Raw genomic sequence first — 72089 nt, 5'->3', positions numbered from 1 at the left:
CACGGTATTTTATTATTGAGCCACAAACCCCTCATTTTCAATGTGAAATACACCACAGCAGTTGTGTTTGTTTCAGCAATATTGTTCTTTTTTCCTCAGAAAAATAACACCAGGCAGGTCCTAAGCACCCAGGCAGGCAGGGAGCAGAGAGCGCAGTGTGCCAGCCCTTGAGCACATCCCACACCTGCTCCTTTTCTGAGAGCTGCTGAGTCTGAGCAGCTCCATCAGGGTTTCTGATGGAACTGGGGCATGAACACTCCAAAAACACAGCAAATATTTGTATGTGGTCTGCTTCAGACAATCACAGGGCAGCTCAGACAACCAGCACCTTGGAAATCACTCGTCTCCGTGGCCTCCTTCTGCTTCTTTACTGCTGATTTTTCATATTTTTATTGCAACAGGCTTGCTTGGACTTTTACTCTGTGCTGGGTTTGCTTTTTGACTCTTTCCTCCAGTTGCAGCGGTACCTCCACACCAGTGAAGATTCAGAGGGGGAAGCAAGCCAGAAGTGAGGGTGAGGATGGAGAGGATGGTGCCCTCTGTCCCCCCGTGGGTGTCTCTGGTCCCCTCCTGGGTCTCTGGGTGTCTCTGGTCCCCTCCTCTCCTGACCCTGACCCCTCTCAGGGTCTGTGCTTTCCCCAGGGAGCAGCCCAGTGCTCCCTGCACCTCCCATGCCAAGGCAGGCCAGGCTTTAGCACACCTGTAGAGCCAGTTAAAATTTAAAAATATCGTTAAAGAACAGCACTTTTCAGTTTCTATCCAAGTCCTTTGCTAAACTGCCTTCTGAATTTTTTTTTGCCTTTGTATAAAGAAAGGTTGTGGCAGCATCTTTCCACAGTTGGAGGCTCTTTAGTAAAGAGCAGATGGATATAATTTAGTTGCTTTATTTCCCAAATAGTGATAGGATATCACCTACATGATCTCAAAGCTCCTAGTTGGCTGCATAGATGATGTATTATCCTCCTGAAGGATTTTGTTTTGAAAATTAGGACTTGGAGGTAATGAATTCTAATTTAAAAAATCCAAACAGGGAGTTAAGAGAGAGCCACACAGGGTGGTCAAGAATCTTATACCTTGGTAAGGTCTTCATAAATGCAATTTTAGTGCATTTTCATAAAACATTTAAGAGATCTCTGATATTTCAGTGGCAAAACCAAATTTCATTTATCTGTTTCTAAGCAATACTTTTTATTTTTGCAAAAATGACTCCTAGGTAATTAGGATTAAGATCAAGTCCAAATCAAAGAATGCAGACTGCTTTGTACAAAAGACATAAGCCTGGAGTAAGAGTTGGATAGGAATAGATGATTTATCCTGCTTTGGTTCAGTGACCTGGGTTCAAAGTCAGCCAAGGATAAAATCAAAGTAAGTTTTTCAGTCTGAATAATATAAATGTTATGTGGAAAGATTTATATTCTGAATGCTATCTAAGCAATTAATCCAAAGGGAATTATTTATAATTGCTAATTAGTTAGACAACTACAAACGATATAGAATGGAATTATATATCTGTCCTCTTCTAAAATCTCGTGGGCTAATGTAATTGTGTTCCATTAGTATAAATCCCTTTACAATGGAGATTAAAATAAATGGGACTGAAACTTCCTTGGCTTCTGTTTCCAGTCCTGCTGTAATGGATGGTTTGAGCCCAAATCCTGTAATAGGATGATGCTGCCCAGCTGAGGGACTGTCAGGGGTCACAGGCTGCTATCAAAGTTTCTGCTCTTTTCTGCAGTGCTTATTTACTTCTATTTCTTCTAACATTTACTTCCACTATTTATTTGTTACTCACAAAAAGTGGAAGCAATCTTCTGCTCTGTTTGGTCTCTCCCATTCCATCATACACGACCCTAAATGCCATAAATAACTTTCACTTTTCTGCAGATAGAAAAGTGTCATTTCTATTTTTGAATTTGCTCAAGATAGAACTTTTTACCACCATCACTACAAACATATACATCAATTATCTGAAGTTATTTTGCTTTTTGCTTCACTGGGAGGTCAAAAAGTTGTCAGAAAAGAGTATGGGCAGATTTTAGGGTTTTGTGGGAAGTGCACTGCTATTAAATTCCTTCTCTCCTTTACCAAAGGACACTTCCAGAATGGATAATTTACACAGCAAGTAACATGAGAATGGTTACACTGAAAACTAGATCCCAACAAACTTTCAAAATCCACAGAAGCACAACAATGATATTGGGATGATCTCCTGCTTTCCTGCTCCAGGAGCTGGAGGGGTTCTACAGCTATGCCCTCCTCAGGAGCTTCCTGAGGGAGAGGATTCATCCCACAGTTTCTGCAGCAAGACAATGGAATATTTGGGGAAGATTTCCACACAGATTTCAATTAACAGCAACAAAAATTAAACCACTTTTTTTGCAGCTCTCAAAGTTTGTTGAACAAGAAATAATTTAGCCTGGTAAGCCGAGGTCTCCTCCTGAGACAAGGCTTCAGAATTTTCCACAGTTCAAAGGATTTGTGCTTTTTAAAATGAAATGACCCTATTAATCTACAGTGAGGGAATTTACAGTCAGTTTATGCAGAATAACTTTACCATTTCAAGAGAAGAAAGGACCTGATTTACCTGCTGCTACTCATAAAGGAGGTGAACAGTTTCTCTTTCCAACAAGTGTAGAACTTCTTTAGGGGATGGGACACAGCAGTGGTGCAAAGCAAGGTCTGTGCCACAAAAGGCTGAGAGCACAAACTGCTCCAATCTGCAGGACCTGTCCAGGTTGAGGCGCTCCTAGGAGGGCTGGGGAGGGGGCAATGGAAGAGAGATCAGCTGGAACTCTGAGCTCAGGGGTGGCTCACAGGGACACTTCTGGTGATTGGGACAGGACAGCCCTTGGGTGGCTCTGGACATGAGACAGGTCACTGAGTGTCGCAGACATCTTTTCATGAAAAATCCTTTCCTTGGGATTTTTCCTCCTGAGAAGGTGAGAGGCCTCAGGAACAAAATGTAAACAATGGTTATCTGCTGCTGTGGAATGCAACAGGTGCATCTGGGACTGGTCTCATGTGGTTCTTTCTAATTAATGGCCAATCACAGTCAGCTGGCTCAGACTCTTTGTCCGAGCCACAAACCTCTGTTATCATTCCTTTCTAGCCTTAGCTTAGCCAGCCTTCTGAGATGAAACCTTTTCTTCTATTCTTTTAGTATAGCTTTAATGTAATATATTTCATAAAATAATAAATCAGACTTCTGAAACATAGTCAGATCCTCATCTCTTCCCTCATCCTAAGAACCCTGTGACCACCGTCACAACTGAGAGAAACTTAAAATCTAAATAATTTAACTTAAAATCCAAACAAATTGATGGTCTTGAGCTGGCCTCTTTGTTCTCTTCAGGATTTTCCAAAATGTTGAGGAAAGGCAATGGAATCAGACTCAGGTATTTTTAATCTATTAGAAAATTCCATGTGCACACAAAAATTGATCACCTGCATTGAGCTGGAGGTTTGTACTGCCTGCTGTGCTGAAAATATAGGTAGATGTGAAAATGCCATGAAGAAAACATAACTCTGCTCCTAAAACAACAGACATAGAAATTTCCTTTCAGGAAACTGGCTGAGAAGTTCACCTGAAGAGCACACTAAGCTAAAGTACTGCTGTTTTAATTAGTAATTTAATATGCAGAGTAATTCTGAGGGAGAGACAACCAAGGAAGTCAAATAAAAAAGCCCAATAACCACTATTAGGAACTCATTGATTTGTTTGTCCAATTAATTTTAGACCTAACAAATTACTGTCTGCCACGTGACTGATCTCTGACAAATTCACAATACTGAGGGGATAAAAGTATTTGCACAGATTGGATACCAATAAAGCAGAACCTGAAACTATGGGGGTTTAGATCTGTTTAATTGGAATTGCAACGAAATTAAATTGAAAAATAAGGTCAAAGTAAACTGGTTCTGGTTATTGATATAAATTTCATGTAGCTACAAGAAGATATTGAAGCAATTTATTTCAATCTAAAGTTTTGATTCATTGTTAGATATGTAATTAAATTTATTTTGTAGAAGCTTTACAAATACTTAAATCTGCATAATGAAATATTAACCCTGCAACAGAAAGTTTAAACAAAACAAGTCACATCTATCTTTAGGATTTACCTTTCTTCCTTTGGGAATGCTATTCTACAATTTTACTATTTCTGTACATCAAAGATATTTCCAAAAACTAGAAAATTAGGACTTTGTTCCCATCCTTCCTTAGATGGGAACTAAATTAATGTGAAAAATTGAAACCTCCATCCCTCTTTAGGTGCAGACCTACAGACAGCCCTGAGGTCAGTGGTGCTGAACCTTGAGCTATTTGTGAGGGATTTCCCCAAATTCACTGTTACCCCAAATTTCCACCTAAAGTCTCCTGTGACCTAAAAATGTACATTTTTACGTTACTGCTTACACAAAATGTATTTAGTGACACACAAAAGATCTGTTCCATGTGGGAAAAGAGATTACTGCTGACAACAAACCTGTTGGGGGGAATGCACTAAGGTTAAGTCACTAAAAATAAATGGGAAAGTTTGATTCCTATTGAGGCAAATCTGGATGAGGTTGAGATTAATTAAGCAGGAAAGTACAGCACATGACACCTAGTCTAATAAAGACATTTGCATATTTAAAGAAAGCGAAACAATATCTGTTTTAATTAAGTAGGCTGCTCCTTCAGGTTAATGCATTCAGGGTAAAAATTAAACCCAGCTCGAATCCCTGGAAGAAATGGAGAGTGGCTGGAGGAAATTGGCCTCCTGAAATGTGATTAATGGACCTGCCCGATGGGGACTGGCTGCTCCAGGCAGCAGGGCCTGCAGGGAGCCAGGTGTGACACCTGGAGCAGGGGGTCCCTGTGAGCCCTGCAGGCACAGATCAGCCCTCAGGTGTCACCCCCGTGTGGGGATTCCCTCCAGCTCTCAGAGGCGTTGCTGTCAGAAGATTTGACATCTAATTTGCTCCAACAGCCCGAGTCTCACATTTCCTGCACTTGGAGATCAGAGGGAAATGCTTCTGCAGCACCTCAGAGGCACCCAGAGGGTGAGGCTTCAGCTCTGCCCTCTGCCCTGCCTGCTGGACAGACAGACAGAGGTTTTCTGTCACTCAGTGCCACTGATGAGCAGGAGCAATTAAAATTACACTCAGCGTTTAAAGCTGCTGATTAAAGGTGTCAGTTCCCAACGTGTCCTTTTGTAAATGCTGTCTGTCCTTTGAATGACTCATGTGAGTCCAGGAGCAGCGAGAAGAAACCTCTTGAAGTGTCACGGACACATTTTATGAAAAATCCTTTCCTTAGGGTTTTTCCTCCTGAGAAGCTGGGAGGCCTCAGGAACAAAATGCAAACAATGGTTATCTGCTGCTGTGGAATGCAACAGGTGCATCTGGGATTGGTCTCATGTGGTTGTTTCTAATTAATGGCCCATCACAGTCAGCTGGCTCAGACTCTTTGTCCGAGCCACAAACCTCTGTTATCATTCCTTTCTAGTCTTAGCTTAGCCAGCCTTCTGAGATGAAACCTTTTCTTCTATTCTTTTAGTATAGCTTTAATGTAATATATTTCATAAAATAATAAATCAGCCTTCTGAAACATGGAGTCAGATCCTTGTCTCTTCCCTCATCCTCAGACCCCCGTGAACACAAACACATTGAAGTGGTCAAAATTCCGTTCTCAGGAGGGTTTCAAGGTGAGGAGCCAAATATTCTTTATGCTCTATCAGAAAATAGTGCAAAGCAGGAACAGATAGCTGCTTTCTACTTTTCTACTCCCAGCTGTCCTCATGTGTAGCCCCACAACACCTTCAGAAAAGGTGTCAGGTGGAAGAAAAAGGATTTTAAAGATGAGATTTCCAGAGAAAAATACTGAAGGTAGAGGAATGTCCCGGTAAGATCAAAGGGGAATTAAATACCTGTGCTATGGACACAAATTTATGCATTTCCTGAGCTTTCAAAGAGCAATTTGATGGGATGCCACTTCTTGTCTAGCACATTATGCAAATGTTTTCTGCAGAAATCTGGCATTTCCATGGTATGTCTCGTGCATAATCTGACCAAGGAATACAGCTGGAGTTGCTCTCACCAAAAACCACTGCAAACATCACTGGGATTTTTCTAATGAAGAGAGTTCTGCATGGTAAAGATTTTCAAACAGAATTTATAAATATCAACAACTCTGCAAACTTCTGCTCGAGCCTTCAAAGACTTATAAAGAAAAGTGCATAAAAGCCCAACTCATTATTATCTAGTAACTCATTATTATCTAGTAACTCATTAATACCTAGTAACTCATTAATATCTAGTAAATTATTAGTATCTAGAGAAAGTTACCATAAGAAATAAATATAAGGGCTGGAGAAATCCATATTAAATTCAAGGTTATTAAGTGAGTCATGCTTGATAAAAGCACATCTTCCTATTTTTTATTGCCTAGCACTGCTCAGGATGCATCTAGCAATTAAAAACATAATTGTTGCACAATAAAAATTGCCAAAGCTATTAACCAGCCATATAAATGAAAACTTTGACTCCTAGCATTTTCCATCAGAGTAATAAGAGTACAGTCAACTTACTTCACATTTCCAGGAATTCACAGCCATTACATCTTTTGTTTTTGTAAGTCAATCTATTTAGTTAAAAAAAATAAAAATCTTTAGATCCACCCTGCCACATTTTGCTAGATAGTTTTGATTTTTACATAATGAGAAAATATTAAGGGATAAATTCTTCATTTATGAAATCAAGGCTGTTCTAATTAGCTGGAGGATATTTTGATGTTTAAAAAAACGTTAGGGAGAGGATGTCCAAAGGTTAAAGCATCAGAGTGATAAACTGCACTTTAAGTTGGGGCATAAATATGGCCCCAGTAATAGTTGGAATTAGCAAGACAAGGTTAAAATTTAATTTTTCTAATAGTGAGTTGTTAAAAGTTACATCCTGCAGTATCAGGCATAAATGGCTTGTGTTACTTTGACTTTCATGGGGAGAGCTGAGGTCACTGGGCCCAGCTCCAGGAATGTACTTAAGCACATGTTTAAGTGCACAATAATTATGCACATACTTAAAATTTGTCCTGCCTCATTTTCTCAAGCTCTTGCGGCTACAAAACCAGTGGTAAAAATCAAGAAACCAGATGGTTTATGAGTGGACACTGGTCACAGAACCCGCTGGGTCATAAGCATACAAAGGATTTGAAGTTTAAAACATTCTCCCTTTCAATAATAATAATCTTGGTGCAATCTATTCAAATAACTCTGGTTTTGGGGTACATGATGCAATAAAAGAACCATCAACTGAATATCCCCTCATGATTTTTATTTTTTAATGTATTCAGGAAAATGTTGCTAAAATCAGAATTTACATAAGTTTCCAGTTAGAGAATATGAGGATTATTGTCAATTAATTGTAATTTCCAAATGAATTTTGAGGCAGAATTGTAGAACCTGGAAGAGATGCACATTTAAAAATGGAGTGTGAACAAGATATTAATATATATATTAATTCTGGATTTCATATTTATACTGCTTCCTTCCACCAGGGTCATATATAAGTACTGGTAAAAAAAGTTACAGGCACCTCCCAATTTGCAATATCAAAATTTACTCTCTGTTATTTTTATATCTAATCTTTTGCCTCTATAATCTTTCCTAAAGCATCTAAAAATCCTTACACAACAGTGTAGTAAAAATTGCCTGATTTATTTACAAATTATTCTAATTTAGTTATTCAGAAGCAGTACATTTTTATCCTGTTTATCTGATAGATATTCTGATGTAGTAGTTTAATAGACAAATGTAATTTTACAAAACACTATTAGATTGCATGCTTGTTTTAAAGATTAAAGTGGGTGACAGATTGATTGCTCCTAAATTGTTCATTCAGGGTAACTGTGCACATTTAAAACCACATTTATTTCATCTTCTGTGTACATAAATCCAATGAAACATTAATTTTTCTATTTAAAAACCCTGTGTTATTGGAGGGCAAGAATTATTGTCCACGCTCATGAAATTAGATTAGATTACTTTGGTTTTGATAACTTATATTAGAACAATCAGGTCTTAATTTTGTTATCAAGATCTAAACTGTGGATATACCTTATTTCAAGGGTGATGATATATAAAGATTACTTTTAGGGTAATTTTTTTTCCTAAAGCATTATTCCTAAAATAAGCTATAAAACAAATTACTCCTATATTGAATAAAATATATTTAAATACATGATTTGCACACTTTATGAGCATACATTGAGAACAGAAGAAACATTAAAAATCATTATAGATTTGTAAGTATTTTATTAGGAAAAAAATGATCAACTCACTCTCCAGTCTGGCTGGCCAATTAGAGTGATTTGTTTCTAAAAGAAAGTTAATTTTGTTTTGGTAAAAAAAGAGGAACCATTTAATGCTGTCATTTATTCCAAGTCAGATTTTGCAAAGGGTTTGATCCCAACAGTTAATTTGTAATTTACCTCTGCATTCAGTTTTGGTCCAACCAAGGTTTCTGTGCGATCAGTACAAACACAGCCGGGGAAAATGTTCCTTGGAGCAGTGAAAACCTTCAGGGAAGGTGGATGAAATTAAGGAAAAGTTTAAAGACAAAGGGGAAGATGTAAATATAGACCCACTTGAGTTCAGCTCCTGGAATCTGCACTGGGTCCATTTGCAGGACATTTAGGTGGCACCAATAAAACAAATAAATATCAACCTGGGTTTATTTTCAGAATGAATAATTTCAAACCCATTGACTGTTCAACTCTAGTTTTTTTTGTTTTGTTTTTTAGTGTAGTGACAAGTCTTGGGGATAAGAGAAAACCAGACTATTAGAATTCATCATGACCTCAGTGTTTTACAGCAGCACACAATACTCTCCTGAGTAAACATGAAATAGATTGTTTGGATTAAATTTTCCCCTTGTGGGATGATTATTAATCACAGTCAGTTTGAATGGATGAATAAAATGCAGTTCAGGTATGACTTTCCCAGGAATGACAACTCACTGTTTTGTAATATTGTCATGGATGAGGGAAGGAAAATATTCCAACTTAATTGTCAGCTAATTCAGCTGTGGGGGTAGCACAATTGCAAAGCAAAACCAGAAGTTATGTGATCCTGGCCAAGAATAATAAATTAATACAGAACCATTGTGAATGAACTTCAGTGATGTAGACTTTGGGAAGACGTGCTAAAGTCAATGTCTTACCTTTGTTTTTTTAATCTCTTCCTTCAGAAAATACCCACAGGGATGAGGAAATTACTTCTTGTCCTTGCAAGTCCTCTGTAATCTTTGTTTTCAGACACAAGATCAGGCTCATTGCATCTGGTAACGACCCTTCTGCTCTGATCAGATCTGTCAGCTCACACTGGCCAATTATTTTGAAGTGTGCAATCCTGTGACTTGATCTTTCTCAAGAAATATGAAGTCAAAAGAAGAAATATTACTACTTTAACCTTTATGTGGCATAAACTGACAATACTGCACTCTTGTGTCCTTTTCTTACCCATGTTTTCAGCAGACAGTCTAGTACTACTCCATATAATGTAGGAAGTCTAAAATGTGCAAGGATGACTGGATGAGCATGTCTTGAAAAATTTTTTTAAATATTTTTGTCACCCAGTTGAGATTTGGGTGTATTGGCATCTCTGGAATGACCAGGTGAGGTTTGGGTGGCATTGACATTTCTGGACTCTCCAGTTGAGGTTTGGGTGACATCTCTGGAATCACCAGTTGTGTTTTGGGTGGCATTGACATCTCTGGACTCTCCAGGTGAGGTTTGGTGGCATTGACACCTCTGGAATCAATGTGAGCTGGGACAGCTCAGCCCACAGGGCTGTGCATGAATTGAGCAAAGGGGTAACTCAAACTCCAGTGAAGCCACAACTGTATTTTTTTTTCTCGTGAGCTTAGTTTACACTTCCAAAATATCATGAAGAGATTTTTGAATTCATTCTAATCTTTGACTTAGAAGGTTTTCAGCAAACAGATCAGAAAACTTCTTCTATTCCTGTCTAATTCTTAGCACAGAGCAGTTATGCCTCCTTCACCATGAATGCATCTCCTCAGGTTCTCAAGGAACTGGTGTTACTTTGGCTTTTCCCAACATTTCCTGATTCCTTGGTGCTGTTGGACATCATTCTGCAAATCCTGCTCCAAACCCCACCCTGGAGTGCTGCTGGATTAGTGATTATCTATGGAAGAGCACACAGCAGCCTTGTAAAAGCACAGCGCTCCCTTTTCCCCCCTGCCCAGGGGTTGGTATCAGAATGACTCTCACCCTTCCTGATGCTGCTGCAGAGCCTCTTCCATCATTTCAGTGCTCATCTCTGAGTAATTCACCTCTGCCACGAGGAGCAGGGAAGGAAAATGACATTTTGCAAACGTGGAGTTAAACACATACTTGAGAACCAACCCAGTGCAGCTGAACTGTAAATTTCCATCACCTTAAATGATGCCAACCTTAGCACAGCAGGTTAAGGTGTTGACACAGCAATGTAATTAACAGTTCTTTATACAAGAAAGTGACAAAAGTTCTGATTTTTGAAGACCACAGGAAAAAAAAAGAATGTCTGATCTTGAAAAACTTGCAAGACATAGGTGGTAAGCACATACAGCAGCAATTAAAATGTTTTGTTTGGTTGGTTTTTTTAAAGAACTAAATTAAATTTTCAAATTCGTTCAAATCTTGAAGAGCAGTATAACTTTTATTACTTATTTCTGTTTTAAGGGAAGCTGAGTGCCTAATTTGCTTTGAGATTCTAGCAAGCATATTCTCAGCTGCTGAAGGAATGAGGACATGCTTGTTAAAACCTGTTCAGCTAATTTGACACGTATTTGCTAGAAGAAAATATATTACCTTACAAGTTGTCTACTTCTATATGATGCCAAAATACATTTGCAATATTTTTCTCTAGTGAACTGAGCTATTAATTTACACAACAGAATTGCAAATCTGAGAAGATTTTCCAGGAACTAAAGTGACTGATGTTAACACATTTCATAATTTACAGAAACAAGAAAAAAGACATTTGCTGGCATGCAAGTAATCGAGTTATAGGATTACAAAGATAAACCTCATCTACATCAGTGTAACACAAACAATCTTGCCTTTAAATTGTTTTCTTACAGCCGGCAAGGATTACAGGAGCACATCAGTAAACTGATCTGTGAGCACTCCCAGCCCCAGCATCCCTGTTCCACCCAGGGGTAAACAAAATAAACTGGAATTCACTGAGACCTGAAGTGCAAACTGTGGGCAGGATGTGTCCCACACACTCAGCACCACATTCCAATCTGAACCAAATCCTGTACCTGCTAAAAGATGACTTTTTTACATATGTAACATAGAAAGCCAAACAATTTGGCTTTTAAAGGCACTAATGAGTTTCTGCCTCTTTATTCTGACTCCATTTTTACCATTAGATGTCTGTGGAGCAGCAGTGGTGACTGGATCCCGAGCCTGACCCATATTAAAAGAGAAACATTATAAAAATTTGCTATTTATTCTATTTATTTTTGTCTGGCTCTGGCTGACAGCTGGCAGGAGGCAGGCTGCAGCAGGTCAGCACATGCCCCGAGCCCAGGCTGCCACTGAACCCATGGAACTGGAGGCTAACTTGGCTCTCTGTGGTTTACAGCACTGCAGTGAGCCACAGCCTCCCTCCCCCCAAAATGGGTCAGGCATGAGAATGCTCTTATTTAATTACTCAAGGGAAATATTGACACGTTTAATTCATTTTCATTTCCTTTCTTGTCAATATTTCTCCTTTCTTTAGTATCCCTTTAGTGTGAACTTGCAAATCTTCCTTTCAGGAAAAGCACTGCAGAGACTGGTATTTCTCCCCCAATATATATTTAATTCCTTTTTCCTCATTGCCCTTGAACACAAACCTGAGTCTGCTGCTTAAACAAACAATCCTTATGGTAACTGTTGAAAACAACCAGTCTGTAAGAGCCTCCCCTTGCTCAGATGGAAAGTTAAAATTTGGAGATGAAAGAAAAATCTTCTTGTGATCATATCCCTCCCTCCAGAGTTGTCTGGCTAACTGAGAAAAAATATTAGATAAAGTTTTCTTATTTGCTTATGCTAAATATTGACTTTCTATCTAATCCTTCAGCTGTGTGACACTCTACTAATGAGGCATCATGGACAGAGCATCCCTTTGTTTATTTGTACCACCATGATCACTGGAATGGGCAGTGCCCTGAGGAAACACAAAGCTCAGCTTTGCACTCGTCCAGGACAGAAATTTCTGGCTGCACACACAGAAGGGGGCCCTACATCAAAATGCTGCTGACCAGAGATCTGACCTTATCCGTGGATCCAGCTTCTCCTCAGTCAAGTGATAAAAATGGCATCAGATCTGTAAAGAGAAGTATTTTAATTGGCATTGCTGTCTGGAAATGACATTTTGAAAAGGAATGCCAGGTGAGTCTTCAAACTTTTTTCTAGCAGCTGTCACAGTAGTTCTAGCTTTATTTCCTGGTTTATTTTCTTTACTTGGTCAAATGAGAGGGCCAGCTTAGGTAAATATTGTAAATTTTGTCAGGAAAAACAAACACTGTCACACTGCCTCTGCTTCTCCCTCATGGCTGGGATGTGATTTTTACTTGTTACAAGCCAGGTAAGTTCAATATATTTCAAAGTTGTGTAATTATAAATATGTGAGGTTGTTGAAAGACAATGCCAGGTTTACAGAAGTGCTTTAAATTTGCAATACTCTGCTCCGAATACTCCTGCATCCACTGCAGGAGTGTGTGCTGGCCATCAAAAGAGAATCAGAGGCTGTCCAGGCAGCTGGCAAAGAGATATTACAAGATTATTAAAAGAGTATTCACCTTTTACAGTGGGGAAGGGGAAGCCAGGCCAGGAGGAAAGAATTACATTACAATTCAGTTACAAATATTTACATTGCATTTTGGAATACTGCTCCAGACCCCATGAATAAACACAAAGCAGGAAGCCTCACCCAAAGTGTGACACAGCCACAGCCACAATGGTATCTGTGTGCAACAGCAGCTTTGGCCTCAAATCCACACAAACCGTGATTCTGCGAAGCAAATGAGAATCCATGTAGGTGAACTCTGCTGTTATATGCCACCCTAAAAATGCGCTAAAATTCAATTTCTGTCATTTTTAGACCATTATTATAGCATCAAATATCTGCCTTGGCTTTATTGGATAACAGAGATAAGGATGGTGTGTCTCACAATTGTTTATGGGAGTGGATAGAGCTATCTTCATGCAGGTGATGACACGTTCTGCTGGAAGCATGCACTATGTGAAATGTGAACATGCAATTCTCTCATGCAGTTTTTTAGACAGCATTTAAGCTGTAAATTCTGAATTACACATGAAGGGAATGGTTACATTATATCTATTTATGGAAACCTGGTAACTGGACCAGGAAAAAAACCTTTACAACTGCTGAAGCCACACCAAAGCATTTTGTTGAGCATAGAACAAAATATTTCACTTAACCTTCTGGGCTTTATTGAACCATATCATACCTCTTGTTTTAGTGGAGTTCAATTTTAAGACTAGAACGATCTTTAAATTATTTCACATGTATGTCTATGAAATATGAAAATGGCTCTTAAGGTTCCCTCTAGAATCTTTTCATTTCTTCCAAATTATTTGTACCAAAATACAAGGAGTTCCTCTGGCCTATCATTAACCTCATGAACAGATAATTTATGCTTCAATACAATTCTACATATTAAAATAAAAATTTTTTAAATTTTTGTGTGTATCAAGGTATAAAGTACAACATTAAGAGGAACTTTTCTTGAATTCAGATTCTGAATGCTTCAAAGTGAATATGCCAAGAGAAAGTCCCCACGTTGAAAATCGTGGCATTGGAACTCATGCAGGATATATGGAACAATTACCACGCAGAGAATCCAACAAAAATAAATCTCTCAAATGAACAATATCAAAGTGTCTTAAAAGTGAAATTGGAGGCGCTGCTTGGCAAGCTCCAGCCCAGTAAAGCTGAGCTTTGGAGGGTGTTGTGGCACTGACAGTGGAGCCTGTTCTGCAGGGTCTGTGTGACACAGGCTGAGCTCTGCTTTAATCAGCCCCACGACAGCAAGACACGGCTCTGTTCAAGAACAACCAAGACCAAACACTTCAAAGCACTTCTCCTTTCTTTTTCATACCCATTCCCCCTCTCTGATAACTAATCCAACTTAATATATATGGCTTGCAAATACAAACCTGATTTGTGACCTACCCGGATTAAAGCAGAGCCTTTGTTCTTCTCTCACGCACCAAAGGAGAATTATGAGAGGTGCAACCCCTATAATCATCTCTGTGACAAAGCACCTGACTGCAATGGAAAGATTCCAACAGAAATGGAAATAGTGAATGCAGAGAACACAGTCAAAACACTGCCCTCAGGTTTATTTCAATTGCCTTGTTGATGGAAATATAATTTTAATAACCAAAAATATTTCCATGTTATGATATCCTAGTAAACAAAACCATCTTGAAGAGGCAGACAGGGGAATGTTTCTAGATTTCCTTATATATGAAGGAAGTCTATATAAATTTAAGGAAATTATGATATGCCTTTGAAATGTAACAAATTAAATCAAAGACTCCAAGTCATTATCGAATCTTGAGCTGAAGAAGCCATAAGAAGAAGGAATGGAGGGAAGGAGAAGTTCAAACTACAGAATGGTGCAAGACCACTCAGACCTACTCATCCTGTCACGTTTCTGAAATCACAGCTCTCCTATCTCACCCAGGGTCTCATTTATCACTCATGTTCGCTTTTAAAGGTGAATGTTGAATAAGATCAAACAGGGCAAGAAGGGACCCAAACAAATACCTTGGTGTCACAGACTGCAAACACAACACCGTGGAATCACAGCTTCTTGGAGAATCCCATGGTCCTGGATCTCACACAGGACTTGTGAAACCAAGGGGAATACAGCAGAGGGCCATGAGAACTCTGCTGCACAGATGAAAGAATAGAAAGATGAACCCTGAGAGAAACTTGGTTCAGCCAGGAAACTCGGCTAAAAAGCTCCAGCCTGCCAGGCCTGCCCAAGTCAATTAGAGCTGCTCAGTGCCCTGCAGGCCAAGCTGGCCCAGGCTGTGCTTTCTGTGGCTGCACTTTAATCTGCCCAGAGCCAGAGCCCCAGAATCTGAGTCCCCTCTTGGAGCTGAGAGAATTGTTCATTAAATCTGTGGCAGTTCCCATACACCTCTAGCTCCTCAAGAGCTGTTAACTGGCTTAAACATTCCTAAAACTGCATGTAGAGTAAGTTGAATTAAGCTATGTGTGTCACTAATTAAAATCATTGAGATTTGAGTGGGCCTTAAGGGCAAAAATCTGTTCCTTTTAAAAGGAACACACACAAATACTCTGGGAACATTTAAGTATAATTATTATAGCCTTCAGGACTCTGGCCTAAAAGTATCAGAGTGACTGCATTCCTGATGGCAAAGTTTATTAGCACTGTTTATTTTTATTTTCATACAGTTATTACATGAATGCCTGGAAGTGACACTAGCACGCAAGATCTGTTAATAACACACACGACACTACATAAACACTTCGATTACTTTTGTGCATCTGATTTTTTTCAAGGCAAATTTAAAATCTGAAAACATGACAGTTGAAGAAATTTTAGTTCCTTATTCATAGAAGAGGCAAGAATTGCATTTTTTGTCAGCAGTTAGGAACCAGCCCAAAGGTACCTGTGTGGGCAAAGCTCTGTAACACTTCACAAAACTGTAAAAAAACAAAGAGAAAACAACCTGGACCTCTTGATTTTTCCATCAAGATGCTTCTGGGAAACAATTGTTTGCTTCCTCTTGTCACAAATCTGGCATAAACCTGGATTTAAGTCAACATCTAAGTCTAAATCCAGATCAAGACACTTGACCTGCTCTGTGCTCTGCTCCCAGCAGTAACCAATATTTTGCTGTGCTGCTGCTGTCAGGCAGTTTTGGTGGCACGTTGATGATCCTGCTGTAACTAATAGATATTAAAAACACACAGTTAGCACACATTTATGGCCATACACATAAATGCATGTTTTAATGGCCTATTACTTTGTGTAGAGAACTATTTAACGACCCCAGGATAAGGATGTATGCACGGCTAGGCTGTTTTAAAAAGGCTTTATGTTCTTGGCAAGCCAGATCTCAAAAGCTACATAAGGAATTCAGAAGATGTAGAAGAGGCTTCCAAAGAATCCAGCAAAAAATGAGAGGAACAGAGGCTTGAGGGGGGCAAGCAGAGATTGCTACCAGAAACCCAGATAATAAACGCAGATCACAGCGATTGATGATGATCAATCACTGATCAATAAATAAAGCAGGGTAGAACCACAACGGAGCATAAGTGGAACATGTCTAGAGCTCTGAAATACATTCTGCAGCTTCTGGGGACTGAGAGAATGGACAGAACCATCTTTAACATGGGCAGGGACAACTTCCACCATCCCAGGTTCCTCCAAGCGCTGTCCAGCCTGGCCTGGGTCTTCAGCTGAGTTTATTCCAGATTTTCTCTCTTAAGAAAAAGATGAGAATGTTGAGAATTTTCTCTTACACTGATGTCATTCCATCAAATTAACTATTAATGTTCCTTACTGCAGAACAGGGTAAGAAAGACTGATTACTTTGATAGCCTGTAATATTACAAAGAATTTATTGCCACAAAAATGAAAGCAAAGTCTTGGACTGAGTTATCATAATCCTCTATCGTTGAAGCTGGGAAATCACACAAGAATATATTTATTTCCTTGTCATGTTTCCAAAGCATACTTTACAAAAGTGCCAAACCATTAGGAGAAATGAATTATTATTCTTCTGACCTTTTGAAAGTAGATTACAGGACTGTGATCAAATCTCATTAGAATTGTGTATCCACAAAGGCACTTCAGCACATCCAAAAATCAGAGTAAAGCGCACTTAAACTATTTTGGTTTTGCTCTGCAAAGAGGTTTAACCATGACTAAGAGGAATTTTGTAGCTATCCTCTCATTAGCTTTGAGACTTGCCATTCATGTGCAGAAGCTTTTAAGGATCAACATATATTTTTAAAGATAAGACAGAGATGAAGCCTTTTATCTTTAAAGACTGGGTAAAGAGGCTAAAGACTGAGGAAAAGGCACAAAAGTGACTCATTCAGAAATGACGTTCCATTTTAAATTAATGGAATCATTAAAAATCACTAATGAAGGAGCTGCTGATCAGACAAGAGCTGGCTGTGTGTTGGGGTCTGTGCAGCCATCCCAGGTGAGCGGAGAGCATTAACAGGCAGAGCTATTGGGGTATTGATGAGCCCAGAGTGTGCACACCTGCCCAAAGGATGGGATGGACTCTGCAGGACCCAGGAAAGGAAAGGGATGTGTTAAACATCCACATGCTCAGGATGCAGGGTGAATTTGCTGCTTGTCTCTTCTCCCTGGTGGGGCTGTGCATGCAGCCCCATCTCCTGCACCCCTGGGCTCTGTCCCAGCCCCCCTGGCCCTGCTCTGACAGGAGTGCATCTCCCACCCTGCTGCTGCTCCTCACTAATCAATTTTAGTTTCCCCTACAAACCTTTAAAAAATTGTCTTTATTTTACATTTGTGGTATAAAAATGATGCCTGATGTGAAATTTTCCTTGAGGAATAATTGCTGGAGTTGGACATCTGCCTGTTTGCAGATCTTTAAACTCCCAGCAATGATTACTGCAGCTCCCCTGTCCTACAGGCAGCTCATATTTAATCTGTATGTCCTTTAAATGCAAAGCATGCTATATTTAGTGTTCCAACTGCAGCATTAGTAAACTGAGCCCTCACTTATGTGTGCATGTGGGTGAATTGGGTGTCTCACAAAGGATTCAAACAGATGCTTTAGCTTTAATGATATTTCTAATCATCTCACTTATGCCCCAAGGATATTTTCTTATGCTTTATTCTCCTGTCATGATTTCTACTCATTACAGTAAAGTGTTATTTTAAATCTACTTTTTATATTTGAATTTGCTTCAGCATCATCTCCTTAACAACTTCTTTTTTTTTTTTTAAACACACACTTTCCTTGTGCTCTCTAATTATAGGTACTGTCCTCAAAGGCATAGGCAGAGCAGACAAGAACAATCACACAATTCAGTGGTGGCTTGTAATCTTCAGTGGTGACATCAGTGGTGATTCTTATGCTCTTTCCTGAAATGTGGCAGTTCCAGCCTTGGGACTCTCCTTTTTTGGGGGGACAGGGAGAAGTGAAGGTTTTACCAGCCAAGATGACCTTTGGGAGAGGAAAAGTCTCCCAAGATGAAATTTTTTGCCCTTGGGACACACAATGTGCAATGCACACACCAGGCCTGGTACCTGTAAATATTAACTCTGGTGCTTTGAAAGCCTCCTGCAGATATTTGATAAATTTCTAGTTCCATACTTGTTGTAAAATTGTCATTTATGAAGTTGATCTATTTTAATTAAGAACATAAGTGATCCTGTGTCTCTCGAGATTTGCTGGAATGACTCATGCACTGATATTTGTCTTATTACCTGGGGATTTAATACAATACTGAATCAAATTTTTCTTCCTACTGAAAGTTTCTGCATCAGAGATCAACTGATTTAATGATTAGAGTACTTAAAGAAAGGATAATACTTTATTTTCTATTTTAACCAGCTGTGAAGACTTGCAGAAGGTGTTCACATTTATTATGTTATGATTTATAGAATCTGTACTTTTTCCCCCTCATAACTGAGCACAAATGGATGAACATCTTGATTTCAGACTTTATTTGAAAATTACTCCAAGCATCCTAAAACTTATTCAGCCAAATTAATCTCTTTATATAATGGATAATTTGTCACTATTCACAAAAACCCTAAAGAGAAATACTTTTAATTTGTACAGTAGAAGTTTCTGGTTGTCTATATCAGCAAGAGAGTGACTTCTGAACTTTGATAAGAGACTAAAAATTCCAGGGTTTTTAGGAGGAAATAATTATGTATTACTCAAAATTGCACTTAAATTTTTGGGAGAACAAGGCCTGCACCTTATAAGGAGAAGCCATAATATTAAAAACACCTTGTGCAAAAAAACTTGTTATGATTAAGGCTCTGTACTTCTAATATCTCAACATTCTAATTAGCTAATTGCATACTTCTAAAGAATAAAATTTTCCACCTGCTAGAAATGGAAGGCCAATTAGAAAAGTTTAAAAAAATACATTCTCTAACAATTCTGTTTTATGGAAATTCTAGCAGGAATATCTTTTATATTCCTTTATACTCACTTTTCCCACTGTGGTAGCCCATTATGTACATGAAGCAGCGTCCTAGAATTTGCTAAAATATCATTAAAATTTATATTATTTATTCCATTCTAAAGGGGCAAGAGTCTCCCTGTGGAGCCTTCTGAGTTGTTTGTTATAATAATGCTGTGTATTTGCAGATATTCAACAAGGAAATCTCTTATAGGGAGAAAGATTGAAGAAGGAATTACCAGAACATTTTAGAGGTTACGGTCAAAGCTGAAGTTCTTCTGTGACCACGGCTTCTCATTGAACTGGGGAGATCTTCTACAGGCAATAGTGTTCTTTGAGAAAAAACACAAAATTTTGGTTTTTCTCTGTTAAAAATCACCCCAAACACCCCTGAATGACACGTGGATGAGAAGGGACAACAACCTCCCAGAAAACTCTGCACGAAGGGTTCAGCTTTCCTTGCATGAAGAAATGTCAGCCCATTTTGGCATGGAATCAACTTGAGTTTTTACCATAAGGCATTTTAGGTATTTTCCTGCTAATTGTACATCTGCTGTCTGCAGAAGATAAATAGGCTGTCTCAAGTAAGCATTTAACCAGCCAATTAATATAATTGTTAGACAATGAAGATCAAATTATTGGCAAAAATTAGCTTGTTATGTTCCAATAAGGGAAAAAAGCAAAAATGTTATAGTCTAGTAGGGCAAAAGCCCAATATTTATGTTTCTGCTAAAGGAATTATACAACATTTTTCAAAGTAAAAACGCCCTGAACACAAGTTCTGTGGTTTTTTTAATATAAAGTAGAATTTCTCCCTTCACTTATTTGGCAATAAGATTTTGAACATTATTGTGTTCCCCCAATTATACACCAATCTCTCAAAACCAACTGGTTTCTTTTACACTTCTATTAAACTCCTCAATTATCAAAGTCCAGTGGAAAACATTTAAAATTTTAGAAGTTTAAAATAAATATAAGATATTTCCAAGTTTCTGTGGCCCTGGCAGGGAATTTGAAATTTAATTTAAATTCCCTTCCAACCCAAACAATTCCATTATTTTAGGTAAGGAATCCACACTGTAGGGGCAGCTCACCATGAGTCCTCCTCCTCAGCACGGCTCTTGCAGAAGTTACAGATGGAGAACAAAAAGCCAAATGCAAAATCCTTGTAACAGGGAAAGTAAAAGCAAAGGTTTAGATACAGAAAGACTTAACATCTTTAATCATTCATTTTTATTTTGCAAGACAAACCAGACATAATTTGAAATGGCTCAGTGAGCTGTAAAAAATTGACAGTAGATGTATGTGAGAAGACTGAAAAAGCAATTATCTGAGACTAATTTGAGTTTATCAGGCAGAAATTAGACTTTTATGGGCAAAGTTAGAGTTTTGTATTAAAAATGATGCATTAAAATATATAAAATTTCAAGGGTAATATAGTTAAAACTTCCTTGGCAAAAAACTGATTTTCTGTCTGCACAGCTCCTGACTTCTCAACAGCTTTTATTCAAGTAGGAAACATTCTAAAATAACAGATCATAAAAAATACTGTAAAACATGAAAAGGAAGAAGAAATTTCTCTTTGGCTTTGTATCTGACTTTTGCAGCATTAAGGATGCCAAACTTTCATTGTCAGTTCCTGAGGAGGTTGGACAGAGTTCACGTTGGAGATGCTGTTCTTGTAAAGCAGTTTTTGGAAAAGGTGCATTAACATGAAGGCAGTACACCTTTCACTGACCCCAGAGAAGACTTTCTAAAGCACGTTGGAGGGTTTTCCACATTTTAAAAAGTGAATAGCTGCTATACCAGGGCAAAAGTCTAATTCTACCATGCAATCACATCAGTTTCTCCTCTTAAATGTTAAAAGCATTAAGAAAAATGTACTTTGTTGCTCACATCCCTTTCCCTAGAAGGGATCAATCCTGCAATATTCCATGCAGTGGTTCCTATTTAGTGGCCAAACTCTTGTTTATGACATTTTCCAATCAAATAAGGGACTGTTTAGAATACATTCACATCCAACATGAAATAATATCTCTAAGGATGCAAAATGTACGTCCTGAAAGGTAGGAAATAGAAATGAAAGGCTAAACTTTGAGCCTGTGAATAAACTATTGAATAACTGCTTTATTAATCACATTTTATAGTGTTAATTTCACATTTTATAATATTAAATGCACTGTGTGGAGTGTAAAGCATTCCAATAAACACTGGACTGAATTTATTTGTAGAGGTAAACTTAATTCTAGCGTTTCCTCAGTTGTCAGTCATCAGCCATGCTGTCTCTTTCATCATAATTTACCTGGGAACTGTATATATAATGACTCCTATAATTATATTTTTCCTGCAATAATTCTGAATGCTTCAGAGAGATTGTTTATTGCAGGAGGTAAGGACCAGAATCTTTCTGTAGGATCATTATGAAGTCTTTTGTTTCAAAAAACTGTCTTCATTGCATGATTTAATTTACTTGATTAGATGCAAAAGTGAGAAAAGGAAACAAGAAGTCAAACATAAGGAGTCTTTCACTAAATGTGGTAGAATTTAGATTTCTGGCAGGAATTCTTTCATTTCAAAGATTCATATCTTAATGAGCCTTGGAGAAGCCTTTATTGTCTCTCTAGTGAAGAACAATCGTTCTCCAGCCCACAATTGCAGATTTAGTAGATGACTGTGAACCTTTTCCCTTCCCAGAATCCTGTCAGTGAAAAATATTGGTGCAATTGGTAGCAAACATGGGCAAACTTCTGGGATCTAATAATAATAAGTTCTGATGACTGAAACAACCAGAAAAAGCAAAATTATTTCTTTGTATTTCAGCAGTCAACACATGCTAGGAAAAATTCCCACATTCATCAATTCAGTTCAACTGGATAATTCCATTGGGATTGTATTTACTGAATAGACACAATACCCTGAAAGGTTTGTGATGGACATCTTGTAAGCCAAATTTATTGCCAAAGAAATAATACTTTACCATATCTGTTTTTCACAACTTCAAGATTTTCTTCTGATCAGATGGTCTAAATTCTTTGTCAGGTGGATTCCTTAAAAACTTTTAAAATTTCCATTGTCATGGAAGAGGAAAGGTCAAGGTTTGTCACAACTCCTCCAGATCAGAGGGTGTGCCTGAAATGACAGCATAAATACCACAAGGATATGCTCCTTAACACAATTTATAATTAACTGGCTTTGGGGAGTGGGGAGGAGACAAAGATAATGGAGGAGAAATTCTTCTAAAAATCAATTTTGTGCATGTAAATGTTTTTAATAGCTCAGATGTTTTGATAGTGCTGCCCTCCAAAAATGGTGGCAACTGCTTCTCCAGGGTGTTTTCCTTCCCTGCCTGAGACATTCCCATAAATAAGAATGGAGGTTATCTTCAGTCCCCCAAATTCTGAGCACATTGCTGCACACAGGCTAAAGGAGGGGCTCTTTCCTAATGTCTGTCCTTGATCATTCCCAGATTTGTCCCTAAAGGCATTTTCCATTTTTTTTTAGCCAAGCCTAATTCATTTTTTTTAATTAAAATGATAATATTCCATCCATATTCCTTTGAGAAGAGCTTAGCCTTTACATTCCCATTATGTGCTATCTTACATGTCTTTACATGATAATGATTTTGCTGTTACTCAATAACTATGCTAATTTCAAACACAGGAGGTAAGATTATCTCCCTCCCAACACTTCCTTTCATACCATTCCACCCTGAAACATGCAGCCCTTCTTCCCCTTTACAAAAACATCATTACCAGGTCCTTCCCACTATCACAGCCTCCCATAATCTGTTGGGTTTTATGCACAAAACACTGATCCTTGTCGTCCCTAAGTCTGTGCAACGGCAAGATAATCAGGAGCTCCTGATGAAATCGTTCCATTCCTGTGTTAGTCTCAATTTACATCGAGCACAGCTCTGCAGCTGCAAATCCCATACTTGGCTACACCTCAACAATTACATTTACAGGCCATAGATTGCTTCATTCTTTTCATTTTTCAGAATAACATGAACAAATAAATAAATAGATAAACATTTCAGTATCTGACCAAGCAATGAAAGTTCAAGCATTTGAAGGTACAATAACTACAAAGAGCTTCTTTAGTTTATAATTTATTGCTGCATTTCTGTATGAGAGGGGATCTCACCAATCCATACCAACATCTCCAAGGGGTGCCAGAGGGTGGTGCCAGGCTCTGTTCAGTAGTGCCAGGATCAGGAGCAGTGCCCAGAAACTACAACACAAGGAGCTCCACCTCATCATGAGGGAGAACTTCCTTCTGTGGAGAGAGCAGAGCGTGGAACAGCTGCACAGGAGGGTGTGGGGTCTCCCTCTCAGGGGACATCCCAAACCAACCTGAACATGTTCCTTTGTCACCTGCTCCAGGTCACCCTGCCTTGGACAGGGTGACCTCCACAGGTCTCTTCCAACCCTGACTTTTCTGTATCATAAAAATCAGTTTTTACCTTATTTTGAATAAGGTTTATGCTAAGTTTAATGAGGCTTGCTAAATCTGACACAGCCTATCTGGATACCACAGTGATAGATACATTAGATATACCAAAATAGACATATTAGGGAGGCAGAATTAGCACTGTATGTGCTAAGGTTGATTGATTACTTGATGAGTATTATATTCCCTTTACTGTTCTCTAAACCCCAGCTTTATTAACTCCAACCAATTTTCTCCAACTCTTCAATTTGTAGAACTAATTGTGCCTCGTTGCAGCTTCCTCCATTTAACTGATGAAGACTTAAGAGACAGAAGACTTCTACAGATAGAAGTTGACTATATACATAAAAAGCAGATTTTTATAAACTGAAACTTGTTTAACCATATTTATATGTTAATTGAAATGTTTATGTACAGGCAAATGCCTGTATATATATCTAATAAATTTAATTCTGAATTTTACTTTTCCTTGCAGAAAAATCTGAATTTTGGCTGAGTACAAGTTCCATAAAACCTTTACATTTTTTCTTTATTAACTATAGAAAGGTAAGGAGATATTTGTGTTGTCGTCATTGTTTCTAAATTAAATTTATAGCACTAAATCCTATATTTGTGATTTATAGAGGAGAGTGTCTTTTCTCCTGCTCAGAACATTGATTTTCTATACCAATTTAAATGAGGCACTGCATCTATAGAACAGGTAATGAATAACATCTTCATAGGCAGAAAGGCACTCTAAACAAACATTTGCAAGAATTGATCTCACCTTTGCTTTGCCCTCTGTCTTGGGAAACGTGTTGTGTAGATTGTTATTAGTATTAATCTAATTTTCATGGCAATACCTTTGTTCTCTATCCAGCTAAAAAAAAACATATATTAGAATTAATTTGATATTATATTTAGAATATTGCATAAGTTTAGAACTTTAACCACTACTGACCATTTAACACTTGAATCAGAAGTTCTGTTTAGCAACATCAGATGCATTAAACAGTTTGGAACAGGAGCTGGTCTTTGGAAACTAATCATATCATTATTACAGGGGCATAAAATTGACTGCTCAGAGTTATTGTAGCATTGTGTGAAACAATAACTGTTTTCACAATTAAAAAAATATTTGCTGTTGGAATTTAAAGACAAATGTTATTTATTGTGTATTTTAGTTACAGCAAGTCAGAGTGAGCTAGATTGTAAATTCAGCATTTACTACTTATTTATGGTTTAATTTGACTCGATAATCAATTTTTCTTTATTTGTTGAGGGCTTTTCTTAGCAGAAAATACACTGTCATAATTTCACTTTATTTTGTCATGGTAAGTGAGCTTTCTCAAGAAGTGCTCCACTGCTAAACAACCCTCTCAAGCAGCAATGGCAGCATAATTAGGTCTCTGCAGACTTATTCTGAAACCACTTAGTGCAAAGGCGTAATCTCCTGTCATGACATAATAATGTGGTCTCCACAGGCCAGCTCAGAGCTTTGCTTTGACACTGCCATGGCAGGAAAATGTATTGAGACCTGCAGGATTTGTGCTTGAGGAATTCCTGCCCTGCAGTGCCCTCTGGGTGCCTGGCTCTGTGCTCATGGCCAGGCCTACAGGCACCATCCTCTGTGATGCCGTAAGATTTCAGCCTTTATATTTTTCAAATCCTGAACTGCATTAGTGCAGAGCTCTAAACTCTTTATAAGGAGTTAGTTACTGTCTTCACATCTTGGGTAGACAAAGCAATTCCTCTAGGCCTGTAATCTAAGGACACTCTGCAACCTCAGGCCTCAAAATGTACAAACAAAAGTGAATTGGGCAGGAAAGCAACCTGGGGGTAAATGACTTCATTATCTGAAGCTGTAATTGGAGGATTAACCCCTGATATGTAAATTGACAAAATTTACAATTGTCTGAAAAACTCACGACCTTTGTCCAGCGTGGGTGTAGCCTCTGGGAGGCTCTGCCTGCCCAAGGTGTATCTATGGAAGGCCTTTAATAAATATTCACTTTATTCTCTCAGCCTCGTCTAGCCTCTGTTCTAGGTGGCCACTCCAAGGCAAGCCAAGGTTTTTGGCTGTAAAACCTCCTGGGAGAGGCTGGGTTTCAGGAGCTTTGCTGCTCACAGAACCCTTTGTTCTAACCAGGGTCACCCTGTAAAAATCCCTCTAGGCCCTAAAACAGCCATGGTAGGACGAAACCTTCAAGTGCTTTCTCCAACTCCATCAACTCCTGACATTCTATATCTAAGGTTTAGAAGAAAAGAAGAAATAGGATATCACAGAATCACAGAATGGTTTGGGTAGGAAGGGATCATAAAGACCACTTGATTCCACCCTCTGCCAGGGGCAGGGACACCTTCCACTATCCCAGGTTGCTCCAAGCCCTGACCAACCTGGCCCTAGACAATTCCATGGATGGGGCAACCACAACTCATGAATATCATGAATATCACTCATATTTTTTTCCTCTTGTACTCAAGTCAGATTCATTATTTCCAACATTAATAACAGAGATTTATTAAAAAATATTACAAACTTAAATTATCATTAAAGTGGTTCTTATCCCATCTGTGCTAGAAGCAGCTTTTGTTTTACTGTCTCATGTTCAATTTTTCAAGACTTCAGAAAGTATTTAGTGTGAATGTTTTAATTGTTTAGCACAGATGCAAGAAGCTGGGTGGCTTCAAGTCAGCAAAATGGAATGTTGAAGTACCTTGTTGAAAATGGAAACAAATTAATTTTACAACAGCAAACTGAAAAATAAAATCCCTGCAACATAAAGGAAAATTTTATTATCACAAATACCTAACAGCTCCTTCTGATTTACCTTGAACACATTTTTATTACTTTAATTGGAAAACAGCTAAAAACTTGTCTTCCAATAAAGTTATGCAAATATTCAGCTATCTTTAAATTGCCTCCAGAAAGAAAGAAGATATTTTGGAATAAAATCCTTTCTAGGCTATTTCCTATGATAAAATAACAAAAGGGAAACTACAAAAATTACCATGTCATTACCATCAGAGGCCAGAGAATCCCATGGGTTGCAGAATTATTGTCCCATAACATTTGTGAAAACCACAAATGTTAACTGAATGTGTGTCTATTCTGTGATTACTTAAGATGACAGGAAAAAGAATTGAAGATGTCCATAATGGGATACATATCTGACCCTTATCAGCACAAGCCTTGACAAGGGAAATTTAAGGAGACAAATGAGAACCAGCTGCTTCCCTAAGTGATGATGGAACCCCAGAGCCAGATGGACACTGAGTAAAGTGGATCTTAAAGAAATTGTCACTCACCTTTCACTATGCACAATGAATAAATCGATCCGCAGCTACAAATACAAAATAGATTTTTTCACTCAATAAGTTGTAAGTTATGTTTAAAACATACGGGCTATATTAGAGATGCAAATAAAGCTGTGTGTTAATTATTGTATAAAAAAATCAACTACAGAATTACTGTCAGTTTTTGGGACAAACAAGTGTTATTGTCATGTAATGTGCAGTAAATGTAGAGTATCTTAGACATATCTCATAAAATATTCTATGAACCTTCACCCCAGACATCAGGCATATTTACATTTATAGCTGAATTTTTGTGTGGTTTTAACTACTGTAAGGAAGGCTACACCTATCTGTCACACAAATCCAGCGCCATCTCTGACATATATACTTGGAAGTATTGGAAGTATTTCTTTCTCCAAATGCTCTCACATACCCTAAAAACAGAAATCTGCAGATTGTCTCTTGCTGTCATCAAAGATTTGGTTTTTCCTTTCCAACATTTAGGTGTCCAGTCTGTCAACATATTGAGCACTGAGCTATCCTCTGCCTTATGCACTAGGAATAATTTCAGGAAGATAAATCTGCAGCCTGTTGCTCTGTTTACATCATTAACCTCTTAGCCTCAGCTTACAATCATTCCTTTTATTTCCCAAAACTATCTTTTGTTTGCTTTTAAGTCCAAGGTCACCTCCCAGTTCCAGCAAACCCTTTGGATGTGCTAATTCCTGACTCACTGATTCACTCCATGGCTGCATTTCCAGTCAAGTGCAGTCAGACATTCCCACGTGGAGCCTGCTTGGGGTGGTACTAAGGGACAACTCTGATGATTTTCCCTTTCTTTATTTTTTTCTTACCATATAAACCACCCAACAACAATTAGGTTGCTGATTTCTACATATTTTTTACATCAACATCTATTTCACTTCTACTCATTGGAAATGTGTAGAGAAGACAAAGGTGTGCAGCAACAGGAAGCACTGGGCACGGGAAATTCTGGTTAAATATTGGGATTTTAACTCTTTTTTTCCTACCAGAAGTCTGCTCAAACATGTGAACTACGATTCTGAGGAATTGCCAACCCTCAGGACATTCAAACTGTCTGGAGCAACCTGCCCCAGTCTGCCCTGCTGCAAGGTGAGAGGGGCAGAAGGGGCTGGAAGAGGAGACCTTCCAAGCTGGAGTTAAAGTAATATTCTGCTGATGCAGAAAAATAAAATTAAAAAAAGTAATTGAAGTGATGAGTGCCATAAATGGCTCTGTTACAAACTGTAATGAATAAAAAATGATTGGACAAAGCCTCATAATAGGATTGCTTTTATACCTCAGTTTTATTTTCACTTCTATACTGCTCACATTATGGGCTGTAACTTACCCCTGCATACTGCCAGCACACAGACTATTTTTTCATAATTTTCTTTTGGATCATCAGTTTTCCCTCACACACAAACTGCAAGCAAATACCTTTACAACTTTACAACAAAAGGAATTATTCTAGATGTACCAGAAGAGAGCATATCTATTATATCTTTTGTGCCTTTGATTCAGTGCCATACAGTGCACATTTCATGAAAATAAATAGTATTTACTATGATGTAAATTGAGAAGATATTTCCTAGGCATGGTATGAACAAGAGCCAGACATCTTCCACTTTTATGCACCTTTAACATTTCTTTTTATATCAGCACGTTTCTCATTCTGGCCATCTCTGACAGGTTTCAAATTATAATGCTCTTTTTTTTTTTTTTTAAATATTCTCAACACAGCAATCAAATCTTTAGACCTTGAGGAGAAGGAGGAAATTAAGGCCATTACCATGTTAGAGAATTGTTTGATTTACTCATTATAAATTATTCTGAAGCTGAGCAGCTCATAAGACATGCCCAAAGGGAAGACAAATTTTGATTGGCAGTGTCAAAAAAGTCAAGGACGTAGAGAGGTTTTGTTAATAATTACTAAGGGCCATTAAGAAATGCTGTATGCTATCTCTCCAAAATCAGGGTGATTCTGATCCAGAATTTCCCAGCTATCAAATATAGTGAGACCTGAATTTGTAATTAAAATACAGATTAAAGTAATAAATGCTGTAAACCTTTTCTTAAAACTTATAAAAGGTGAAAATATTAAAAAAACCCCAAACTAGTCAAGTTGGAAAAACTTGAGGATAGCAAAAGCACTCAGATACAAGTTCAGAGGTGACTGCAGGGAGGCCTCTTTATCAGGGTTTCCTAAATATCTTTTTTTTTTTTTTTTCCTCAGTATAAACACAACTTTCCATCAATTATCAAAAATACACAACAAATGTCGGCCAACAGGACCTTCACAGAGCCCCTACCCTTACCCTGGAGCCCTTGCTATGGGATTGGTAACAGCACAAATCCACTGTAACCCCAAATCCCTGTGCCAAGCCCCACAGTCTGGCAGTGCCCCTTAAATTTCTGAACTTCCAGAAAAATGTTTCCTTATACAAGCAAATTGTGCAAAACCTCAGTTTTCAGGAAATCAAAGCCACAATATCCTAGGAAAGGAGGGAAGAGCAATTTTGCCATCTCTCTATCTGAACTAAGCCAAAAGCCTTACCTGGAAATACAGGTGACAGACTTTGCAGGCGGAATCATGGACAGTTTTCACTAAAATTTTGGACCTTCCAATGTTGTGGAAGAGGTTCTGTCCTTTCTGTCCCAGGTCCAGGTGAAACAGGAGTCCTGTGCCTCTGGTGTGTGGGGCAATCCCGGATCACAGCCCTGGGGCTGCATTTTCTTCCTTAGGTGCTTAATACACAAATTGTAAACATTACCTGTGATGGAAAACAGGGAAAAAAGATCATCCAAGCAGCACTTTTCTCACTGCTATTACAAACCTCTTCACTCCAATGAAGAGGGAACACAGATATTTGAATAACATTTTTTTATTACTTGTACAAATTACAGTAGGGCAGCCAGCTAGGAAGTCAGGGCTGGAATTTTTTTCCATGTTGTCCTGTGCTATCTCCCTTGCAGGCAATTTTCCCCTCCAGCAACTTTAAAGCCCTGCTTAGCTTCTGAAGCCACCTTGATGTGTGTATGTCTTTCTTAAATAAATAAGGCAGCCCAGCTGCCCCCTGGGTATGGCACAATGGCTCAGGGACATCCTGGGGACAACTGAGGGCTGCCACAGGGCTCTCTCCTCATTTCCAGCAACAGAAGTTCACTGCTCTGTTAGAATTAAAAGCACTTTGCAGGGGGTTTCCTATGGACAGAAAGTTTTAAAGCCAGGGAAGATCAAAATTTTTATCTGGCACTAAAAAATATCTTTAATTTGTATTAGCAGTGCCATGTTGCTCTTTTACAGCAGGAGCTGTATTATTGCAGACCACTAAAACTGCACAGTAGCTGCATCAAGGTTTGTTTCATTTTCACAAGATCACAGATAATTAACATTTTATTTTGAAAGCATTTTTTCTTTTAAAAAAAATCCAGTAATCATTAATTATTAATGTACTGAGCTAAGGATTTGTCTTTGATATCATTATTACAGACACTGCATGTCTGTAAATCTGAAGTGATAGAACAGCAAATACCTTCAGAAGGACAGACACTGCCTTTGAAGTCAGTATATATATGGTTTAACATAAATGTAATTTCACAGCAAACTGCCTTTTATTGTTCATTCTTGTTTTGTCCTGACACTCAGTGTCTTGTAAAAAACATTCTGAACTTTGATATAAATAAATAATGTAACACTTTCCTTTAAACTCTTTGAAAATAAACTAAATGGAGACAGGCAAGTGGGATAATGAACACATTCCCTTGCACAGACCTGCAGGAATTCCAGCGTCCAGCACTCCCTGAGGAGCTCCAGGTCTGCCACAGTGATGCCTTGTGAGGGCTGACCTGGAACAGAGACTGAAAAGAGCTGAAGAATAAAGCAGGGATTTATTCAAAGGATCTCCTCAATGGATGCACCTTGGGCAGCACCAGAGCCCAGCCAGGGCTGCACCCAAGATGAACCAAAATGGCCCCAAAATGCACGGCCGGGCACGGGCTCTGTCCCTGGGATCAGTTCTGCTCCATTTGCACCTTGCAGTTCATTGTCCCATTCCAGCTTTAGCCCCTGCAGTCCCACCCTGCTTGTTTTTCTCTCTCCAGCCCACGGTGTTTGTGCTCCTGGGCTGAGATTTGGGTCATTTGTCCTTGGTGCCCAGCTGGAGCAGGAATTGTTTTGTCTCCCTGCTCTGTGCACAGAGCTCACCATGCCCTGATATGAATCCCAGACCCACACGCTAAAGCAGCACAGAATGTGAAAAATATAAAAGCTAAAAGATGAGGCATCAACATCTGATGGCCACTCCATTTAAGTAATGGATCAGATTTTCAGCCCTTTTAAGGGCTGCAGTGCAGCAATTTTTCTTTATCTTAACACTTTTTTGTAGGTCATATTCTGTTCTACCATGAGAAAAAATTGCCATAATGATGATTTTGAAATGTTGGGATTTTTTTCTTTTCTATCTTTTGGCCCTGTAAAAATATCAATTTTAACAGTTCATATGGAACAAGAATGATTATATTCTTAACCACTTCAGAATAAGTTTTTATTTTTATTCTTTTGACAGAGAGGGACATGTCTGCCTTCAAAGTCTGCCAGCCTGGGAACCAAGGAGGGATCCCACTGTCACAGAAAGGAGAGAAAATCTGGCTAGCAAAAAATTGCAATTAAGATTGAGCTTCCCTAAGGCAAGACAGCCTTTTGTCATCAAAGAAAACACAGACAGCACCATGTAACTGACCTAAGAGTGCTGGCTCATTAAAAACCTGCATATTTATGATATTTGTGATGGAATGATTACTGCAGAAGTGTAAGGAATATAGCATATTTCTATCTGTATTAAGGACTGTATCATTTCTACAGCAGCCATGCATGCAGAAATGCAGTCTGGGACAGCACTGCCAGGATCCAGCCTTCAGGAAAGAAAAACAAAAGGGTTGTGCACACAACCCTCAGTGAGCCCTGAATTCAGGATGAACTTGACCATATGACTGTGAATATTAAACTAAAAGAAATAAATCGGAGTGTAAGAGCAAAACAAGGAGATGAAAGATGGAAGATGAAGCTGTGGATGAGTGGATGAAGTTCCCAGAGCAGCTGTGGCTGCTCCTGGATCCCCAGAAGTGTCTCCAAAGCCAGATTGGATATAGGGGCTTGGAGCAGCCTGGGATAGTGGAAGGTGTCCCTGCCCATGGCACTGGATGGGATTTAAGGTTCCTCCCAACCCAAAGCAGTCTGGGATTCTGTGGAAGGGAAGAAACATCAGACTAGAGACGCATGATCTGCATGGGGAATATGACAGAACCTGTCCCTTTGATCCTCAGAAATCCAGGGAAAAGTCGGATTCTTTGGGGGTTTTTTCATATTAGCAGATCACACTCCTCACATGTACTGAACTTTGGAGTTCCCATCAGGACAAAGGGAGAGGGTACAGTTCTTGAAGGAGAAGGAGGGACGAGATCCTCTAGTGCCCCATCACAGTCCTACCCAATTCAAATTCCTGAAAAAAGCAATTTTCCTTTTTATCATCACTCAGCCTTACCTTTACTGGGAGTTAGCAAACAAACCCCTTCTGACTCCAGCTGTAGAACTCCAACAGTAAAAGCTCCCATGAAGAGACCAAAACCCCCAAAATGTGAAAGTTCAAATTCCTTCTGTTTTACACGAAGCAGCCCCAAAATGGCACCACAAGGGGTCCAATTTCCTTCCCTTTCCTGGTGTTTGGAGTGGCTGGGACAGCTCTGCCTGCAGTGCAGTGACCCCTGAGTCACCCAATGTCACCCACGTGGGGACAGCACCAGAGCAGGGTGCAGCTGATGGAACATGACAAGCATAAAAAATTAAATGAAAGAAAACATTCCCTTTGATTTGATTCGACGCAGAGTTGGTTGTCTGAATTTCTGGCTAACTGGAGGGTGGAAATGTTGGTAAGTCAGGAAGATTTCCAAATTTTTGAAGTAGTAGTAGTTCCATTCCAACATATTTCATCGATAAAATAACCGGTAACAAGACACTGCTTGCAAAAATATTTCCCACTTGGGTGTCACAACTGATTACTCATCCTGTTACATTATTTTTATTTTATCCAATAAATTTTCTATCAGATAAGACCAAGGGAAATGCATATTTTCTACCATAACAGCTTTAACTAAAACATTACTTAGTTTCCTTAATGTATTTTATAAACATATTTTCTCAACAGATGCAGAAATTAATTTTAAAGCCTGCAGCAAATCATGTGAATATTGCACCTAACACACCAACTTTAAGTGCAAAATTTTACAAGGATAACAAAGTCAGCAAGGAATATTAAAATTTTATCCCTGTTCTGCTGTGAATCATTTAAATTTCAGAGATTTTGCTAATAGCTTAGATAAATATTTAACACTTCTGATTTTCTGTTTAGACATTCTTCTAAATATAATAGAAAAATGGGAAATAATATAGCATCTACTTCAATTAAAGCCTATTTTACCAAGATAAAGATTCCAAAAAACAAGGTTCTGTCATATTAATTAGTGGAGATAAATATTGGAAGTTTAGACAGAGAAAACTGCAGGACAGAATTAACAACTCCTTATCTCACTCAATTATAGATCTTTATTTATTTGCACTTTTAAACTAAAGGTCAGTAATGGAACACTTCATAGCAAAGGGTTCACTAGAATCTCCCCATCTCCATTTATTGAGGATATTCTGTTTTAAAAATGTTTTTTGAAGAATGGTTATAAGCAGAACTAGGAGTAAAAGGATTTATTGAGGATATTCTCTTTTAAAAGTGCTTGTTGAGTAAAGGTTATGACTAGAAGCAGGAAACTATAAAAGCAGAGAGCTGGGCTTTTAATAAATATAATAATTTGAATTAAATGTTACAATCCCAGAATCTCCCACTGGTCTCAGCTGATGCCACTTCTGAGCACCAAAGTTTGATAAACATGTCCAGCTTCTGACCAATCTGACAAGATATAAAATTTCACCTGCTGAGTGCCAGGGATTCCACCAACTGCTGTTGCTACAGTAAACATTTAACAACTTTCAGAAATATTCCTGTATTTTTGCTCTCATAAAAAGTTCTTGTTCTGCAGAGCCCTGGTTTCATGGGATCTGATAATCAAAGCATCCAATTCATGCCTTTTATACTTCTGTTCCAATGATATGAGAAATTTCTGAAGAGTTATTTTTCCTCTTCTGTAGGAGCACTATTTCCCCTGTATCCAGGTAAATAGTCATAGATCTAAAAAAGGCAATTGAGTTTTTATGTCTTAAAAGACTTCTCTGAAAGAGGAATACTCTTTTCAATCTTCAGAACCAGATATAAACCTGTTTTCAAATGTGATGTTTTTATATACTCCACAATTTATTCTTATAAATGATGGATCTACTTCCAAAAAGTGACAGAATTCTCTAGTGTAAAAGATGAGTTTCATTTTAATGAACTGTACTATCCACCATTTATTTGAACAACAGATAAAAAACCTTAGCTGAAAATTATCCTCTTAAAGAATGGAAATAATACCTTAGAATGATGTCATGAGCTTAATTTCAAGCACCTTTGGACTGTCTGAAAAAGCAGAAAAAAAAGTAAATAAAAGCAGAAATATTAAGTATAAATAATAGAGCACAATGCATATATTATACAATGCATAATGAAACCTTTCATCCATGAATTGCAATAAAGATTTTATAGTTTCGGTATCTAATGAAATTTATTTCTGATACATAATCGATATTGACTGTCTCAATGATAGTCCCATTTCTAGCTAATAAATTATGGATATTGATACCATTTAGATCCCCAAATAAATAAATAAATAAATAAATAAATAAATAAAGATACAGGATTACAGTAGATCTGAAAGCTTTCACTTGAAAAAAACAACCAAACTTACTCAGGTACAGCAGGGTACGTGATATAAAAATAATATAATTTTAACAGGGAATTTATGTGGAAGAAATTCACATTAGAAATTTAAAAAGTCAAAGCAGTCTCCCAAATCTGTGAAATTTAAGAGATTTAGGTAGTACATACATGTAAAAACAATTATGATCAGCCAACAAAATCAATCAAATATATTTGACTTGTAGTGAAGTAAATACTGCAGGTGCATATTTTTATGTAAATATTTTTCCAGCTACAGTTTCTCAACTACAAAATATAATGTTACACATATTAGAGGAGCCTTACACATTAAAATAAACCAAAAAGAGACTATAGAATTTGTTTAAATTTCTATCACTTTTACATTTCTTCTCCTTTCTTTACTCACAGGAACTTAAACAGCAACTCAACTGTGTCTGCCCTCAATAAAAGGACCACAGGAGTCCCCAAATCTGGCTCAAATTAAACCCCTAAAGTTTCTATTTAGCAGATTCACAGTTGTGAGTTCTATTTTAGCTTTACTTTCCATAGAATATTGCGTAATTCTCATTTACTTTCCTTTCCAAGGCGTTTATTCACATTTCCTGTCTGCAGAGCCTCCACACCAAGCTGTGCATTTCAAAGGACATCAGCACTCAGAAGATCCAAGTCCTGCCAGAAGAAAAGGACAAACAATCAGGAGTTTCATCCCTAAGTTTGGATTTATTGCATTATAAAATAACTCCACATTTTGGGGGAAAGGGGCCCTAATGCAGCTTGAGCTGCTCCAGGGAGAGAATGATAAAGTGCAAAGCACCTTAATCAGTGCAACATTATGCTAATTTTTATTAGTCCACACACATATCCTGTGTGTGCAACTCGGGACTGATGAGGAAAATAAAAGATTTGTTGAAAGCTCCTGCAAGAGCAGGTCACATTTTAATATTTTAATGGGCATCTGCTGCTTAATGTTTCCTCCTATGCTTCTCTTTGTAAACTTTATGCTGACCTTCGAAACTGAAGATGGATCAATACCATTTTATAAGACTATAAAACTGTATGAAACACTAAGTCAATACTGTATTTTTATCACACTTGTGATATAATGCAGTCCAGCACATCAAATAACCCTGAGAGTACCAGAGAAGGCTCGAAATTTTGTTTAAAGAGATTAATTCAGCCAAGTGCAGGCCAACACCAAATTTGCTGAATGCCAAAAATTTTAATCAGCCCAAAGACAACTTAATGTCCAAAAAAGTCTCCAAAATGTGAACTCAAAGGATCAAGCTGATGCAAACTTAAATTTTCCAAATTCAACTTAATGTGGAACACTTTGTATGCATGCTTTAGTGCTTCTTTGTGATCTAACTCAATTTTCATATGAACAAAAAGCACCTTAATTCCTGAGTAGTTTGCACAGAGATTTACCATAAATAGTGTTTTCTTTGCTTTTGCATCACTGTTTTTAATTCACAGAAGCTCACTGTGTTTTTATAAAACATAAATGAACGTTAATAAACAAACATCACTTGAAAAAAACCATAATAGCAAAGCAGAAGAGAAAGGGAAAAGGAACACAAGATTATTTGCCTTATCTTGCAGGAAAAGTAAAGAGGAATAAGTAGCTGTAATTAGAATTTGTAATTATTTCTGAAAAGCTCTTGCATTCCAGGTGCAAGCATGAATAAAGCCCTTTGGATCAGAACACCTCCATGGCCTCTCCATCAGCAGCAAAGCAATTAGGGCAGCTCCTCTCACCTCCCATAACAGCAGATCCCTCCATCTTTATGGTAGAGCCAGGTTTCCTTGGGCCCAGGATCAAATTTGACTCCTGAATCCTTTCCAACATTGGTTTTATCACAGCCTGATACAGAGCAGGGGAGCCTGCCTGACACATCTTTAATCAGAACCGTTTTCCTCTGTGGCCAAGGCATTCATCCTCCCAGCTGAGAGCTGCTCCCCATCCTTTTTGCAATTAACACCCATCCAGCCCTGTGAGTTGGAGGGATAATGCTCAGCTTCAAGGACAAAACTATTTTATTGCCCTCGGCAGGAGGAATCTGTACACATGAAATGTATCCCTTGTAAGAGAAACCCTCACACACCCCATCTCTAAAGAGAAAAGTATTTCTTCTGTTCAAATAAAGCTGCAAAGGCAATCTCCAAACAAACATTCATCCGGATCAATAGCCAGAAATTGAATAGAACAATGCCTCATGCAGCTTTATAGAATTTTCAAAAGATTTGAACCACACAAACCCAACTTTTCAAGTTCCACCACTGGGATTTATAGTCTTGTTTTCTGAGTCTAGGAAGAAACTAACAAAGAACTGATCCCCATACTAAAACTGAAAAAAAAAAAAAAAAAAAAAAAGAAAAAAAAGAGTTCTATGAGGTCAAGAAATACCAGGGGCCTAAACTTAAGCCTGGAAAAGTAAAGGCATTCCAAGTTAGGCTCAGGTGGTTTGTTTACCTTGGAGAACTTCAGGGCTTAAAAGATATTTTATACAGTTTTTAGTGCCCAAGTGCAACAAATATAATTCTCCTTTACGAAGATCTGATAACTTACCTCTAAAAATGAAAACTAACAGGAACGTATCCATGAAAACAGCCTTTCCTTGAGTTTCAGGAGGATTGTGTTAATTATTTAATGACTTTTTTTTCCTTCAATAACAATATATAATAACCATTCTCTATATACATGGTATAAATAACTTAATTTTATGCAGCACAAAACCAGAAAATAGGTATTCTCTATATTAACTACTGGCCTACAAGATGTCTTAAACATTACATTTATGGAGAAAGGCAAATTTGCTCCATTACATGGAAAGAAACATCATGAAGACAAAGACATCAAATTTAATTTATACCAAAGAATCCAATCCAAACCAAACCAAAAGAAGAAAAGACAGGAACACCTCATTTAAGTGTTTGTTCTCCTTTGTGGAAAATAACTTCAGGCCTGAAATTTATCCTCATTTATTTTTCCTGGGAATTCTACAGCCATGTGATCCAGCAGAGCTACCCAGCTCCTGAGGTAAGGGGACAACAGAAGCTGAAGGAGCAATTTCCCACCTGCCCAGGAGCCCAGAGCCCTTCCAGGTGTGATTCAGGTCTGCTGTCGCCTGTCTGGTTATGCAGAGCATCCTGCTGCTTTCCAGAGCAAACCCAGATGCTCCAGAGACTGCACAATTCCCACAACATATGACAAATGAGGAAAACAGATTTTCAGAAGAGGAGGAAGGAACATGAGGCTCCCAGATTTGGTCCCACCACGTCCAGCATTGTGTACCTGTCTAGAATTGTGCTCTATATTATTTTTTTTCCTTTTCCTAAGTCACACCAAACATTTTGCCTCCAAAGAACAGCCATCCTGCAGGCTGCTGGATCCACAGTCAGTACAACTGCAGTTTTCTTCTGAAAGACAAAATAATGAAGTTTGTCTTGCTGTGGCTTGGAGATTTATTTCTCACCAGGAAAGATGCAGCTGAAACATTTACTGCTAAAGTACTTCCTTGGTTGAAGAAATAAGTAGGAAAAGACATACTGTTATGAAGAATAAATAGAAGTGACAGGCTGGGATTATTACATTTAATTACTTTAAATGACAATGCCTTTTTCCACCCCGCCCCTTTCCCATATAATTTTTTTTTGTCTTTTTTTTTTTTTCCTGTTCCTTAAATCTAAATGCAAAGAATGGGAATTAATTTTGTTTCCAGTAACAAAATAAGTTTGTTTTTTGTTTGGCTTCTTTTTCTCACACAGTTTAATTTACACTACATTTGTAATCATTGCAAAGAAGCTCAGAAACACATAATTTCTTGGCTTTAAATATCTCGGGGGAAACTCTACTTTTTTTAGAAGATGTGAACAAATAAGTTATCAGAAAACATGTCAAACTTGAAAGTCTCAGGCACCAACTGTGGAAATAAGTACAACCTACTCTTGTCTCTTATAATTAGGTCTATTGATTTGTGTGTTTTGTTTTACTTGCATTTCATACAAGTATAAACAGATGAGAAAGTAGCAAAGGGAAATAAAAAGAAAGCAAATAAAGTGATTTAACAGAAAGGAAATACCTAGAAGAATGAAATTCATTATTGTGGTGTAACGTCATCTAATCTAGTCTTATTTACTTCTAGCTTGTTTTACCTGAGCTGTTACTCTGAAAATTTCCAAGACCATGGCAGGGACACCTCCCACTGTCCCAGGGTGTTCCAAGCCCTGTCCAACCTGTCCTTGGGCACTGCCAGGGATCCAGGGGCAGCCCCAGCTGCTCCGAGCATGTGTGCCAGGGCCTGCCCACCTTCACAGGGAGGAATTTCTTGTTAATATTTGATTTTTCCCTGGAGCCTTCTCTTCTCCAGGCTGAACACCCACAGCTCTCCCAGCCTGGCTCCGTGGAAGATGAACTCCAGCCCTTGGGGGATCCTTGTGCTCCTGCTCTCCAACACAAAAAGGATATTCCACATCCTTTTAATGTTGGATATATGGACTTCCTCCAGCAGCTCCACATCCTTTCTGTGCTGGATGTCTGGACCTGCTCCAGCAGCTCCAAATCCATTTTATTTTGGAGCCCTGGGCCTGCTCCAGCAGCTCCACATCCTTTTTGTGCCCCTGCTTTGGACTTGCTCCAGCAGCTCCACATCCTTTTTTTTGCTAGACTTCTGAGCCTGCTCCAGCAGCTCCACATCCATTTTATGTTGGAGCTCTGGACTTGCTCCAGCAGCCCCACATCCATTTTATATTGGAGGTCTGGACTTGCTCCAGCAGCCCCACATCCATTTTATATTGGAGGTCTGGACTTGCTCCAGCAGCCCCACATCCATTTTATATTGGAGGTCTGGACTTGCTCCAGCAGCTCCACATCCATTTTATGTTGGAGCCCTGGGCCTGCTCCAGCAGCTCCACATCCATTTTATGATGGAGCCTTGGCCCTGCTCCAGCAGCCCCACATCCATTTCATATTGGAGGTCTGGACTTGCTCCAGCAGCTCCACATCCATTTTATGTTGGAGCCCTGGGCCTGCTCCAGCAGCCCCAAATCCATTTTATGTTGGAGCCCTGGGCCTGCTCCAGCAGCCCCACATCCCTTTTATGTTGCTGCTCTGGACTTGCTCCAGCAGCCCCACATCCATTTTTTGTTGGTGCCCTGGGCCTGCTCCAGCAGCCCCACATCCATTTTATGTTGGAGCCCTGGGCCTGCTCCAGCAGCCCCACATCCTTTCTGTGCTGGATCTCTTGGAGCTGGAGGCTGCCCAGCCTGAGCTGTGACTTCGCTGCTGGGTCATGGTGAGCTCCTCACCAATGGACACCCCCAAGTCCTTCTGCCCAGATCTGCCCTCACACCCTGAGACTTTCCAGTTTGAGTTCATTCAAGGATAACTATCGCAAATTCTGATACTTAGGCAAACTTTGGTACATATTTCTCAAAATAATAGATTTTTGTACCGCATGCAAGGAAAAAAACTACAGAGGTATTTAAATGGCCATCAATATTTTGTTCTTAATACCCTTTTAAAATCAAATGTAACATGCTACCTAACTTCTGACTGCTCAAAATATAGCAGAATTATTTGTAAGCTGAATGACAGATAGCTGGAATTGAATTGACTTCCATAACCAGAGCTCTCCTCCCCTGGTAGGTGTATATGAAAATGGAGTGCACTTACCAATGTCAGGCTCTGCTTTCTTCCACAACTACACACTTTTTTCTGGAAGTAAAATCAATACAATAAATCAATGCCTTTCCAAAGTACACACTTGCAACAGCAAGGCATTATCATCTTCAAGTGGCGGTGCAATGATTTGAAAGTATTCCTAAAGTTTCATTTTAGAATTAAAATATGAGATTTTTACTGCTATATTTTTTAGAACTCTTATGGTCTATGTATATAAGCCTTGCTCCAGCACATCAAACCTCAGAGGTCTGATAATGTTGGAGTACAGTCACCACAACAATAACAACAATTTTCCATTTCCACTTTCCTCCAGCAAAGTTCCTTACCTTTTAGTCTGGAAACACAGTGTAGAATTTCATTCCTCAGTTCTTAATTTAGGACTGAAAATTTTACTTTTTCTCTCATTCAGTCTCTAATTAACACACTCATTCCATGATGACAGACTTTGAATATTTTTAGTTATTCCTGCTACAAGCTTCTAGGCACTACAGCTGTGTAGAGCATATATTTCCTCATTAAGGCAGTGGTGATACAACTAACATTTAAACGTGTGAATATGTAATTCAGGAGTACAGGGATTAGTTATCTGGCTGAAAACTCATGAATACATATGAAAACAGTGATTACCTAAAAAGATCCTTTGCAGGTTTCTAATGTAAATGTGTACGTTCACAAATTACTTGGAATGATATGAAATAGAGCTGGTTCCCTTGAGAGGCAAAGTTGCTGTTCCATAAATTGTTTCAGGACTGTGTTTATTATCACTTTTTTTTTAGAAGAGTGGATGATTCTCTATCACAACTTGATAAACATTCATTATAGCTGCATCTATTACACCAGCAAAAATGTATCCAATATTTCTACATGACATTTCTATTCCAGGAGCTTACTGTGTCAAACAAAAAAAAAAAAACAAAAACAAACCCTTGTTTTACAAAGCAGGTAAACAAATTTTCCAGAGTTTAAATTCCTTATCTTTTAACATGTATAAAGCACCTTCCATAGAATACTCCTGTTAACTGTAATTAAAATTTAACTTACAAGATATGTAGCCATACGCATAAATGATTATTCAGATTGCATGTTGTGAGTGAGTTTTGATGGGGAAATATGAGACCTGACTGAAACACTGAGCCTGAGCTAGAGAGGAGTTGTAAGGAAAAAAACCTGGAACAGAATTCAAGGTGAACCCAACCTAATAACAAGAGATATCCAGAAAGGTTGGGTGTCATTTTGGGGGTTAAGTAAGGAGAACAGGTGGAGGATCAATCCCAAAGTAGAAAAAGGAAGCAGTCAGAGGTTCATTTATCTCCATGTGAGGAACAAACCTGTGGAGGAGCAGGCAGAGAGCTCCAATTTACAGGGGGAAGTGTTGTGTACGAGCAGCTCATCAGCTCTGGGAGCCAAAGAACCACGGGCCATGGCAAAAGGGATGAGCAGGAGGTGGTTTTGGGGTCCGGGAAGGTGCAGCCACCTCAGCTTTGCTCCTGTGGCTCCATGGGAAGTCACCAAGTGCAGGAGCTCACAGAGAACAAAACGCAACCATGAACAAAAGCGCCCCTGCCAAAATACTTAACAGCAGCATTGCCCTAAATGGAAAACAAATATATTAAACTCATCAACATTCATTTATTTTGTGCTCTTCACTGCAAAATTGGCAGCAATTTTGGTTGCATAAATGCAACAATACTTGGTAAGAAAATGGGATTTATATAACATTTCTGCTCTCATAATAATGTAACAGGATATCTGAGGTTGGGAGAATTTTCAACTGTTTAAATTACATATAAATTACCTATTTCCAAACATTTGACAGGAATACACCTTCGAAATGTTTTTGCAGCCAACATCTCAATAACAATTTGAGGTAAAATTGCAGTTGAATGAAATTCTCTCACTGCTTTAAGTGAAAAGAAGAAATTGGACAGAAGTGGTGCTCAGACTCTCAGCCAAAGCCTTCTGCAGGGATATTCATGGGATTACACTTGCATTGAGTCCCCCCAGAGCCTCTGCTTTGTTTGTGACAGCAACCAAAATACTCCCAGAAAGGATTAGAAGTGCTTTTCAAGGTTAGTGCAGAAATTGGAGTTTGTCAGAAGATGGTGCTGTTAGGCTGTTTTTATATAAGAAAATTACTTTTATTTACAAAAATAAGTTTAATCTGTGTGGAGACCCCAAACTGTTGATTTGTTTGAAACATGAACATTTTAATAAATAAGTGATTTTGCATTTGTCAAGACAGAGCTTTGACCTTGAACTACTTCACTAAATGTGCACTGATGCACTCGGGAAATCTTTTCTCACTGGGATTGAGTTTTGTTTCTGACAAATTAAATAAAATTCAGGTTCAGAATTATTCTAGCCAAATATGGGATAACATGCATGGCTTCAGAAATCATTTTTTTTTCCAGTTATTGGGTATATCATAGATAGGCTTAATAATTTCCCATTGGCAATGAACTGACTGCATGGGCTGCAAGGCCAAGGTCAGACAGTCCCATTAAACACAGAAAGAGCTGAGCATTGTTGAGGGCATCCAGGGGAAAGCAACTCAGGAAAAATTCCAATACCACACCCATACAAACATCAAAAAATGTTCTTATAAGAAATCTACATTTTCTGTTGAAAATGCAATCTTACTGTATCTCCAGCAATTCTCAAGAGATATTCTATGTGAATACTTCTGAAAAAACCTATTATGACCTCCAACCATTTTTTTCTTTATTATATTTCTGATATTTAATTTTTAGTATTTTTCATAGCAGGTTTCAATAAAGGGGAAACTTGATCAGCTGCTGTGGGGTGGATATTTCCAGCTTTGTCTTCTAACCAACCACTTGAAATATATTTCCAGTTTCCTGGCTGATTCAAAGCTTTGTCTTTAAGACCAGATTCGAGAGAAGATCTGCTTAAGAGACTCTTGCCTTGGAGAGTGGGAAGTGGGCACTTGGGGAAGGAAGCCTAAGAACAAAGCAAATAATTCTGGTTCTTTCCATGGCTCCCTGCAGCCTGCAGTTTCCAAGCTAATCTGAACACTTGACTCACTTGTTCTCTGGGCTCAGCTGCTTGGGAAGCTGTGCAGTATTGGAAAAGAAATAAAATAACAAGGAAGAGTTACAGAACCAAGCACTGTCGTCTTTCCTTCCTGTTGGAATAAGAGGCTCTGAAAAGTCAGATTTAAGATGCTACAAAATGCTGGCAAGCAACAAGGTAGGGTATGTTATCTTAAGGTGATGTCTCACTCAAAAATTGTGGTTTGTTTTTTTAAGATTTTCTGATCTCACTGCAACCTGATCTTCCCAACAATTAAAGCATAGACAACAAACCCACACCCCCCCCAGAAAAAAGAATTCGATCAATAGCACTTTAAAGTAGGGGTTTTTGTGAACATCTGGGGCTTTGAAACACCTTTAATTTTTGAAAAATAAAAGTTCAAGGAAGCTGAACAGTAAGAAGACCTGGCAGAACAAGAAGAATGTGAGGGACCATTGCCCAGGGCACCTACACTTCCATCAAAACAGGAATTGTGACCTGACAAGGATAGAACAATCAAAGATTTGCTCAGAGGTTTTGCCCTAAAACTTTATCCTTGACATCACCTTATATTTCTGGTTGGAGAACATCCTCTCCCACCCTGTCCTGCCCTCCATAAAATGGCATTTGCCACTTGCTCATTGAGATTCTGAGCTGGTTGCACTGGTCACTCACCTGCAGAGGGCCTGGGAAGCTGGCACTGACCTCGGCTGCTCCTTGGGCACTGCTGTGAAGAGCACAATTAACAACATCTATAACATCTCCAGGGCTTTCCTTCACTTGGAAATCACAACCTTGAGAAGTCACTTAGTGGTGTTTTGTAATTGAATGTAATTTCAAGTGAACCCAGATCCCAGGAGACATGGCCACATTAACACAGCACCTCCAATGCTCAGTCACTGACCAAGTGTTGATTTCCCTTCCCAAGGCACTGCAAGCCAGGAAATGTGGCAGGGTAAAATCAGGCTTTTGTTTCTGCTTCTGTCATTTGTTCATCACATATTATTGAGGGAAATAATGTGTTTTCCAGGGCTTCTTCACTTGTGCTACAGGAAATAATAACTGTGACCTGCTTGGGAGGACACATCTCAAACGTGGGAAAAATGCTGAGAATAAGAGATGTTAAAGGAGCTCAAGTATTTATTAAGAGGAGTTGAGCAAATGCCATTTTTCAGAATTACTGAAGTGTCTTACTTGGCATACAATTGGCAGAATGATAGAAACAATGTTTTCTATAAATTCGGTCTTTAGTCACACGACACTTTATCCACATTCCTTCTTTGAAACACTTTCCCCATCAACCAAATAGATGGAGCTCAGAGATTTTTCATGGTGAGAAATCATTTTTCAGCTTCATTTTGAAGAGTAACTTTAGAGGCCTGTCCTCTTTGTATTAACAGATATAAATAGCAATATCAAAAAGAATATAAAAAATTCAGTTTTTGCAGGCTTTGCACTCTGCCTGCTGTGCAAGCCATGTTCTTGACCTACTGAAAGCTAATGACAGAGTTAGGACTTTATACTCCAGCAATCATGCAGGTGATCTGTCAGACTGAAAGGATGAGCTCTCATATTAAATAAGAAAGTGGGGAGGGAAATAAAAGTCTGCTAACACATCCAGCTTGTTAAATTAACTTTGGCCAAGTCCAAAAATGAAAGGGAACTCATGCTAAAACCAGTGGCCCAGAGCACAGGGAATTTGAGTAACTCAGAAGAGGCCAAGGCCCTCTGCACTTAATGAAAAAGCCACTGACCTTGAAGACTGATCCCAGAGACCTGATTTAGAAAAAATCAGAACCTGATTTTTTCTGGGGAAACAGAAACGTTGTGGGGCAAATAACCTATTTCTTCTATAAGTGGACTCTGAATGATGCTGTAGCTGAACATAGCAATTTACACATACTTGCATGTTATATTTTCTAAATTTCAAACATCTGTATAGTTATCTTAGTTAGAATCTAGTACAATTTGCTTTCCCTTAATGCAGAAAGAGGATACATTCATTTAGCTTAAAGCTCTCTGTGTTTGAGCCCACACCTGATTTTACAAAGGCTAGCTCTGTGTCATGAAAATTCAGTGCAGTAACTCAGTTCTGTGAGGTTTTCACATTATTAAGATACTCCATCTGCCATTAGGGGAGAAAAATCATTCTCATCTATAAACAGGCTTTCTCTTACTGCTGCTTATTTCCTTTCTTCTAAGCATTTGGATAAGCAAGGACACCAGAGAATGAAGTTCAGAGACATAAACCAGAATTGCACTTTCTTTCTGTGATTTTTTTCTCTAACAACCACTGGCAGCAAGGTTGGAGGCAGGATGGCTCTCCTTCCCCTTGCCTTGCTGTCAATTGTTCACGCCAGAAAAACAATTTCCCAGAAAAATGTGCAGGATAAACAAACAAACAGAATATTACCACCTTCATACTTTGTTTCCCTAATTTTGATCAGTGGCTGACACCTATGCCAAGTACAAAATGATCAGACAGAGCATGGGGTGATTATAATGTTATAGAAGTTTCTGGGTGTTACTCTCACCCTTCCATTCTCCATCTCATCCACTCATTAAAACCACACAGCCAAACATCTTCCTGCAGCACTTGGGCCACTGGGGGTACGTGATGGTTCTGATGAGAATTAATTGCAGCTGAAGCCACGAACACGGGCTTGGATTGACTTTCCTTATCTCAGAGCACAGCTCCTTGAGCACGTTAATTACAAGGTTGATCTTCCCGAGCTCGGGAGGCACAACGAGGAGTTGTTCCTTCACCAGAAGAGCCCTTGCTCAGTGTCCATTTAGGGATGAACCACTGACTGCTAATTACCCTGACAGGCAAAGCCAGCTCTGCTCCAGGGAGGTCACATCCCCAAACACGAGCCCACGTTCTGCTTTAGTCGCGCACGAGAAATGATTTCGGAAATATGAAGGCAACCAAATGCAAGAGTGGCAAAGATTAGCAAACACAGCAATTAATAACTGCATTACACTGCAACGACAATAAATCCTTCCGCAGAATACAGAACCAATTACAAGCCACACAAATCATTAGCAGACTATTGAGATTTGTGAGGAAAACTGCGACTCTATAAGAAAAAGCCAGCGATGTGCCAAGCAACCTACAAAGCACATTCCCAAATGTTCTTCAGAGGGTTTGGGAACACTGACTTTGACAAAAAACCAATCACAAATCTTGGAGCTCCTGGCAGATGTCATCCCTTGGAATCCCAGTTGTTTATGTGCAACCAACTGGCTTGAATGCTGTTTCATGGCTATGCAATAGAAATATAAAAATGTTTAAAACTCACCTTGAAGAAAAAAAACAAAGCCCATGTCTCATAAAGCAAGGTAATAGCACAGAATATCACTGCAAAAATGGGATAGAATAGTGATAGAAGCATAAGTATGAAAACATCACACAAAAATTTGTAATTTTTTTTGCTAGTCTGCATACCTATTCTGCTGTTTGATTATTTTCTTCAAAAAAGTTGTTGTAGCAAATCCCTGAGATGCAAGGAAAGAACGTGACACAACAGCAGACCTTCTCAGCCAAAAAAAAAAAATCCCAAGAAATGAAAACTAATTTTTTTTCCACCTTTTCCATCAAGACAACCTGGGTTATATACAGAGTTGAGAGATCTTGACAGACCAGCTGCTCACCCTTTAAAACATCCAATGGAAAATGTTGCATTTACCAAGACCCCATGCTTCCATTTACTTTGATGAAGAAGGAAAAACCAAAATCCAAACCAAAGGGTTATAACTGTTTAAGGTATAAGGTAGATCAGCTAAATATGTCAGCTGTGATCATAAAAAATGCAATTAATTTATTTTTCAAATATGTTTCTGGAGATTTCTGATGTGGAAGACAGAGTGTTTTCATTGAGGATGGGTGACCTGCAGGTGAGCTGGTCCTGGCAGGCCATGGCTGGGGTGACAATGGGCTCAGCATCCCAGTGATGAACAAACATCCATCACCTACCTGGTTACTGTCTCTCTAAAGAGATGTCCACCCTCAAAGCATTTTCTTCCTAAATTACACAAAAAAAAAAAATAATGAACTAAAGAGGAATTTCTGATTTTCCGTCAGGTTCAAACCACACCAACAGCTGAGTGAGAGCTGCCCTGTGCCCCCAAAGGGTGAATCCCCACCTGTTTGATTTCCAGCAGAGCAAACCTTGGTTCTGTGTGTCATCCTGCAGGAGAGGAAGCTGGGCCAGACATCCACATCCACTCAGGAACTTTCTTTTCCCAAGTTTTATGTGCTCTAACAAGGGAAATGCAGCAAACCAAGGCACAGAGGCCGACTGAGTATTTACCACAGAGAACAAACGCCCAGAGTTCAGTGGGCAAAGCAAGAGCTTTCCACTCTGGGAAAGGAGTGTTTGATCAGAGGTTCCCTACAGAAGCACAGAGCTCTAAAAGGGATGGAGAAAATTCTTTTCAAAGCCATTCCTGATTAACTGCAGCTGTGAGACAAATTGTTAAAATTTGGGATAGGGGCAGGACTAGATCTTTCTCAGCTACTGATTACCAAAACTCTGCATATCTAGAAAGGAAAAAGAAAAAATGATTAATTTTTTTTGCTTAATATCTTCTATGTGCAGTCCAGCTTTTGAAATAATAATAAAAAAGCATAAATAATATATTAGCAACTAATCTAAAAGCACTGACATGTCATTTAATAAAAAAATTATTACTAAAAAAAATCTCTTACCTGAGGAATTACTACATTCAGGTTCATTTATGCCTTTTACTCCCATATATAATAATATAATATCAGGAAAAGACAAAGGGTTTTAAAGAAAAAAGCACTAAAGTGACTCATGGTTTGATTAATAGCAAGGGACCTGCTAATTAGTAAGGTATAAAGAAAATATTATCGTTAGAAAAAAAGCAACATCTTTATTGAGATAATTTGTTGATTAAAAAGACATAGATCAAGCGATAATTTAAAACAAGTTTTTAAACTTTTAAACTTGGCAAGGATGAGGAATTTAGTAAAATGTGAGACCTCTTCCTTCAGGCTGTAAATCAACATTTTCTTAGATATTTCCAATATCTGCCCTAGTCTTTGGCATTGCTTCCATCAAACTCTCCTCTGAGATGTGCCAGGGAACATTTACTGTGCTGAGAATCAAGGGCTGAGATTAAACCATGGACATTTGGCGTTTGTACTCCTTGGCTCATTCTAACTCATTCCCATTCTGCACGAGCCCAGTCTTGGATTTTTCCATTGGAAAACAAATTTCCAGATCTCAAGGAATGTATCCCTCGAAATCAGCTTTTGAAAGCCAGCTTGAAAACAATTTTGGCTTCTTAGTTGCACTTCCCAAACTCCCCCATTACTGGCTTTTCATTGAGCAGCCTTTATCTGTCCTCAAAATTCCTGCTGAGATGGACAGCAGCAAGGTAGCCAAGCCTGGAGATCAGAGAGGGTTAAATCAGCTGGCCACAGGGATTTAAAATAAATAAAAAATGACAGAATCCATTCTTTTTTAACAATTCAGAAACCATTGCTAGAACACCTCAACAGCAAACAAGCTCACTGCTAATTTCCTTAATCCCTTGGATCCCTGCAGGTTCAGCTTTGTCAGTCCTTGGGAGCTGCTCTGTCCCCATTCCAGGTGTGATTCCTCACTGCTGTCTGATGTAGGACAAGGCAATATTGAAATACTTGTCCACTATCATATATAAGATGTCTGGAGAAGAAATCACACAGCAATTTCACTGTTGAAATGACTTGATTACTGCCCTGAGAAGTTTGAGGTAAAATTCAAATAAATAAGGAGCACAGGAGGTAGAACAGGAGAAAATGTTTCTGCACTGAATCTGTAGCTGGTTAAGCAAAAGAATGAGGTTCTGCAGAAGGTCTATAAATAGATTACAACAATTATTATTGCTTAAATATGGCCTTTAGCTGCTTCTACCTGCCAAAAATACCATTTCTTTTAACTCATTTCTGTATCACTGTGTACTCCTTCCTTAGAAAAATATCTCCCAATAATAGGGAGACCTTTTCACAGATCCTGCAAAGTTAATTGAGGCAAGGAAAGTACCAGAGGTAATTGAAGCAAAGAAAGCTCAGCACCAAGGTGAAGTCATCTCCACTTAGGGTTCATATTTAGTAGGCATTCAACCTAACAACACTGCTAAAGGGAATAAAATTTGGTGTGTCAGGTTTAATGATACAGAAAGTGGAGAAAGAGGATTAAAATGCAGCACAGGTGCACGGTCTGAGGGAGTTTATGAGCCCTGGGTTTTATTACTCATATTCACCCACAGGATCAGATGCTGTGGATTATAATGCAATGTTCAGGTGGTCAGAGCAAGGTTGGGGCACCCTGTGTAAACCTTGCACTGTAAAAGCATTCAGTCTCCACAGGACAAGTCTTGATACACGTTGTTTTAAAGTTTTTATGAGAAACAACCTTTTACATTGAGCAAAATATAAAAACCCCAAAGCTTCTCATTGTCTTTACAGGCTGCTCTGTCTTTTTTCCTCTAATTCTTTAGATTTGTCTGAATATCTACATCTACTCACTCTGTACCCATTTAAAATCCATAAATTCTTCCTGTTCTTATTCCCAAAGTTCTCTTTCCTCTCTGCTTCCACTGTGACATAATTGGTCTTCCCATCTTTCCCCTCTCCATGTTACAAATTAGTTTTTATTAATAGGTTTGTTTTGTATAGATCTCTACCCACTTTTTGCAACCCAAATGTCTGTACTTTAGGCTTTATATACTGCTTTTAATTAAAGAATAATTAATCTGGGCCATCTTGAAATTGCTGTTTTCAGAGTCTATTAAAAGTCCTTAGCTTATTCTAGTTTTAATATCTTCAGCTATTTGATTAAATAGTAAAGAAAGAAATGTCTGTTCTCATTTACTGAAATGATAGAGTGCAGATTACTAAAAGCAAAGAATGCCAAATTTCATCTTCATTATTTTAAAATGTTTAGGAATCTGCATTTTCTCTGTAACAAAGGTGTAATCCACTTGCATTGAAAATTTTGGTATTTTGCAGCAGAGTAAACAACATAAACTCAGCATCTCAATGTAAGAAATGACTAAATAACTACATCATAATATATAAACCAGATTAGCCATCATAGATTAATGAGCAAAATCTGAATAAAAGATCAAGAAAAACCAAACTGGAGGACACAGGGCTTTTAACTGCTCTGAATAGAGGAAAAAGCATTAAGCACACGTGCAAGGGAAAACACTCTGAGGTTGGTATCTACACTACTCATGCCCAGTTTGCATTAACCTTTGAGAGAATGAAGCATTTAGGTGCTGCACTGAAGCTTAACTGCTCCATAAAATTATTAGAAGCATGTCTGTACTGTGATTATTAATTAATTACTATATCGCTTCTGATCAGCATGGTGTCACAAATTTTATTTGTGATCAAGAAAATTAGTGTACAAGTAATATTTAGATATAGACTTAGGGTGAATCAAAAGTGAAAAAGCACTAATTAATTAATAATTAAATAATAAGCATCCACTGATGATTAAAACATCAGTTTTCAACTTGCAGCAAAGAAACAGGGCAGAGCTGCTTGGTAAAATCCAAATATGCAAGTGGGGCACTTTTCCTCATTTTCATGTTTGTCCTACTTATGAAGATGCACCAAACTTCAATTTATTCAATTGAATTCAACACTTCCCTCTTTATTTCTCTGTTCTGCCATCTGCACAAAGCTCAGAAGGAAAACCAGCTGCTGTTTCTCCTCTCCAAGGCACATTCCATGACTCAGCTTCTCCAAGTGCCACCTGTGTGATTCCAAGCCATGACAGAGCAGCATTTACCCACCACACCAATTCCTCATTGATACAGCATTTTGTTCAGCTCAGAGCAGGATCGCTCAGCTCCCCTCCCTCTCACAGGTGAAGTGGTTTTACTTTCTAGTAAAATACAGTATCTTGTTTTAACTGTTACCTTTTACAATGAAAACAGACCTTATTAAAAAAAAAAATCCACTACCAAAGACCTTAAGGCCGCTGAAATAAAATAAAAGTAGCTTGTCTGAAATAATAACAAAAATTAAATACTGAAATTATGACATTTCTGTTTAGAAACCAGCTTCACTAGGCTGGCAGAGACATCAAGGAATGGCAGGAAAAAACACATGGACTCCAAAACCAAACTGGGAAGGAGAAGAGAAAAAGAGAAGAGGGAGAGAAGAGGGAGAGAAGAGGGAGAGAAGAGGGAGAGAAGAGGGAGAGAAGAGAAGAGAAGAGAAGAGAAGAGAAGAGAAGAGAAGAGAAGAGAAGAGAAGAGAAGAGAAGAGAAGAGAAGAGAAGAGAAGAGAAGAGAAGAGAAGAGAAGAGAAGAGAAGAGATAACAACCCTCAAGGTTTTTTGGTGTTGTTTTTAGAAGTAATTACACAAAAGAAGTAATTACACAAAAGTCCTTTTCCCCTTCAGTAAGCTCTGCACCAGGCAGAGCCTGCCTTGCTTTTAATAATTTCTTTTCTGGCTTTGATCAAAGGAAAGAAAAACTGACAGAGCAAATTGGCAGAGAGCTGGCAGAATTATTGATAAGATGAACAGTTTCTTTAAGACAGCACAGTGTGGTTCCATCATTTTATAGATTTCTGCACATAAATAATTACTGTTTTCACAGAACCACAGAATTGTTAGGGCTGAAGGTGACACAGGAAGGTGCCCAGGGTGTTTGGGATGTCTCCAGAGAAGCAGCTCTTCCAGGGCTCTGCCTCCTCCATGGTAAGAACTTCTTCCTCGTTTTGAGGTGGAACTTGTTGTGTTTTATTTTATGGCCATTTTTCCTTTTCCAGTCCCTGGGCACAACCCTCTGGGAGATATTTGTAGGGATTGATGGAATCACCTCTCATTCTTGTCCAGACTAACAGCCCCAGCTCCCACCAAAGGGTGACCCTGAGCCACCAGCACATAGAAAGTACATCTATCAGAAGAGGGGGAGTTCTAAAAACATCTAAATTAGGATATTAATATTATTCAGATAAGAGTGGAAATGCCTTTCACATCCTTTGCTACATTCTTTTCTTCTCAATTGTAATAAATGTAATAAGAGGGAGAACAAAGAACGACAGAATCTTCCATGTTTCATTATCACATCAAATGTTTTACCATAGCCACTGGCAAGATCATTTTATGGAGAACAAGTCCTGGAACCATTATTTTTTCCCTTCTCAATTACTGGGGTAATGAATGGCACAGCACAGTTCTAAATCAGAGTGTGGAGACAGCCGAACCCTCACGGGCTGTGAGCACGGCAGAGTGAGACAGTTCCTCTCCAAACACCTCTCATTACAAGGGAGCAGTTACCTGTGAGCATCAGGATGCAAAATCTGGCCAGTTTTGCTCAGTGTTTAATCTACTTTGGGCTGACTGCAGCAGATGCAAACAGAAGTCCCTCTTCCCTTAACAAGCATTCCCTGGGAGCATCTGTCAGAACAGGAAAACAAGTGGTTACTCACTAAGATTTATAGTCAGCACTCAGATAGCACCAACAGGAAATAATCACTGATGCAGTGCAGCAGCTGAGCAGGGGATTCCAGAGGGGCTGCAGAACTGGCCAGCAGCAATATCTGCACTAACCCTGCTCAGGAGGAGATGAATTTGGGCTGGGGCTGCAGGGCAGGGCTCAGCCCTACAGGCAGCAGGGAGGGGTTATCTCATACCCCGTTATCTGCAGGTTGGGCTGAGGCTGGTAGGGGATATGGTTGGCCACTACTGGAGGCAGAATATCCAACATTTATCTGCAGCTGTTTGCTTCCTAATGAGGGGGTAATTCAATTTCCCAACAATGGGAGAGTGTGGCAGTGAGTAGGGGATGGGCAGAGGGTCCCTGGGCTGGGGGGTGTTACTGTGACAAAGCTGCTCCTTCAGCAGGATTAGGGTTTGGACACTTCCACAGACTTTGGATGATGCCCTATATATTTATTTAAACACAAATTTCATGTTCTGGCCTCTCTTTCAAAGAGCCAAGGTGGACTGACTGAGTCCCAGTGCAGGATATGAAAGTATTGTTTGCTATTTCCATAATACCCTCATGGTTTGTGCATTTCTGTTTGGATCTCAACCTGTGACTGGTTCAGATAAGCAAAATTTCCACCCTCTTTGGGGTGATAACCACAACCCTGAAAGTGAAGCTACAAAACACTTTGCTTGCCAGTCTAATACAGGACTGCTGCAAGATTTCATTATCTGGAAATGATGAAACTTGACTAAGAGGACAAGTTTCAGCTGCTGAAATAAATTAAGCTTCATCTAAGCCCCAGTGAATTTTCTAAAAAGCAAGCTGCATTGGACATGTTTCCTACTTGAAAATGAAAACCAAGTATATAAAAACTGAAAATGCGAGCTTTAAATGAGAAAGAAACCTTTCAAAATGGTATGCTAACTTTGGGAGAGAGTTCATGCCTTCATCTGCTATCATCCCATGGCTGTGACCTGATCTTGCACCTGTAAGGAACAATAATTACAAAGATTTTATTCGCAATGAAGCTGAATGTGAAAATAGAATAAATCATAATTTGCTTTAATGACATCTGCTTAATATCTGTTACGTTTTTAGGTAACACTACATGATACCAATGATTGCCATGTTGTACGCTTGCATTTTAATTTTATATATTATAAAATTAAATAATTGAATTTATATAAAATTTAATATTTATATATTATATATTATATAATATTATAAATATTATATATTATAAAAGTAGAAATAATTTATACTTTTATTTGTGACAAAAACTTCGCAAAAGAAGCGCTAACCGCACTTGGGAATGTCATGGAAACTATAAATGAATTTAAAATTTTGTCTAAGAATGTAACTGTGACATTTTTGATATATCTTAATATCAGTATTAATATTAAGAAGATGTCTCAGCTCATAAATCTGAAGTTTTAGTGGAGCAGATTTTCAAGAACTGCTGCACTGTGCTTCAGAATCAAGTTTTTCAATAGCCACAGCAGTTTCTGCTTTGAAATCATCAGGCCCTCTTGAAAAATCAGAGATAGAACAATGATAAAAGTACTCACAAGTTTTTCACTCTACTTTAAAAAGTAGAGAGGAAGAAAGCATTTCTCCAACATATATTTTGCAGGATTATTTATCCATTTTTGATCTCCACTTTCTATAATTTATTTTATGGCCCATATTTATTCTGCAGTGCACTGGACACTGCTTCAGGCTCCAGTGCTCTGTAGAGCTTCCTTTATCAGATATAACCAAAATCCAAATCCATGTTTCATATTATTTAATTTTTTTTTAATCAAACACAAGGAGCAAAGATTACTTCAACTGTTTGAACTCTTAATTAGTAACAAGACTGTGTGTTCTTTTCTTGCCAGGTATTTAGAGAAGAAAGTAAATGCATTTACCTACATTTAGTCGTTTTGGATTGATTTCTTTTAGTTTAATTCCAGTTTACTTTCAGTGTGGCCAGAGTAATTGCCAGCCTTCTCTACATACAGTGTAAATTCAGAGGAATTAAGTTTATTTTCTTTGGCAGTGACCCAGCTCAGAAGTGCAGGCATCTGCTGAGCCGTTTTCAATTTGCTACTGGAACCAGTTCCTGCACCTGTACAGGTTCAGGTATGCACTGTCCTGTAATTTAATCAGTGTATTCAGTTGTTTCCTCCAAAAAGGAACCAACACTTCCTGAGAACAGGTTTTCAGCATAGAATGTGCTGAATTTTGAGAAATTTATTTCTCAGTGGACTGAAAATCTTTTGCCATTTTGTTTCTGAAGCCATTTTTGCCTCCTTTGGTCTAGAACTCCAAACAAAGTGATGAATATAAACATTTCCAACATTTCTGTTCTCCCAGAAGAGAATAGGTGTACCCTTACCTGCTTTTCCACCACAAAGAATTGAGCATTTTCTTGAACTGGGACCTCCTCCTATTTCCATGATCCTTGGTTTACTTTGCTTCCAGATGGAAATTTCTGTTATCAGCTTTAACTGCTCAAAAAATTGCTTCTCTTGCTGATGTGGGTTCTCTTTCCTGACACTCAGTGAAGCCTGAGCAAAAGGGATAATTTTGGCAAAGGAGTGTGGGAAGAAATAGGAAGAAAAAGAATTACAGCCTATTTCTAAACATGTAGAGTTACCTTTTAAATTCTTCCTTTTTCCTTTTCCCAGGATTCCACTAGAGAAAATTCTGTGGGCACAGAATGACCTGCCTGCATTTTTAAAAGATTATTGTGCATTATCCTTAATATCAGCAGTATAATTCATCTCGTTCCACTGGGAAATTGCTGCTCAAAAAGAACTCACTTGTAACAGGATTTTATTCCTCCAGTTCATTGATTACCAGTGATTTTTTACTTGTAACTTCTAAGACTCTTTTGCATAAGGGATATAAAAATTGCCTTTTTCACACTAAAGTGAAGTTGTTAATTTTGTCACCTTTTTTTTTTTTTTTTTTTTTTTTTTTTGAGGTTGTAACAGTTTTGAAGATCAGTGTGGAAAAAAAAGAAAAAGTAATTATTGTAGGATGACCACTTATACCAAGGAGCTCAATTGGGTGGTGTGAGATGAATGAAAGAAGGATAGCAAAGAATGTGGGCACTGGATTGAAATAATCATTAAAGACATTGATCAACTTTGTTCCCTTGGCATGACTCAATAATTCTCCTGATTTGCATTGGTGGAAGCTGATGCACCATGGATCAAAGGCTGTTCTGCAGCTGGGGCTGCTGAGCTGATCATTATTGAGGGTTTTGTGCTTCAGTGCCTCCTTGGGTTCCTCTGCACATTCCAGATGGAATTCCAGCCCTGCTGCTCCCTGTTGGAAGGACAGACAGACAGACAGACGTGCACAATCCAGGCTGGCTCAATTCCTCAGGCTGAGCTGCACAGGGGGAGGAGGGTCCCAAAATCTTCACAGAAACACTCTGATCCAAAAAAATCCCACTCCAATATTCAATAATTTTCTCAACATTTTAGAACAAAGCCATTCTGCAAAAACAGAAAAATATAAATTTGTTGTAAAGGTTGTATGTAGCATTTGCAATCGTATCAAGCGTGTGAAATCAAAGAAATGAGCAAATCTGCTTTGGATGCAGTGTAAAAGTGATACAGCACCCTTAAAACAATATAAAAATCTTATTAAATAGCTAAATCTGGAAGCATCTTAGCAATCTCATATTGTCTTAGCATTGGAATTAGAATGCCATATAAATTGAGTACCTTAAAACTGCTTTGCAGAAAATGAGGCTTGAGTTCAAACAATACTATGAATACTTGAGGGCTTTTAGAATAGGAGATTTTCCAGTCCAGGATCCCAGATTCTGCACATCCAGACCACTCAAATAAAGTAAATTTACTTTATTCTATTTTCAGTTTCTGAAAATATAAGTAAATTTGATAATACCTATTTATATAGCATCAAACCAATAAATACATATCTAACTGTCCTAAAATGAATATGGCCATTCCAAGCCACTACATTTGAACTGGATGTATTTCTAAATTACTGTAAAATGCCCATTATTTGAGGAGGATTTACTGTGTTGAATCACCAGATATTATTTAATGTGTACATGGCATACATATCAAATCTTAATAACATGTCTGCAATAATATGTATTGTATGGCAAAACTTAGTCTGCAAACGGACCTACCTTTCCAAATTCTGGTTTCCCAACTCTTCTGCATTTTTAACATTCATAATTTCAATTTTATTTTCTGTAAATCACTGATTAAAATGTTCTATTTCTTCCTTTGAAGCTTTCTCTTTTTAAGCACCTGCATGCAAGAGAGAAGAGAAAAAGTCTGGCAATGCCTGCATGAAGATCCTTCAGGAGAGAACCATTGTGGTGCTGGATATATGTTTTGTATCTTTGCACTTTAATGGGTATTCTAAAAGTTATCTATATTAAGCACCATCAAAGTTAACAGCCTCTTTTTATAAGACTTTATCTTTTTCATTTTAAGATGTTATTAGAATAATAAGCTCGGTGCCTGGTGGGCTGAAGGCAGGCTGCCATTTAACATATTTAATGACCATCTGGAGATATTTTTTTTTAATTCAAAGTTTTATTTTGTATTTTCTTTTAAGCACCTCTTACTTTTTTTAGAAAAGAAAAATCTCATTTTTCCATTCCAGTCTGGAAGCAGTAAGAGGTGCTAAACACAAAAACCTTGTCTCCACTTCTTCATCACTTCTTATCTTTTGTCCTTTAGGTTAATATTATCTATGAGGTCACGCTCCACCACGCCCAGGGTAACATGAGGGTGGGCACCCACCAGGCTTTAGTGGTAAATAAAATTTTTGTGTTAATCCCATGGGGGTGTGCTGTGTTTCAGTCAGGTTCTTTCCAGCCATGAAATATAAAGAATCCTCAGATATGGCCTGGCTTTGGTCCTCTCTGTCAGCAGCCAGTCTGCACTGCAAGTATTGACTGATAATAATGGGATTATTTCCTTCTGCAGGGAAACACAGATGGAAGGGAGGACAACGTGGTCATCTCATTGCAGTGGCACTGGAGACTTGCATTAACTCAGAAAACACTGCCCTGTTCCTTGCTGGCTGCTTTAAATGCTGTTTTCATTAATAAAAAATTAAAACTAGATCTTATCATGCACATTACATGGAAATTAAGGGTTAATATCCTTAAATTAGTACTGCTACATTGTTAATATTATTTTTAGAATTTTGTGCTATGCTGTTGCAAAGTGTGAACTGCATAGCCTGGTAAGATTTAAAAGTAGAAAATACAATAATAAATGGTGCTGAAGATGTGCAAAAAAAGCTAAATTAGGACTGGCAAGAGTTTTTTCTGTCTATAAATTTTTCTATAAATTTCTCATTTCACTCTATATGCTTGGCATATAAAGCTTATTCAAAAGAAAATTTTTGGCAAACTCTCCTAGGTATATTTCAACATTTTGATTGCTGTTTACCTGGTTATTCTTTGTTGTATTTTGGAGACAATTACAATAACAGGCATCCTTCTGAGAACACCTGCCAGGAAGGGAAGTAGATCTGTGTGCATTAATGGGTGGGGATTTAGCACCATTTCTGCATTGACACATGGCATTTGAGGCAAACAATAGACAGGGAGAAAGAAACTTAAACATCTTGGAAGTAATGCTGTTAGGATAAAACGAACAAACAAACACATTCAAAGTAATCTGGGGCTAAAGTGACATATAAATGACAGAGTGGAATGTCCCAAACAGCTTCCCAGGGATCTGAAAGACAACATTTGACACCCAGCCACCGCATGAATAAAAGATTAAATGCATTTGTACAATTGCTTGTGCAGTCAAGAATGCAGCTTTCTTTTGGAAGAGACAAAGCACTTGCTGAGTTATTCTTGGCAATGTGATGAAGTTAACTCAACCAGGTGTGGGTGTTCCTATAGCTTATCTCAACTGGTATATCCTGACATCACCTTTGCTTCCAGGGACAAATCTGCTGGAGTTGCCAACTAAATTATTTATAGCGTTCATTGTTACTGTTTATTATCTACAGAAACACATTTCAGCTCACATTTCAAATGTGAAATGCAAGGAGAAGTGATTCAGGCTCTTAAATGTGAATGAAAGGATTGTTTGGGAAGGTTCACAGATGGAATTTCTCTGCTCATGCTGTGAAGGACGGCAGCAACTGAGCTCTTGCAGAGGCATCAGCACCTTCCCTAATTCTGGCTGAATGCTGTCGGTGGCTCTCATGAAAATATTTGAATAATGTCTAAAGAAACATAGTCTACAAAGTGAAAAGGAAGAATCCTTCTATGTCTGCGACATAGAAGGGCAGTGTGAAAGCAATAGAAAAAACACTCAACACCTTACCAAAAACCACCACTGGTTAAACCAATGCAGCATCTGCCTCTCTCTCAAATTTCCAACACTAAGGCAAAGTTCAACAGCCCAAAGTCACTGTTTTCTATTCATTCTTGGGAAATTACTGTCAAACTATAAATGGGAGCTGTTCGATAGTTAAAGGCAAACTCTTAGGATTTGAAAACACAAAACAGTTTTGCTAAAGGAAGGCCAACATTTCAGAGTAAAGATTCACAATTTGGACATAAAGTGAAAAGTAACCTGGCATCCTCCTGCCCTGCAGAGCACGTGGACTGATGGGCTGCAGATTCTGCTGTGGCCAGTGAAGGAAACTTCAAGCACAGGAGAATTTCTGGGAGCTGCAAATTGAGGCTGGCTCTCCACCCCAGCTGAAATCTTTTACATCCAGTACTGGGCTGGGGGCTGATCAAAGTAGAACATTCAAAAGGAAGTCCTTGGATTCCAGAGGATATAATTGTGGTTGACATGTGGACTAAAGACAGTCTCTGAAAGGAAAAAATAAGATTCAATTAGTGTAATTTATTTCACATTTTCATATTTCTGAGTCTTCGGCTTTCATCTCTGTAACACTCATTTTTACAAAAAAAAAAACAACCTTATAATGTCTAAAGTTAAATGCAAGCTGCATTTCAAACAGAATAGGCATAACTTTTTTCTCTCAAGATTTTTGGTCTTCCAAAGTTTTATTCCTTTTGTGCTGGATTTACAATGAAACAAAAACCACTGCTCAATGTTCCTCTTGAGCTCTGTGAGTGTGTCTGGATGATTCAGACTCTTTCATTTCCTTCAATTTGCAATATTCCTCTTCAGAAATGCTCCTCAGCTGCGCTCCCACAGAGAGGAATTCCCAGCTGCATCCTTTCATTTTACTTCTCCCACTCTCACTTTTAACAAATGTGATTTATGAACAAATTAATGTAAATCCTCTGTCCCAGGCTTAAATATTATTTCAACAAAAAATGAAGTAACACCTTTTGTGTTTTTAAGAACAAACAATGGAAATAAAACCTGGAACTGAAATTGTAGCCAGGGTACAAATTCAATCTGAAGGAAAAAAATATTAAAAATTGGAGCTTGGGTTTAGTCTGCACAACATAATTGCACTAAGAACATATCTAATTATGGTTATTTTAACAACTGCCTTTTCAGCTGAAGTTGTGAGCCTGAGATGGAGAAGATGCCAGCATAGCAAGGTGAAAGCAAAGGCACAACTGCCAACACAACGTGCAATGAAAATCCCCGTGCCCACAGAGCAGCCCTGTTGCACTCACAAGAGATGGCTGTCAAAAACCTACCAGGGTCAGACCCATTCATCATTTCATTTAGCTGATAAGCAGGCAGCTTGCTGACTTAATTACATGTAACAGCACCCTGAAAATTCCTGCACTTGCAGAGATGTTGACAACAGCACAGATTTGTATTTGGGCATTCTTGTTGCTCAAGCGACTTCCGAGCCTAAACATTAATTACACTTCCATAATTATTGCGCTGACAATTAATCTGAAATTCTGTGCTGAACAAGGAATGTTTACTTTTTTATCCAAATTGACATATTTGGTTTATTCCCTGAGTCACAGATGTACAGCCACCCCTTCGTCAATCTGGACTAACTGCATTATGTTAATTAGAAAAGAAACTTTAATTTCTTTCCCCTGTGTGCCCAAAGGAATCAAGGGGACATGGTTGCTAAGACACATTCCTGTGAAAAAAAAAAAAAGAATTTCTACATATTCACATCCAGCACATGCTGATTATGTACTGAAAACAAACTTCTGTTAACAGAAAACAGTGAACTAAATTTTAATGATTAAAGGTTATTGTGTAAAGCTGGAAGGACTTTAATAAGTCAGAATTTAAGTTGTGATTAAAACCAGTAGGCTTGGCCATTAAGCTTGGCAGCTGAGGCTGAAATGTGTGCTGCAGTAAAAGAAATTAGGGACAAATACTCAAAATTGGTTATTATTTTCCTAATTATTTCTACCACCTCCCACTATTCTTTTTAACTATTAAAAACTTATAAAATCTACAAACCTTAATTGTTCTATTCCACTGCAGATAGCACACATGAGAGACAATTTCCTTAGGTAAATATTTACTTGCTTATAAATTGCTTAAATTTTGATGAATCTTGTATGTGTAATTCCTTTTTTAATTTGCATAGTAAACAACATATGAAACTTTCTTTAAAAAACCAGCTGTATATTGAAAACATTTCTCACAGAGCACCTCCAAAATGCCCCCAGTTCCTGCAGTTACCCACCATGGCGAGCCCTGTCCTGCTATAAGCTGCAGACTCAGGCAGTAATTTGAGTTTAAAAATGTCTCCTTTTCTCAGTTTTTGGTTCTCTAGCTCATCATTTTCCCCATTAAGTGTGAGCAGTGTCCAGCAAGACCTGTTAAAATCCCACATAACACAGCAGCAAATGAGCAATATAAAAACACCCTGTTCAAAATCATAAGTTAGGTGTTACATTAATTACATCATGGAGAACATACAGCACTTGGAAAAAATCAAGAACCAATGCTCTTAGTCTAATAATATCTCTTAAGTTTTATCCATTACTTCAGAATTAAAGCTTTATTAATTTAATCCTCATAAATAATTCAAATTTGACTGTCTTCACATGTCTTTATGTGTATAGTTTTTGCCTTTATGAAATTTGAAAGGATATGTATTTTAATGGGATATTGGTTCCTGGCTTCCTGTGGCTTTTCTGACAGGCTCAACCTAAAAGCATTTTGAATGAATTTATTTTCTGTTCCACAGGCTGAATACTAATACAATGGTTGAAACAATACTTAAGCATACAATTTCTAAATTATTTTTTCCTTATTAGTCTTTGTCCAGAAAAGTTTAGTTCAATCTCTCTTGTCATTACAGTAAAATTATCCAGTACAGTTTGTAACAGAAAAGTAGGATTAATGTCAGGCACTCCCCAGGGAAGGTTAAAATGAGGGATGCAGTCACACCTTCAGTGATGCTTTTCCATAGATTGAAACTTCAGATAAAAGAATTAACATAAAAGTTTTGAGCCAGAGAAAAATCTCTGAATTGCAGTGTGGCATCACAGCACACTTACTGAAGAGCGGCCACTCTAACAATTGGCTTCTTGCATCAGTAAACTTCATAAATTTTTAAAAAATTAAGATACACAAATTTATATATCCATATATAGTTATTTCTATGGTTATTTTAGATATATTTGTAAATTTATATATTTCTATATTCATTAAAACAAAGGGCAAAACTGTGAAACTAGTCAAAATGGGTTTGGCACAAGAATGCCCAACTATGTTCAGTCATGAAATTCTGAGATAACCTGGATTTTATTAATTATTTTATCAGTGGAAGCAAGACATGGCAAAATAACTCAGTTTTTCTCAAGTTTTTCTCAGGGAGATGAAGGCTGCTGAGGTAGATGAGCACAGCAGCAGGCCCACGGCTGCTGGCAAACCTCGGGAAGGCTTGGTGGTGACACAGCTGACACTGACAGGCTGACACTGCAAATTAATGTACAATTAAAGGATTTCTGATACCCTGATCATCAAGCCAGACTGCCTGCAATGAGCTGTTTGTGCTGAAGGCACAGAGAGACACAGACAGACACATTTAAACATCTCTTTTTGTGACAGGGACAGGGGATGGAGCCATTGGTGTCAGGGACGGGGGGATGGAGCTGTTGGGGCCAGGGACAAGAACAGTAGAGTAGAGCTGATGGTGACAGGGACAGGAGCCATTGGTGACAGTGACAGTGGATGGAGCCATTGGTGTCAGGGACAGGGGAATGGAGCCACTGGGGACAGTGACACTGAGATGGAGCCATTGGGGACAGTGGGATGGAGCCATTGGTGACAGGGACACTGGGATGGAGCCATTGGGGACAGGGACAGGGGGTTGGAGCCATTGGTGACAGGGACAGGGGGATGGAGCCATTGGTGTCAGGGACAGTGGGTTGGAGCCATTGGTGTCAGGGACAGTGGGATGGAGCCATTGGTAACAGGGATGGGGATGGAGCCATTGGTGACAGGGACACTGAGATGGAGCCATTGGTGACAGGGACAGTGGGGTGGAGCCATTGGTGTCAATTATGGGGACGGGGGATGGAGCTGTTGGTGTCAGGGACAACGGGATGGAACCATTGGTGACAGTGACAGGAGCCATTGGTGACAGTGATGGGGACAGGGGGATGGAGCCATTGGTGACAGGGCCAGGGTGATGGAGCCATTGGTGTCAGGGACACTGGGATGGAGCCATTGGTGACAGTGATGGGGACAGGGGGATGAAACCATTGGTGACAGGGGCAGGGGGATGGAGCCATTGGTGACAGGGACACTGGGATGGAGCCATTGGTGACAGGGACAGGGGGATGGAGCCACTGGTGACAGGGACAGTGGGATGGAGTCATTGGTGACAGGGACAGGGGGATGGAGCCATTGGTGACAGGGACACTGGGATGGAGCCATTGGTGACAGGGACAGGGGGATGGAGCCATTGGGGACAGGGACAGGGGGTTGGAGCCATTGGTGACAGGGACACTGGGATGGAGCCATTGGGGACAGGGACAGGGGGTTGGAGCCATTGGGGACAGGGACAGGGGGTTGGAGCCCTCAGCAGCCCCAGGCTGGGTGGGTGGGCACACCCTGGAGGGAGGGATGGGTGCAGAAGGACCTGGGCAGGCTGCAGGGGTGGGACTGGGCAAACCTGGTGCTGTGGAGAAGGCCAAGCTCAGGGTGGGGCTGCCCCTGGATCCCTGGCAGCGCCCAAGGCCAGGCTGGACAGGGCTTGGAGCAGCTGGGACAGTGAAGATGTCCCTCCCATGGCAAGGGTGTCACTGGATGAGCTTTAAGGCCCCTTCATCCCAAACTGTTCTGTGGCTCTGCTTTGCCTCGCTGAAGGCTGGCTGATCAAACAGAGCTATCCAAAAGCCATCAACACAACTGCCAGACCCACTTCCTCTTGGATTGTGTGGGCTATTTGCTTTTAGAGCTATTTTTTTTTTATGGCTATTTGCTGTTTTATTCCACTGAAGTACATCCACTCCATTTGAAAAGCTGAAGCTGTGGCTGCTTTGAAAATTGTCTGCAAATATGAGCAAACATTGTTTTCTTCCTTCCTAAAACTGTGTTTTATAGTTTAGAAACTATGGCTGACAAACAGATAGATAGGACCAAAAGATAGAAGAAAAATTTCTGATTTGAAAGGCATAACTGTAACTTTTCTTGAGCAAAAATAAAATGTGTTTCCTGGAGCTTGATGAAAACCCATCAAATTCACATCTTTTTGTAGACACAAACACTGAATTAATTCCTCTAAAAACACAGCTTAATCAGTGGGTTTTAGCCACGTTTCTGTATGCTAAGTAGGAATACATACTTTAGCGGTTATAAAACAGCTCACTTTAGGCTTGGAATCTTGAAGCGCAAAATCTGTTGGTGCCATTTTTTGGAACAAATTATCTTTGATTTTTAATTATTTTCTCTTCCATTTCTTATACCCCAATTTACCATAACTTTGGTGTCACCTGCATAGAAGTACCTTCCCATTTGCAGGAAATCAGAGATGCTGGAAGAAGGCATTCATGAAACAGCCACAGGTTTGGACAGGCAGAGGTTGAAGGAGAGATCCACATGCCCAAGCTGGAGTTTTCAGCTCTCTTTCACTAGGGATGAGAAAACAGAAATTTATTTATAAGTAAATTGTCAAAACAAAGCACTTAATACGTTGGCTTACGCTGCAAGTCACTGATGCCCTTGGGCTAGCAGAATTTATAAGAACTCTATTGACTCCCTTCCCTCTCCTGACTCAATACATATTTTATATAGATTATTTTTGGCTGCTTAGGCTCTTTTTTTCCAGAGTTGTTAATTTTCCAGGATAAATAGTGATGAGAGTGTTCCCTTCTGCATATGAAAATAAAAGGCTTCAGTGCTCTGAATTTCAGAGTTAATTAACAGTGAGTAGATCTGTGAAAATTGAGATGAGCCTCATGATGACAACTCCATGGGAAGCAGAAAGATCCATGGCTGGGTCAGGAGCCTGACCTGGGACTCAGTGGGAGCCTTTGAGTGACACAGAGGTGATGATGCCGAGATAATAAAATACAGAGTGAGATAATGTGGAAAAACAAAATAAAAGTGTTTCCGTAAGTATTTAAAAGCTCACAGATCATAGGTTTAACTGGCAAAACCAAGAACAAATAACTGAGGCTGAATGAATGTAAAATGTCTTTTAAAATAAAAACTTCAAGAGATTGAGCTTCCAAAAGAGCATCCAAACCTTTCTCCAAGGCCACTTGCTTTTAAGCAATGCTGCATTTTTAGGAGCTTAAACTCATTTGCTACTTTAGACTGCTGACATTTTTAAACAAATAAACCACAACCTTTTTAAACCAAAAGAAAAATCTTTCAGCCTTTTGTGGCTGTTGGGAAACCAACCCAAAAAGTTCCACAGGACAAAACTGACTCAGAATACAAAAGTAAAGTTGTTACCGAAGAAATTATCTGGTTCAGATTTTTTAAAGAATAGCATGGAAAAAGGATTTTGTTTCTTACAAGGAAGTTAGGCAATGAGCAGCAGACTAGGAAATAAAATATAGTTTTTCAACTGACAACTAATTTACTTTAAATATGAAAAAACCCTAAAAAATGAAACTTCTCCAATGTCTAGTATTTATTTCATCAATATTAAGCTACAGTAGCTTCTTATCTTTAATGTCTGAGCTTTTATCTGCCTCCCTATTGCATTTTTCTACCATGTTGCAAAATGCAGTGTTTCTAAAATACATTAAATTATAAAAGTTTCCTTCAGAACTGTTTGAATGGGTTTTAAATATACTCTTGTCTGTATAGAAACAATCATTGCAAAGATCTAGTTAAGATGAGAGAATTTTAGAAGATTTACAAATAAAAAACATGAAAACTATTTCCATTCAAAAGCAAGTTTATCTGGAAAGGAAATAGCATTCTTATTTATTTGATTTATCTAGGTAAGCCTAGCAGATATGAATAGCATTCAGGAAAGTCAGGAAAGATTTAAAATTAGGGCAGAAATGTTTTTGAAGAAAGTTGTTTCATACATAGCCAGGGAGATAAAAGTTACACAATTTTCTTTGACCAAATGAAAAATCAAAGACAATTAATTTTTTTAAAATATACAATCAGATTTAAAGAAGTTACCTGCAGTGATTCTATGATTGGGAAAAACTATATTTCTTTTTTTGACTACTATTATATTTATGATGTATTAACTTTTATTATTACCTGCAGCTCTCTCTTCATGTGCGATATTTTTTCCCATTGAAATCAATGTTTCCAAACACAGTGGTAAGCCAGGTTGAAATGTATTTATATTTTTCCTTCAGAATTTTATATTAAATTATTCTTTAAGTTTGAAACTATCTATTTGAAACTATCTACACACTCCCCAAGTGAGACAAGGCAAAGTACTGTTTTTAACACACTAATACACATTGCTGAAGGAAATCTGAACAGAGTGGAAGACACTGATTTAATTACCTGTTCTTTGACTGAGAGATAAAATAATGTGCAGAGAAGTTAAACTGCTCCTTTTTCTCCTGCAGAAAAACTTATCATTAATGCCTTTGGGTATTTTCTTTTTTTCCTGTGAGTTTGCTTTCTAAGGGGTTATATCTCCTTCCTTTTGTTAATATACTGACTTTAGGTAGATTATTGATAATCTCAGTGCATTCTTTTATTTCAGTTAGAAAGCACAGGAAGTCTAAGATAATTATTTCACTTCTTTCCTGCCTCCTGGCTGTGTTTAATTGGACTTTTAATTTTATCTCCACGAGCAGAACCACGACACTGGAGCTGATCTGTGTAATGACTTATCTCTCATGGCCACAAACCCAGCACTGGAGAAAGCAGGGAACTTCATGTAAAAACTTTTCCTTTCAGACCGAGAGGGGCTTTTTTAATTAAATTTTCATGGTAACAAAGAGCTCCTCTCTTATCAAGGGCAGGAAGCAGAACTGAGGCTCTCCCATCTAAGCAGAGATCTGTGCTGCTTTGAACGACATGAAACACATCCCCTGCTCTCATCTGCATCTCCTGGTGCTTGCCAGCAGCCCAAACACCCTCATCAGCTCCTTTCCCTTCACTTCCACCTCACAGACAGATTTGGGTGGGATTTGGGTGCCAATCTCAGCCATAAATGGGAGAGTGAGGCACAGATGAACTGGGGGGCATCCCTAAAATCAGGTGCCTTCTTCTGAGGAGCCCTGGAATAACAAGGGCTCATCCCTACTTTAAATCATCCCTACTTTAAATACCTTCCTTCACTCATTCTCACCTCACAAATTAACCACAATGGCTTTAATAATCCTCACCAATTTTTGATGAAGTCTCCTCTTTTCAAACACCTTATGAGGCTTGTTCCTTCTTTTTTGCAGTCTTTTCTATAGACATAAAGGATACCTGATGGACCTTTCTTCTCAAAAATTTCACAGAAATGAACCTCCATTTCAGTTCATACTTATGGTCAGTCAAAGACATTTGTAGCTACTTCCATACATGTACTGTAGTGCATAAATTCAAATTAAATCTTTCCTGTAAAGCCACTTTAATCTTCATTCTCACCAGCGGGCATCAAAAGGCTGTGTCAAAATTTGTTAGGTGCCTTCTTAGAAAAAACAGGCAGCTTATAAATCCTAAACACAAGCCAGAATTGTTGTGAAATAAAGGAAAATTAATGGCAAATGGGATGGAAAGTCATCACATTGTATTACTGAAATTCTGTTTTAAGTTTTAATATCCAGCTATAATGTTTTAAGCTCAGTGCTGTCTGTTGTTGGGTAATGAGTACTGAGTTTCCTTTAGATATTTCTGAAAGTTGTCTCAGACTGATCTGGAGAGGATTTTTATTGTTTTAGCTGTAGCATGTCCCATATCTGCTTCCCTGTGCTCTGGAGAGAGCATCCAGCCATGACCTGGCAGCACAGCCACAGGCTGATCACAAATTGCAGCTGCCAGCATTAAACTACAATGAAACATAAATTCTACTTAAAGAAAGGCCTACCATGATTTTTTTTCCTTCCTCTTATTTAACCTTATAATTTTCATAGGAACATCAGAACATCCCAAACTGTGTTCCACTATTATTGAGTAAATAGCTTTGTGCACAGTCCTGAAAAGGAAGCAGAGAATAAAGGAATAATTTCCCCAAGGCAATTATTTTCATTGTTTTCCTTCTCTGTGAGGCATCCAGAGCTCCCCACCAGGGCAGGACACGTCTCTGATAAATCCTGCACTGCACTCTGTGGAGTCATTAGGAATTAATGGCAAATCAGTGATCTTTGAATTCCCTGATTCTTTTATTCTGAGAAGCACAGGGATTTATTTATTTGCATTCCCAGTAATCTGATGAGATATAAAAAGTGCAGATGTCAAAAGCACACGGTTCTAAACTGGGCTTACATGTGTTAGATTTAGATAAGCCCATGGAGGCACGGCACACTATTCCTCATATTTTTATGCAAATACATTTTATTTTGAGATTTAAAGCCATTTCAACTTTGTTTAATATGATTATTTCAAACTTTGCCTCTGAAATATCTTACTGAGCCTGGCCTTTCATATTTTTTCCAGACAACTCCTTTTCTGATCTGCTGCACATCTCTACCCCAGTCTGTAAATTAAGCAGACACCATGATAACAATTTCCTATTTCTTAGTATTCATGTTCAGATTTTATTCAATTATTTTTAACTCAATTTCACACCTCTGTCAAATCTGTTCTAGTTAGTGACTTCTCTGCCTCATTTCTTTTGTCTTTCATAGAAGAAATTTTGCTGCTACCTGGGGAAGAAGAAGTTTCCCAAAGTTCCTCTCCAAGTCCAGGTTTTGCTCCTTTGCCATCTGGGTTCTGCTGCAACATTGTACTTGTATTTTTTTAAATACAAATCAAGTAAAGGAAAGCAGAAATCTCATTGTGACCTCATGTCACAAAGTTTAGGTCAAGGCTGTCACACCTTGGACAAATCCTTCCCACATTATTTTTCTAGAAGACATAAACACATTACAGTGTGGCGACAGAGCCCATAAATTCATTGGCTATAAACCTATAACAAAAAACAATTTCAGGTGTGAATAGAAATGCTGATTTTCTACTTAAAGGCGAATTTTACATCACAGATTCTCTCTCAATGCAGAGCTGGGTTCCTAGGCTTGATGACAGAGAGATTTGCATAAATATATTTGCATGTAGCACTGGGAGTTGCCAAAAGCTTGGAGTAAAACACACTCAGACTCAGAAATTGTTTTTTTATGCAATTATATGACACCTTCAAAGTTTGGGTTTACATTTACATCTGTGCAAAACTACTGGAAAGCAAAATATCAATTATAATATGTGGATAAATAATTCCCATAGAATCTACATGTCATCATTTCCTACACAGGCAATAGACAGTAATAAATATTGACTTTCATGAGAAAACCCGAGTTTCAAAAATCATTTCATCCCATTTTGAAGTTTAAGGATAGAAGGGAAAAATGTGCCCATAAATTATTTACCTGAGGAGAAATTTGCAAGTGTTTCCAAAACCACGTGAAGAGAATAAAAACAATCACAGAAAAAGTCACTTTTGCTGATGAATGTCAAAAGGCTGGTGGGGTTCATAACCTGTGATGGGGGTACCTTTAAACACACTTCACAAATTGCAGTGCCAGCCAGCAAATGTCAATGTTAATTACAGATTATTTGAAGGGTCAATCATATAATTATATAGTTTAAAAAAAAATAATTGCCTTTACACATTGATGATTTGGTCATTGGTGGGAATTACCAAGGCTGCCAGTTAAGGGATCATTTTGGTAGAACCTATAGAACTGCAGAAAGAGTCCAATCAACTTAGCAAAAATTTATTTCCTTATTGAGATTTTCATTTTGGAGAGACTAGAAGACAGGACACACTGTAAAACTGCTTTCTTCCTTGTTTTCTGCCTTGAGAAGCAAATTGAGAAGGAAAAAAATGTAAATAAAAACAAAGAGCAAGGAATAAAATCCAAACCACCAGAACATTAGGACTTACACTTATACAGAATCCTCCCCCAAATAGCTTTTTTATGAACAACTAAAATGCCAGTCTAGAAATGGACATGCAGACAAGTTGTGGAAGTTGTGAATCATTATTATCCATATTAGTCAAGATCAGAATAGGGATTGAAAGTGAACAGTTCCATTTACATTCATTATCATTCTTAAATCATGAGACCGTGTATATAACCCAGCTCTGCACAAAAAAGGATTCATTGGAGGGAGAAGCAAACAGATTTTAAGATTTAAAAGAATTGGGGTAATTTTCATTGCCACCAAGAGTTCTACCAGAAGCTCAGTCAAACCCATGAGCGCTGAGCTGGATGTCATCCATCTTCCCCTCCCTGGTTCTCCCCCTCAAATAATGAAGGGAAAATAAATAAATAAATAACTAAGTGAACCAAGCCTCCAGCCCCTCAGTAAACGCTAGGAAAGAATAAAGAAAAAAGACATGCTGCTCTGTATCTCAACTCATTAGCAGCCAATGAAGCAGAGAATAACAGCAGTCCAGAAGGAAATGGTGGATGGTGCAGCTGAGAAAGGGCAGCAAATGAAGACAGATAATGGGTGTAATGAGCCAGCAGGGGAATTTTCAGGTTGTACCTTCGAATTCACACTCAGCTCCAGATGTTTCTTCCCATTTTCTCATCTAATGAAAGACATGGAGAGAATTTTTTTTAAACACTTGTTTTCCCATTCTTATTTCAAAGAGACAACAGCCTGTATTATCTCTACCACTATGCTTGTCATAATAAATCTTTACAATTATTCAACAATGAATTAAGATCTCTGGCACTTGCAGTAATATTTTCTTCAGAGAATGAACAAATGGATTGACCTTTTCTTCTATGGAAGCTAATGGGAAGCAAGTGCAAGGAGAGTTTTTAGAAAACAGACCACATAAAATAGCAAAACTTACATTGAAATGAGTTATAGGCTGTAGGCAGTAATTCAATGAAACCACTACCAACATCAGTGTTATTGTCACAAGATGACATTCAGAATTATAGTTCCATCCCAAATCTTTTTAAGGATTGAATATACTCCAGTTATACCTGCTGCCCACAAAGAAAGGGATACAAAGAGTGGAAATAAGAATCAGGACATCATGTGTTAAACAAATCCTCAGGACAAAGTTTCTGTAAGGTTTTATGTTAATCCTTGGCATATTTCTCTCTCTTCCTCTGATGAAAATATTAAATATCAACTTCTCCCTCATCCTACATATTATTTTGTGAGAAACAGCAATTACTCTTTCTGTAACAGTAAAGGAACTGGCAAAATATTCCTGGCACCAGCCAACATTTCAAGTGGGATTTTTCTCTGTTGGAGGGAGCCATGTTATATGTGACATGCTACAGCTGGCAAGTGATGGGATTTTCAGATTTAAAATCTGTCCGTCTGTTCCCTGCTTTAAGTATAACTCTTAGACAAAATTAATTATATGCCTTTGCCTTTCTATTGTAACTTTTCTCTCCCATTCCTAAGCAGTAGCCTCAAGACCATTCTCAGTGTAAAAATCCCAAATTGAGTGTTCAATTGCAAGTGCAACATAAACCTTAAAGGCAGCCATATAATTATTGCCATAAGTTCATCTTTATGTCAGCTTAGCATTTGCCAGGGAACAACTTAAGAGTTATTTTTAGGCATTTAAACAGGGACACATCTGGCATGGGGTGTTCATTAA

The sequence above is a fragment of the Melospiza georgiana genome, chromosome 12 (genome assembly GCF_028018845.1).
Source record: "Melospiza georgiana isolate bMelGeo1 chromosome 12, bMelGeo1.pri, whole genome shotgun sequence".
NCBI lineage: Eukaryota > Metazoa > Chordata > Aves > Passeriformes > Passerellidae > Melospiza > Melospiza georgiana.
The sequence above is the reverse complement of the archived record's forward strand: the minus strand, read 5'-3'. Positions refer to the sequence as shown.